At 44.2% G+C, this 70,573-nt stretch overlaps 3 protein-coding genes and 1 long non-coding RNA gene across 8 annotated transcripts; 1 reads left to right on the top strand and 3 right to left on the bottom strand.

Annotated features, from left to right (window-relative positions):
- Positions 1-1,729: 1,729 nt before the first annotated feature.
- On the bottom strand, positions 1,730-13,086 carry LOC308463532 (UPF0488 protein C8orf33 homolog). Of its 3 annotated transcripts, none has more exons than XM_080982014.1 (9): positions 12,588-13,086; positions 11,054-11,114; positions 10,398-10,488; positions 9,592-9,729; positions 8,091-8,609; positions 7,274-7,410; positions 6,152-6,239; positions 4,240-4,386; positions 1,730-3,528 (listed from the first exon to the last, which is right to left on the bottom strand). In XM_080982014.1, exons 2-9 carry the CDS (start codon positions 11,060-11,062, stop codon positions 3,314-3,316), a joined length of 1,344 nt encoding a protein of 447 aa, XP_080838140.1. In that variant the 5' UTR covers positions 11,063-11,114; positions 12,588-13,086; the 3' UTR covers positions 1,730-3,313. The 3 variants fall into 3 exon arrangements, with proteins under 3 accessions (XP_080838140.1, XP_080838138.1, XP_080838139.1); XM_080982012.1 differs by having other exon boundaries at positions 12,622-13,082; XM_080982013.1 differs by having other exon boundaries at positions 12,458-12,595.
- Positions 13,087-15,958: 2,872 nt separating this feature from the next.
- On the bottom strand, positions 15,959-29,018 carry AMDHD2 (amidohydrolase domain containing 2). 3 transcript variants are annotated; one of them, XM_080982021.1, is made up of 12 exons: positions 28,909-29,018; positions 26,839-26,945; positions 26,029-26,165; positions 24,979-25,118; positions 22,962-23,016; positions 22,020-22,232; positions 21,609-21,697; positions 21,067-21,211; positions 20,041-20,148; positions 19,235-19,303; positions 18,351-18,452; positions 15,959-17,347 (listed from the first exon to the last, which is right to left on the bottom strand). In XM_080982021.1, the coding sequence occupies exons 2-12, from the start codon at positions 26,922-26,924 to the stop codon at positions 17,259-17,261; spliced, it is 1,233 nt and encodes a 410-aa protein (XP_080838147.1). In that variant the 5' UTR covers positions 26,925-26,945; positions 28,909-29,018; the 3' UTR covers positions 15,959-17,258. The 3 variants fall into 3 exon arrangements, with proteins under 3 accessions (XP_080838147.1, XP_080838149.1, XP_080838148.1); XM_080982023.1 differs by lacking the exon at positions 28,909-29,018 and adding an exon at positions 28,803-28,892; XM_080982022.1 differs by lacking the exon at positions 28,909-29,018 and adding an exon at positions 28,582-28,733.
- Positions 29,019-29,064: 46 nt separating this feature from the next.
- LOC308463563 lies at positions 29,065-37,428 on the top strand. The gene is made up of 3 exons (XR_013979614.1): positions 29,065-29,200; positions 29,819-29,925; positions 34,951-37,428. It is a non-coding gene; the product is annotated as an uncharacterized lncRNA (long non-coding RNA).
- Positions 37,429-38,463: 1,035 nt separating this feature from the next.
- ATP6V0C (ATPase H+ transporting V0 subunit c) lies at positions 38,464-59,861 on the bottom strand. Its single transcript, XM_080982068.1, has 3 exons — positions 59,436-59,861; positions 42,454-42,637; positions 38,464-39,345 (listed from the first exon to the last, which is right to left on the bottom strand). Exons 1-3 carry the CDS (start codon positions 59,518-59,520, stop codon positions 39,141-39,143), a joined length of 474 nt encoding a protein of 157 aa, XP_080838194.1. The 5' UTR covers positions 59,521-59,861; the 3' UTR covers positions 38,464-39,140.
- Between the last annotated feature and the right edge of the window lie 10,712 nt (positions 59,862-70,573).

Here is a 70,573-nt window from a genome sequence, read left to right on the forward strand (position 1 = left end):
ACTAGTGCTGGGTATGGCAGATGTTTTACGTACTTCAAATGGTACCGTTTTCAGGGTCCAGACAAACCAAAGCACTTATTTCAGCGAGAAGCACTAAAACCCAGCCGGGAAATTAGTATTCTTGAACATTTAATTTAGAACTCTTAAAAAAACATTTCCTTCATGCTAAATGTCATTCAGGAGCAGTTGATAGCAGGAGCAAAGCTATTATTTTGAGCACAGGTGAAATATAACAATTACTTTGTTTCTGAACAGAGGCTTAGTTTCAGAATTAAAGATGCTTCGTATCATAAAACCAGTTTTCTCACAATTCGTTAATTTGCCAAAGTCACTTCTCTATATCTTCTTTCAAAACTCAGTCACTTTTGCTGCAGAAAAACGTTAGTGATTTTGAATACTGTCCTTGAAATTTACTGAACATTTCATTGTCGTTGGGAGTTTTGTAATGCAACAATTTTAAAATGAGCTCATGTTATGTGTTAAGGTTAAAGTAAAAAAATACTTTTCACTCAACTGAGGTTATCTCCTAGTAATTAAAGGATCACATCAAAAATGCCTTTATTCTTTTTGGACTACTTTTAAATCAAGAGACAAAAACCAGCACTCAATGTGCTTACGCCAAAATGTCTTTAAAAAAAAATAAAATCTAAATGTTAAAGTAAGAATTATTTGTAGATTCCCCTTCCCTCAGTTTGTAAATAGCACCGATAGTTACGGAACGTAAAGGGGTGAATTTCTCTCTCTCGAGCAGGCAGTCTGGAAGAATATTTGATGGTCCTGGGAGTTAGGAGCTAGTCGTCTTCCGAAGCTTTGCTCTGCATGGCTACTGAAGACAAGGTTGCCCTTTCTAAACTCTCATTACATCCTTGCCTTCCTTTCAGATCCACCACCTAGCTATCATAGACAAGGGACCAATCAACGCTCACCAGCCCCACCCCAACCTTTAACCAATCCCAGAATAGGGATCGTGAATATAATTCCATTTCCTTACAGGGAAGTTGGGCCAAAGGGCCAATAGTGGAAATGGTGAGCCAAAATGTGAATGGAGAAGCCTTGGCTGATGATCCTGTTTTCTTCATATATCTTCCAGGCAAGGTCTGAGCGAAGCTGGAATTGTGTGGCATCATCCCTGCCAGGAGTTATTTTGTTACAGATGAAAATGCCAATGTTAAGAGGAACGGAAAAATTGGACTACCTAGGCACCTCTTACACCCCTCAGCATTTCAGCATTTTTTAAATGGCTTGTTCTTAAGACAGTGTCTCCTTATGAATGGAGAAGCAAGTGGTGGCCTTGCCTGTCCCGGGTGGTAGTAGTAGACATTGTTGGCAGAAGCAGACATAGCCCATTCGTATCTGAATGTCTCCATCTAAATGGAAATCTCCAGGATTTGATCGTAATACAGATCAAATCTCTCATAACAGTAGAACTCAGGGACGTCAAATGAAGCTGAATGTTGGAAGACTAGGATAGACAAAAGAAATTACTTTTCCTACATAGTGCATAGTTTAAAGTTTAAATTATGGAATCTGCTTCCACAAGATGCTAGTCCTACCCAGTGCAGACCCACGGAAAATAACAGGCATGACTTAGATCTATTAATTTCAATACGCCTACTCTGAGCCTATTAGATACAACCCGTTTTAAATAAATAAAACTTGAATGCCTGAAATGAAAATAAATTTCACAAGAATAATGAAGAAAAAAAGAAAGAGAAAAGAGACGGGCAAGATCTGGAAATCCATTTATTTTGTCTCTGATTTAAGGCATCCATCTGTTCACTAGATCATTTGCTCCTGTTCTTGCCTAGGTGCAAAAGAGATTGGCTTTCTTTCTTTTTTACTTGACATATTCACACAAGTAGGCAATTTGCGTTGCATAGGTGTGAGGAAGCCTCTCATGATATCTCATGTTACGGTCAACAGCTGATGTCACCATGGGAAATGCCTGATCTCCCAACAAGGCAGCCATCTAGGCTTGACTGTACCCACAATGCTTGGCAAATTTCATCAGGCAATTGTTTCGATATCAGCTATTCAGCGCCAAGTGACCGATCTGAGCAGCTGCACAGGTTCAGGGCTTTGCAGATATGCATTTGCGTATGTGTGAGAATTAACAATTGCCAGCAGTGATGCCTTTTCATATCAGATGGATATGCAGAAATCAGCAGGTAATAATGGTAATGCCATGAATATCTACTTTGTTGTGCTGATTTCTCAAGATTCAGCTGCTCTTGAAGCCAAAAGAACAAGGTAGGCTATTGTCTGCGGTCAGCTGGCAATCACATTCACTACAGTAACTAAGGAAACAGATATTAATTTTATAGCAAAATGCTTCTATTTCCCAAATGATCTGCTATAAAAATGAATGTATTGTTAGTCACTGTAAAATATATGAGTTTAGCGATTAACTGCATTGTACCAGGATCCAGTGGAAACTTATCTGTGCTGTACAGAGCTTTGAACAGGGGGGGTCACACCAATAGCATATATTTAAAGCACACAGCTTCCCCCAAAGAATCCTGGTAACTGTAGTTTATGAAGAATGCTGGAAAATGTGGCTTTGTGAGGGGCAAACTACAGTTCCCAAGATTCTTTGGGGGAAGCAATATGCTTTAAATGTGGTTTGAATGAATGGTGTGCATGTGACCTCTCTCACTCACAAACTCTAAATGTAAATAATGGAGGATTCAGTTATTTTATTTCATAAAATTTATATACCCAAAAACCTCAAAGTGGTTTAATTACAAGGTGTAAAGTAATTCTGATGGCATAGATGCACTTGCTGTATTTTTACAGTCCGTCTTTGGCTAGGCATTCTTTTGCTCCCTTGCTGATTACCTCTCTTTCCTGCCACCTCTAAATTATACCTGCTATTTTACTAGATTTCCACCAAGATTTAAAAAGAAAAAGACATCCAATTCTGGCTGCATGCACGCCATACATTTTAAGTAGATAGTAAGCACATGGCTTCCCCCAAAGAATCCTGGGAAATGTAGTTTGTTCAGAATGCTGGGAATTGTACAACTCCCAGAATCCTCGGGGGCAAGCCATGTGCCTGCAATGTTTTATTAAGCTACCACTTATTTCATGGGGGCCTGCACAGATTACACCAGACCCCTATTTCTCCTCCCCCTAAGGCACTTCCATTAGGCTTTTCAGGCTACTCAACAACATACCTGATTCCATTTTTTGCAACCTTTCTGCAAGTAAGTTTTTGGCTTGCTTGTTTCTTTGGTTTTTCAAAATGCAAACTTTGCCCAAGTTTCCAACACCCAGGTGAAAGAAACCTGTTAAAAGTATTCAACAGGCTTCCTTAGAAAAAATTGAAGCAGAATTCCTCTTGGGAAGATGTGAGTGCAAAAGAGCACGTCTCAGCTGCCCCAGTAGAAGCTGTCTGCGTAGAAGACGGAATAAAGGATTCTGCAGGTCTCTGGTCTCTCCTGGCCATGACTGAGGACTTCCTGAAAACCCGGCTGCTCTTCCTGCAAGCATCTTCAGTCACTTCTGCAATACGAGCTGCTTTCGACGCTTGGAGAAAGAAAAAACCACTGTTAAAATCTCTTAATTGCATCACACATCTCAGTGAGTCTGTCTACTTTCTCATCCTGAACATTTTTGCTTGCAAAGGCATCTTTTAAAAGGTGAGACTGAGCTGAAAGTAACTGATTGCATTTGGGGAACCTGCTACCTTTTACATCTGGGACACAGCCCTCCAAATGCTCCTTCTCCCTAGAAAAAGGGAACAGAAATAACTCTGCTTTCGTCTGTTTAAGGCAGACAATTGACCACATTGGCTGTGGCTGGTGGGAGTTGCAGTCCAATAGCACCTGGAGAGCACGACATTGGCTATTTCTGGTGTAGACAATACTGAGAAAGACCAACCAGCTTAAAGCAGCTTCCTATGTTCCCAAGCACCAGCTACAACTTGGTTGCAGCAAGAACAACTGAAACTTAGGCACACAACTCCTTTGGGTGGGACAGAATTTACAGCATCGGCATCTAGGCAAGGGTTCAGCAGTTATCTGCAATCTCTTGTCAATCCTTTACTCACTTACCTGGGCTTAAGCCCTACTGAATTCCAAGCAGACATGCAAAGACTGAAAGCTGGAGACTGCTCTGTGCAGTTGTATTCTGCCTACCGCCCCCAATATTAGCCCCAGTCAGAAAAAGCCCCTAATATGCTATCGCTGTGGCTCAAAACTCTGTCCCCAAATTCTCAGCCATGCTCTGCTTCCTTACCTGCTTGCATGAGCTTCAGCTGCTTCTGTTTTTCCTCTGCAATTTTTTTCCTGTAATCGCCAAATAGGGCGCGCATCAACTGGCGCTTCTTTGCCAGCACTGCCTTCTCGCTGCGCAGAGTCTTGATGGCCCGGAGTGCCTCATCCACTGACCCAAAGAAATTACATTTTTATTACTACTTACTACTTCTCTTACTTTTTGTGGTTTTCATTCTCATCACAAGAAGGGGCCCTGCCACAAAATGTTACAGTGTGGACTGCGGGGGGTGGGAGATAGCACAGTCGGTAGAGCATGAAACCTTTAATCTCAGGTTTATGGGTGAGATTCCTGCAGTGCAGGGAGTTGGACTACATGTTCCTTGTGGTCCCTTCCAGCTCTATGATTCTATGATGATGGACTGTTCTAGCTCAGGGTGCTGGTGAGCCGGCCACACCCTCTTCTAAGCTACAGTGGTACAGTGGTACCTCGGGTTAAGAACTTAATTCGTTCTGGAGGTCCATTCTTAACCTGAAACTGTTCTTAACCTGAGGTACCACTTTAGCTAATGGGGCCTCCCACTGCCGCCACACGGTTTCTGTTCTCATCCTGAAGCAAAGTTCTTAACCTGAGGTACTATTTCTGGGTTAGCGGAGTCTGCAACCTGAAGTGTCACTCTGTAACATGAAGCGTCTGTAACCCAAGGTATCACTGTACCTCGGTTTAAGAACAGCCCTGTTTATGAACTATTTGGTTTACAAACTCCACAAAACCCGAAGTAGTGTCCCTGTTTGCGAACTTTACCTCAGTCTAAGAACGGAAGCCAAATGGTGGAAGGGCACTGGCGGTGGGAGGCCTCATTAGGGAAAGCACACCTCAGTTTAAGAATGGTTTTGGTTTAAGAACGGACTTCCAGAACGGATTAAGTTCATAAACGAAGGTACGACTGTACTCCGTTCCATCTCTCTCTTTCTCTCAATCTCTCTCTCTCTCTCTCTCTCTCTCCCCCCCCCCCCCGGTTTTTCACCTCATCCACCCATCAACCAATTGGTATTCTGAGCATGCTCAGTCTTTGTTGGGCTCTTTTTCTCTGCTAAAGATTTTTTATTTTTCTGTTCCCCCAAGACTGTTGGCACCTCCCTCATGAATCTGGATGACGTCATTTTTTACACATAAGAATCCACACACACACAAGAACATAAAAAGAGCCCTGCAGGATCAGGTCAGTGGCCAATGTAGTCCAGTATCCTCTGCTCACAGTGACCCACCAGATGCCCATGGGAAGCCTCAATCCAGGGCTTCCCATGGGCATACTCAGGCAATTAGTATACAGGATTATGAAATGTGCACAACACTCATCAGCAAAAGCTCTCAGGTAAAGGTAAAGGGACCCCTGACTGTTAGGTCCAGACATGGACGACTCTGGGGTTGCGCGTTCATCTCGCACTATAAGCCGAGGGAGCCGGCATTTGTCCGCAGACAGCTTCCGGGTCATGTGGCCAGCATGACTAAGCCACTTCTGGCGAACTAGAGCAGCGCATGGAAACGCCGTTTTACCTTCCCGCCAGAGCGGTACCTATTTATCTACTTGCACTTGACGTGCTTTTGAACTGCTAGGTGGGCAGGAGTTGGGACCGAACAACGGGAGCTCAGCCCATTGCGGGGATTCGAACTGCCGACCTTCCGATTGGAAAGCCCTAGGCTCTGTGGTTTAGACCACAGCACCACCCGTGTCCCTTTTAAAAGCTCTCAGAGCAGCCAACAAATCATAAAACAGAATTAAAGCATTAAAAACAACAACACACACACACATTTGCAGACCAAAATAAATGAACGTAGCAGAACAATGACTTCCTCCCTGGAGGTGGGGGGTCCACATGGGAGAGAGACTCTATTTAGTCCCCCCAATTCAGTCTTCCCCAGCAAGTGGACTCACCCTGCTTGGGAGTTGATTTCCGAGTCTTCAGGCCAAGCTCCAGCTGCTCAATGCACCAGTCCACCTCCCTCTTCATCTGTTCATCTGACTGTTGCAATAAAATTGGGGGTGGGACATAGGATAAAAGGGAGAATCAATTAAGACTAGCTGGGCAAGTACCTCCCTTGCAACTGGCTTCCCTCTAGGTTTCAATTGGAGAGGCAATGGATTCCTCTTTCAAGGAGTACAAAAAGGGAGGAGCGGAGAGACGTTTGGTTTCCAGGCAGGACATTTTAAAAGGCAACCACAAGATTATTATTTTTAGAAATTAAAATGACCTTAGAGATCATCAGCCCAACCCTTTGCTCAAAGCAGGAACTGCAGTGTGGGATGCAACTACAGCAACTCTGAAAGGTGGCTGCCCAGTCTCTGCTTAAATACACCCAGCTAAGGAGGACCCACCACCTCTCGAGGCAGCCTGCTCCACTCTCAAATGGCTCTTAAGCACAGGATGTTTCTCCCATTTTTTCTCTCAGCAATGGTGGCAACTTGACCCTCTCTTCCCATTCAAACTGGTGTGCTGATAAATATGTTTCTAATGGGGGACTTAACAAAGGCTTACCCTTCTGAGATCTCAATTCTAAACAGGGTGACATTCTGCCCTTAAAATTTTGCTGCCACCAGGATAAAGCATGAAAATTCACCTACACATAAGTGCTCGCTTCCCCCTCTCCCTGAAAGGAAGAACATTTGTAAGAACTTTCTGAGTTTGTGTTTTTCCTCCACCCTCCCTATTCCTTTCCTTTTTGTTTTATGTCTTTCAGATTATACAGCTGAGGACGGGGACTATCTTATTATTGCTATTAAAAGTCACTCTAGGTTTCTTTTTCAGTTGAAGAGTAGAGGAATAATAATAATAATAATAATAATAATAATAATAATAATAATTACTACTATTATTGCTGTTGTTGTTGTTGTTATTATTATTCCCTGCCCATCTGACTGGGTTACCCCTTAAGTAACAATACTTAAATAAAATAAATGACTACCATGCTGTCAACTGGAGCTATGGGTGGCAGAATTTTGGAAATATTTATACAAAGATTTAGCCACATTCCTTCTGACCACAAGGTGTTCACATACCTGACACATGTCAGTTTGGTCAAGTCTACCTTCTCCACAAGGTCTGTGATCTCCATTTACATTGCCACCATGCATTCCTTTTAAAGGTGGTTGTTTCTTTTTCTTTTTCCTATTGGAAGATCCACCCACCTTTGTTCCTAGGGAAAAAATGAATAATTATTATTTGTTCACCTGTCTTTTAAATCAATCAAACCAGTGTAACTGTATAATGGTAAAGGGACCCCTGACCATTAGGTCCAGTTGTGGCCGACTCTGGGGTTGCGACGCTCATCTCGCTTTATTGGCCAAGGGAGCCGGCGTACAGCTTCCGGGTCATGTGGCCAGCATGACTAAGCTGCTTCTGGCGAACCAGAGCAGCGCACGGAAACACCGTTTACCTTCCCGCCAGAGCGGTACCTATTTATCTACTTGCACTCTGACGTGCTTTCAAACTGCTAGGTTGGCAGGAGCAGGGACTGAACAATGGCAGCTCACCCCGTCGCGGGGATTTGACCACCGGCCTTCTGATCGGCAAGTCCTAGGCTCTGTGGTTTAACCCACAGCGCCACCCGCGTCCCTATGTAACTGTATACATAAGTCTTATAGGAAAGGTTCCCACAGGCAGAGAAAAAAGGGCCCTTTACTGCATGAGATTTCTTACTGCAACAATGCAATAAGTTCCATATTACCCTGAGCAATGGAAATAGAAGGTCTTATAAATGTAAGAACATTTGTTAAAAGGAGCATCGCCTGGGACCAATTCTCTACTCACTGTAGGCAAGCAGGCATACATCTATTTCAGAAACCTAATTAAAACTTGCAGTTACAGTCTCCATACCTGCTTGGGCAGCCTCTGATTTAGAAACCTCTTGCACAGTGCCTTCATCTCTTCTCCCTCCACTGCCCTTCGCAGCTGATTTATTGGGTTTTGAAAAAGTCGCACTCTCTGGCATGGTCTCTGTGGCATTTTGGGATGTGGAGTCTACCTCTCTGGCTGCTTCTACCACAGCTTCAGAGTCTGGATCTGCAGCAGCAGATGGAAGAGGGGGAACGTCTGGTATGACAAAGTTGAAAGCAAACTCGGGCTTCCCTGTTCCAATATCCAGTGTCCCAGAGAGACCGCTACCAGTGGACTGCTCTCCAGAGTCATCCACCTCATGTGCTTCTCTTGCAGTTCCACCAATTTCTTCTGAGGTTCCCTTGGAAATAACAAAGTCAAACTGAAAGCTGTTGTCTGACGGTGCAAACCATGATGCTGGTGTTGCAGAAGGGTGGTTAGCTTGCTTCCTGTACGCCACGCTGCTTGAACTGAGAGCATCTCCCGGCTGTATCTGCACAGTGTTCTCGGGCTTCACAGCTAAAGGAGAAGGAACAGAAGGGTTAGTGTTTTCACTATGGCTTTTCTAGGGAATTGGTCATTTGCTTGCACTTCTGGCCACATCTGACGAGAAGATGAGACACAACTAGATGCTGGTCTGTATTTGCTGATGGCAGCAACATGCAGCCTGAGGCTTTTGGCAACAGCAGCAACAAGCAGTTCCAGCCTTACAGGCAAGGGCGTGAGATTAACAATGTCTGAAATCTTGCCACAACTACTCCAGGCCACAGCTCTCATTGGCCTTGCTTCATACCCTCCAGTGTTTTTGCCTGGCTGGGCTGTGTCTTTGAACTTTGATAAGCCTCTTGCTTGCTCGGGCATACAATAGAGAGGGATTTCTGAGTGTGACATTAGTTACTACTTAAAAGTAATTTATATTTGTTGCCCCACCTACTTTTTCTCTGACCCCACCCAGCCAGCACTGGCATGGGCCCCCAAAAGGTTGCCCAGAAGGAATTTCATTTCATTTTTAATTTGTATATCACCTTTCTATATTACTACACACAAGGCAGTTTACAAACTGAAGAACCTTTGGGTATAGGACGATATATAAATTTAATAAATAATAATAATGTAATAATAAAATAAATAAATAAGAAGATCACACACCTTATAACAATATGATCCAATACAAATATAACTTTAAAATAAACAACTTATATAAAATAAAGAAATATTCAATAATCCATTAGAATATAGTACACAATAAAATTTAATATCAGCAAATAATAATTAAACAGACATTCACCCTTAATAATTACAATAAATACTTTCTAAACTGTAATCAATAAAAATAGCAGCAAGTCACAGTGCATAAAGTAACACAATACAAATTGAGAAGCAAAGACACACAATTTATAGTTTTATATTTAAAATTGTGGCCCTTGGACTGATAAAGGTCCTGAACTCGGAGGAAGTAGCATGGCTGAGTGATGCTTGACAGCACAGCTTTCCACCTCACCTGCTTTTGCTGCCCTCTGCCTCTCCTCTGCCATCTTGAGCCGGTAGTCCCCAAAGACATGATGCATCACCTGCCGCTTTTTCCCAAGAGGAGACTTGCTTGAGCGCAGCACCCCAAGGATGCGCCGTGTCTCCTCTACTGCTCACAAGAAGTGGAAGAAAAGACAAACAGCTCACAACGATAACTCTGCTTTTAACTTGATGCTCTTACAAAAGTATCTGATAATCCACAGGTAATCTCAGCACGCAGCCAGGTAACTCTGTAGTACTTCTCCCCTCTCTACACATGCTGTTTAACATGCAATCACTTCATTTTTTAAAAAAGGGAAAGGAAAAGAGAAGAAACATTGCACTACAAAGATGCTGGGTGATTATCAATATATCTTTGAAGTTCAAGTCATGTGTGCTGTTGCCGATGTCATCAAAATGGCACAAGGTGTCTGAAGTCTGAATGGCTCAAGAGGGATGGTATAAGCAGGCTTGAGGAAACCCTAAGATTTTCAGTACAGTACATAAAAACAAAACAAAAAAATACAGAAAAAACCCTAAGGGTAGGGGCAGGGAACAAGCCAATGAGACCTAAGCAAGCTCAGTGGGCATGGAATGGTGGCTGGCAGCGCAATGGAGTGGCTGTTGAGAGACTGTGACATAGTAATTTGATTTAATATTTGTATTCTGTTTTTCCAACATCAAAAGCTGAGCTCAAATGGAGCAGGCTAGCAGCCTAACAGCAGCACTCCATACCACAATGTTTTGTGGCTGATCCTACTGGTTTAGGGTTAAGCCAGTGACCTTGAGACAACACACCTTGCTTTGGAGTTGGGTTGAGATGCAGGAGGCCGGTCTCCAGTTGAGAGATGCACCATTCCAGTTCCTCCTGGTATGTTGGTTTGGGAGCCTGGATCAATGGAAAGATAAAACAGAGATGGCATAAGGACTGCTACTTAAAAGGGAGGGGGGTGTCCCTCCCTCTCTTTCTACATACTGAGAAACCCAGATGTTCCTAATGCTATTCCTCTGTTAGTACCAGAATTGGATGGAACCCAGGCAATTTTTCAGTGGGAAACTCTGTAATATTTGGTGACTGTGCCTCCTCTCTTCCACCACAGTAAAGCACAATTCCAAGGGATTTGGGGGAATGTGGGATTTCTTTCTTAAGCTTACTTATTCATACATACACAACCCGTTTGTTTTAAATTGCAATTTAGTGTGACTTGTGAACCAGATCTCTCTCTAGACATAGACATGTCCAAAGTCCAGAAATGTAAGAAAAAATGTCATCTGAAACTGGAGGGCTGCTCTCTGTATTTTAATTGTTTCGGATGTGAAGATGCAGTTATAAAACACCTTGCAGCACTGTGACATGACTTGCTGTACTTGCTAAAATTCCTCCGTTTGTAGCTTTTATAGGTGTACAGGAACAAAGGACCCAGCAAACAGAAAAAGGCCCACACACTCCTTACCTCTTCCATTAGGATAGTTGGCAATCCAGGCTTGTGTACAAGTCCTTACATCATCATTCACCTAGAAGCACAAAATTACAGATCAACATTCCAGAACATTAGAAATTTACAGTGCAATCCTATACATATTTACTCAAGGGTAAGCCCCATCGAGTTCAAGGGGACTTACTCCTTGAAAAATAAGTATGTATGGTTGCAACCCTAGGCTGGGGAAGGGGCTGCAGCTCAGTGGCAGGGCATCTGCTTTGCATACAGAATGTCCTAGGTTCAATCCCAAGCATCTCCAAGTAGGGCTGAGAAAGACTCTAATCTGAAATCCTGGAGAGCCACTGCCAAGCAGTGCAGGCAATATTGACCTAGATGGAATGATAGTCTGATTCAGTAGAAAGCAGATTCCCATGCTCCTATGACACTGAATACAATGGGACTGACATGTGAGTAAACATGCTTTCCGTGCAGATGACTCCAGGTTCAATCCACAGTATCTCCAGCTGCAAATAAGGAGCTGAGGCTGAGAAAAAGTGGCTTGCCTGAGGCTACCTATAAGGACCCGATAAGTAGCTTCCTATTTGTCCACCTAGGGATGGGGTGGCACTGTGGGTTAAACCACAGAGCCTAGGACTTGCCAATCAGAAGGTAGGCGGTTCGAATCCCCGTGACGGGGTGAGCTCCCGTTGTTCAGTCCCTGCTCCTGCCAACCTAGCAGTTCGAAAGCACGTCAAAGTGCAAGTAGATAAATAGGTACCGCTCCGGCGGGAAGGTAAACGGCATTTCCGTGCGCTGCTCTGGTTCGCCAGAAGCGGCTTAGTCATGCTGGCCACATGACCCGGAAGCTGTACGCCGGCTCCCTCGGCCAATAAAGTGAGATGAGCGCTGCAACCCCAGAGTCGGTCACAACTGGACCTAACGGTCAGGGGTCCCTTTACCTTTTTATTTGTCCACCTAGCCCAGGTAGTAGGCTGTTGGAAAGACCGTCTCTGCTTAGAGACCCTAGAGAGCAGCTATAAGTCAGGGTAGAGACTATGCTGGGCTAATTCACAAACATTCTGACTGGGCCTAAGTGAGAGTCCTTCCTAGGCAGGTGGCCTTAGGCAAGTCCCTATCTCTCAGCCTCAGTCTTCAATCTACAAAATGGGAACCATAAAACCAGTTTCAGGGTTCTTAGTGAAGCACCAAGAACCCTGCATGAATGCTAAATGTTGCTCCTTTGGAGGGGTGTGTGTGCACTGACATGCACTTAGAATAAAGGAAGAAGGTGCCTCTGGGCACATGCTCAGCCTAATAAATTGTTTTCCCCAAAAGCACTGAGCTCACAGCCCTTTCACGCACAAATACACCCTTGTTTTAGTCGTTTCAGCAGCTTAATTAGGACGACACACACACCCCACCGCCAGAAAAACTTACTATTTGTTGTTGCTCTTGTTACATGGTTAGCAAATTCCTGGTCACTCTATGGCAAGGAACCTAGAGTTCTACCAGTAGGTCTCCCATCTATTTTAAGACCCTCTATTTAAAGATCATCTTTCTCGCTCACCAAATGCCCCCCTTCCTGTGCCAGCTTCACAAACCTGAGCAAACTGGATTCTCTTTCAAGTTGTTTTGTGGATATTCCTGCAGCTCTTCACTCCTTAATTGGCTGCTCAAGCTCTGCCATGCAAATAAGCGAGGCGGTCCATGTCCGAGGCCGAACCTCTTCCCCGTCACCTAACATTCTCTGCGTTCAGTTCCGCCGTTAAGTCGTTCCGGCTATGCAACTCGCCTTGAAACTGAAGCAGTAGCTTTCGATTGCTGCAAATCTCTTGCTCAGGAATTGTCCACAAAGTATACCACACTTTAAGGAGGTATTTTTAACCCCCACATTTGGGTTCATTATTCTTTTTTTTAAACTCAGTGCTAAAAGCTTAATCTACTCAATCATTTCTACTCAAGAGTAATTCCGATTGAGTCCAATGGGGATTATTCCCAGGGTTGAAGTGGTATAGGATTGCAATCCTAATCTCGCTTTAAAAAAAAAAATGTTGTGGAAGAGGCGATGATAATAATCTCCACGGGGACATTTATTAACCGCAAGTGCCCTCTGCCGGGAAAAACAGAAAAGCGCAGTCACTGAACGAATTACTGTATTTCGATCATCTTAACGATTGGTATCCTTTTATTCAACGCAGAACTGTTAACTGGTGTTAATAAAAAGGCCTCTCACGTTCTGAAAAGTCGGTTATGGCCATGACTAACAGCTGGACCTTTCTCATTATAATAATTCTTTTGCCCTCTATGCCTTATCTAAAGATGCTTGTTTATGATGCAACATTTTCCTATATTCATTCAATACACTCTTCTGTTTTGTTTTTCTTTTGCAGTTTTGTGTCTTTGACTTCTAATATTGACTTGTAAAATTCCAGGGAGAGAGAGAAAAAATCCACTCATAGCGTTTTTAAAATACAGTACCGAGCAAGGGACTGCATGGTGGTTGCAACATATCCATTAGCATTTCACAGAAAATGAAAACAGGAACACTCTTACACATTTCTAACACTCCTGTTCTCACACCAAGGAGCACAAGCTGAACCTCCCCTCATTACACACACCACTAGAGGCTTTTCTGTTTTTCCTTTTTTTAAAAAAGTACTTTCACACTTTCTGTAATTAAATAACTAAGAATCAGTGCAACCACAGTTGTTAGGGGCAGAAAATTGGCAAGCATTTATTGTTTTGCAGAGAGAGTTATGCAGGGTTTATTTAAAAACTCACACACAAAAAACACCAAACTAGCTCTATCTTGGGACCTGGTAAATTGTGTCAGACTCAAGATGCATCCCCATTAAAATGGGTTTTATTATATTTGGATGTGGCATGTGTGTGTTCTTTTTTTAGAACAAAAGTGGCAGAAGAGAGCAAATGAAAACAAGTGGGATGACATATTGGAAGCAGTGATCCAAAGTGTTAGGGTATTTAGTACCTAAACTGAACTACCAGATGTGAGAGATCAATATACAGGGAAACCACTCTTTAAAAATAAAAGTGAAACATTTTCCTTTGGCAGGTAAAAGTCCAGTTCAGATGATTAGAATGAGTGTGCATGAGTACGCACAGAACCCTTTTGAATTGTAATGATGATTACAGACTTCCTGGTTGAATCACAGCTAATAGATGAGCAAAAGAGCTATGTGCACACTGCACAGGAAGAAAAGGCTTATACATACCACAGCTTAATAAACCAAGGTATAATTGTCCAGATTCACCCAGAGTTCCAGTCTATGAAAGCTGCTACTCATCAGTACAAGTTTAACTTCATTATACTAATGATTTGTGAAGTTGGTGGGTCCACTGGCCCCTTTAATTGCATATGAATGTACATTCTTGAGTATCATCAGCATATTATAATTTGTAACCCCTGTAGAAGCTGGGTTGAAATTATTCTAAGTCTACTGAATAGTTTTACATTGCTCCAGGCTCTTGCACCTTAGTTACTATTTCAGAGTTTAAGTTCTAACTGAATTGCCAAAGACTTAACTTTTTGCATTTCATTGGCATTTAATGTTGACATCTGTATATTTTTCCCTTTACACTTGTGTACGCATATATACCAGAAGTAGCTATCCTGGCATGGTGTGGCCAGTCTCTCAAACACAGTGTTACTGCTGCTTACCAAGATAGCGAGGTTGAGTGTGTGTGTGCAGGCACCCTAGCAGAGCTACCTGCCAACTGAGGATTACCCCATATATCCAACCTACAAAAATGTATGCTATTACAAGTGTGCTATTAAGATCTCACCATTTACTGTTTTTGCTGCCTAAGAAATATTTCATGATTCTTATTTCCTCTATGCCTTCCTTCTTCTTTTTTGTAATACTTAATTTTTAAGTGCTTTTAAAATGCACTCACCCCAGACTATAGAGACTTAGACTGAAATTCTATATGCACCAACCTGGCAGTAAGCCCTGCTGGACACAGGGAGAACTTACTTCTGAGCAGACACACATAGGATTGCACTGTTAACTTCCAGAGACCCCAGGGAGATGGCAAAAACATGGGAAACCCGCATCATCATTTGCGTTTAGAAGTGGGCAACCGTTTGTTTATTTATTTAGAATTTAAAGATTTAGAAAACTATTTAGAAAATATGTATACGCCTGCATAACCCACCGTGGCCATTTCTTCTGTGCTTCGGCTGCTTACAGTGCCAAGTCTCCAGCAGGGGCTAGGACTTTGATTCTTAACACCAACTTCCGACATTTCAAAGACAAGAGGTCAAGCAAACAACAAATCAGCAACATGTAGCTGTGGCACCAGGGCTCTTGTGAATCCATGCATCAGCAACTGAGCAGAACAAATCTGGAATGTGGCACCTAGTTCAGAATTCAGGTTATTGAGAATACAGTGGTACCTTGGGTTAAGTACTTAATTCGTTATGGAGGTCCGTTCTTAACCTGAAACTGTTCTTAACCTGAAGCACCACTTTAGTTAATGGGGCCTCCCGCTGCTGGAGCACGATTTCTATTCTCATCCTGAAGCAAAGTTCTTAACCCGAGGTACTATTTCTGGGTTAGCGGAGTCTGTAACCTGAAGCGTATGTAACCTGAAGCGTATGTAACCCAAGGTACCACTGTATCAGCCTTCTAACCTCTAAAAAAAAATCACACCCCCACACAGACAACCTGGCTTCTAGTCCCTGTCAGACCCCTGCAGGAGATAGCTGGGTACACTTGCCCCAGGCCTTGGAGGGGAGGGCTAAGCCAGCAGGGGGCCCTGCCAGGGACTGGCTGCTTTTTGAGTTTATAACTTTATTCTAACAAGGTCCTGCCCTGGGCCTCAGACAAGCTCTGCACAGGCCTCATCCCTGTGATTTGGACAGGTGTTCAGGAAAGTCTCAGAAGCAGGAGGCAGAATACAAGGCCAAGCACAAAGTTTCCACATAGCTTCCTTTCTTCCCTCATTATTCCAGGAAACAGAATGTATTATGCACAGCAAACTGGTATACATATGTGCAAGATTAAGTCAGGCTTCAGAATTGAGCTGGATGGTTTTTATGCAGAATCTGACTTGCAGGGTTCTTTCCTTATTGGAATATTACAGGTCCATATAAGAGCAGTGCAGAGGCAACTAGAAAGGACAAGGGATGAGGTGGGTTCTTTCGTTAGGATGACTAGATGATGGCTGGGGAGCTAGACACAGTGAGATGGCAAATAACAGCAACCTAAGGAACACCTCAGACATGGGCAAAAGCTCATGGTAGCGTCTCACCCTCCTAGAATTGGAATAACATGCATGAGATGTCTCAGCTGGCTTTAATCTGTGGCAAGGAAGATGACAGTAAAAGAAAAGGCACCATTCCAGCATGACAAGGGGTAGGGGTGGGTTTATGGCTGAAGGCCACAACGGAGGCACTGTGGGAGGAAAATGGCCAGAGCTCCCCTGTGGCACCTAGTGCAGAATTCAGCATTTTTAAAATCTATGGGGCAAGTGTCTAGTTCCTGTTGTTTCAGATGTGCTTGAGAAGTTCTTTAGATAATAACAGCCTCATAAGTTGATTTGCGGGTTCGGTTCAGCCGTGTGCAATACTTTCCTCCAGGCCTTTGCATTCACACACGAGAATGGGAGAAGCAAGCATCTGAAGGCAGCCAGACAAGACAACCACCTCCTGGTTTCTGGGGCCAGGTGAGGAAATAAACAGCTCCATCCACAGCTCCTTGGAGACAAGCAACTTGCCATGCAGGATGCAATTTGTGAACAGTAGAAAGGACTGCCACAGCTGGAACTTGTTTGAATAAGACTTCTTTTTTCCAGAGTCAGAGGAAGCAGAGATGGCTGGTGTTCACTGGGACTGGTGGGATGGTCAGAAGATGGAGTCAGAGCCAGTGATGAGGGGAGCGACAGCCAATGGGAGGTGGAGCCAACTTATTTGATATTTGTCCCCCATCCGCCTGCTGAGTTGCACAAGGGCAAAACTTGAGACCAAAGAGGAAGAAGCTGCGAGCCAGGGCCACGCCTGGGTTGGTTTTAAGTAAGAAGACAGGTAGGTGAGGGCTGGCTGACTGAGGGCCAACTGAGGATGGTGGGCCAGTGCTCCATTTGCCCTAATGGACCAGCCTCCACTGTGCAGGAACAAGAGAGACAGGGGCATTTGGAGAAAAAATGCTCCATTCTGGCTAGAATCCACTCTCTGCCACTGATCTGAAGTGCTGCTGTCATAGTCTCAGCTCTAGATTTAGATGGCAAAGCTGTCCTGCCTCCAGACCTGCTGGCCTGCAATGTAGGTTGCCCGAACATGGAGGTTGTCATCCAGCAACAGGAAATCTGTATGGAATATAAATTTATGTCACTCAACAGAGGAAGTGGGATACAGTGGGTCATTGGCAGCTGGCACCTGCTGGGATTGATGGGGTCGAAGGTGGGGAGCCTGACAGTAGGTGGAACCAGAGCCAACGATAGGCTGAGCCAGAGCCAATGACAGGTGGAGCCAAGTCCCTCTAGTGTTATAACCTTTCCTCCTCCCTGCTGAGTTCTAGAAAGGCAACACTGAGACTAAGGAGGGGGAAACTGACAGGCAGTGCCATCCACCTGGAGTGAATGTAAGTTAGAAGGCAGGCAGTTGTGTGGCAGTCTGAAAGTTAGTGAGGCAGTGCCCCATTTGCTCTAATGGACCAGCCAACCAAGCACTCCCAACAATGCTCAGGGCCATTTCCTTTTTGCATATTTGGCACAATGCCTGTTGAAACAGGTGCATCTGGTCGAGACTGATGTGAGGGCAGGGATGGGGAAACTGTCGCCCTTCCAATGCTGGTGGCCAAAGGTTATGGGAGGTGAGAGTCCAGCAACATCTGAAGGGTCACAGGGTCTCCATCCCTGATCCACGATAATCCCTAAAGGAGTAGAAAACAGGCAAACGTGCCTTATATCAGGCCATACTATTGCCTACTGGCAGTAATTCTCCAGCATTTCAGGGGAATGTCTTCCCCATTACATGTTACCTTCTTTGTCCTCAAACTAGAGATTGCTAGGGAATGAATCTGGGTGCTTCATGAAGAATGGGTTCTATTGCAGAGCTATGCTTCCTCCCCTTCCCAAAGTCATAGCTGCACCAAGCACAGCTTCAGCTGTCCACTAGGATTCCAGTGAAACTGTCCTACTCTCTCCCTCCCTAGAACTTCACACCCTACTCCAGTTGTTGTGCTCTCCCTGATGGGGGGGGGGGGAAGAGACCCTCTCCTCAGTCTGAGGATTTTCCAGCAGAAGACATACACAGGAGGGGCTTAGGGGTGGGAGGTTTGGCACTCGCTCTCCCAATGACGGCCAATACCTGCATCGGTGTCATAATCCAAGGTGCCCTTTCTGTCCTCGATTTTCAAGAGTTGAGCAGGGTGTAGAGAAGCAGCTTCCAGTGCTGTCTCTACAGAGCAACCTGAAAAAGAGAGAAGATCCATCACTACGATTTTATTTATTTGCTTAAGCAATTTACATATTGCTTAACTACAACAGTCTTTAAGTTGGTTTACAAAGACAGAATACAACAACAACAAAATCAATTAAAACGGTGAAATCGGACTTCAATGAAAATACGTGCAGGAATAAAGAAGCCTTCACTAGGTGCTAGAAGCTCGACAGGGAGGGAGCCTGTTTGACCTCCAGTGGGAGTTCCATAAAATTGGGCATGCAATACTAAATGCATGGCTATTGGTGGACACAAGGTGTGCAGCCAAGCCACGAAGGACCACTAGCAGTAACTCCCCTGAAGACCTCAGTGATCTGGTGGGGATGCCTGAGGCATCCTGGAGCCTTGTAAATTATTAACAGGACCCTGAGCCTGACCTGGAGACCTATGGGCAGCCAAGGCAAACATTTTAGCACCAGGGATAGTCTGTCCCCATCAACAATCCAGCTGCAGCGTTTTCCTTCAGCTGGAGACTCCAGACCAAACTGAACGGTAACCCCACATAGAGCGCATTGCAATAATTGAGTCTTGAGGTTACCAATGCATGAATCACTGTGGCCAGAACAAGTTTAAAAGCATAGGCCCCAATCTATGGGGGACTCCACTTTCTCCATTCGAAGAACTGTCCATTCCTTCCTGCTCTTTACTTCCTGCTACTTAATCAATTCCTGATTCACAGGAGGACCATTTCGTCCAAGAACGTATGGACAGCCACAGGTTGCCCCTTCTCATCCCACACAGAATAGCCTTACCAGTGGCATCCTTGAAATGTCGAACACATGTGTCCATGGTTGCAATGCTGCCACTCAGCGTTTTGGTCCCTGTGAAGAGGGCAGGGGTGAGAGAACGAAAGAAAAAAGTTAAATGGAAAGCTGTTCACACAAGCCAATATGCGAGTCCAGTTTCCTGATTCCTGAGTAGACTAGCTGTTAGGATTGAGTCTGCAGCACTTCAACACAACTTCATTCCTTTCTTCTCTGTAAGGTGCATTTTTCTTTTTCCCTTGTTGTCATTAACCTGAGCAACAGCTCTGGAAAATGCTTCAAGTTTAGCCAGTATAATTAAGAATGCACCATCACTAGGTTGTGGGAAAAGACTAAGTGTGCAATGTCTTATCCTGGTATCACACACATATGCTGGGAGATTCACTTTGCACTGGTCCATGGCTTGTGACCATAGCAGTCAGGATAAAGCATGGAGCCCAGTATGGGCTGCACACAATGTAGGAAGACAGGAAGCTGCCTTTATTGTGAACCAGACCATTGGTCCATCTAGCGCAGCTGTTCTTCAGGGTTTTGGACAGAGATCTTTCCCAGCCTGGAGATGCCAGAGATTGAACCTGGAACCTTCTGCATGCAAGGGAGATGCTCTGCCACTGAGCAATGGTTTGCGCAGCCAACATCATGGTGATGCCATGCAGGAAGGAGGTTGTTCCTGGTATCTGCAAGGTTTGGGCCTTCAGGAGCTTAATGGTTCAAAAGTCAGGCCATGCACTCCAACCCTGAATGAGAAAGTTGTCCAGGGTCCCGTCCTCCCTACTGGATTCTGGGGAACTCACCTGCAATGTAGGAGTTCAGCCCATCCATCTCCACTACCTGTTGGCCCAAGGTGTGCCTGCCTGGGGCAAGCCCCATACCTGGGATGGCATCTGTCACCAGGACCAGACCTAAAGGGACATAATTGGCTCACGTTAACTCCAGTCTTGTCATAAAGGTAAGCAAAGAACATAGGAACTGCCAAGCCATTGGTTCTTTTAGCTCAACAATAGGGAATCTCTGGCCCTTCAGATGTTGCTGGACTCCCCACTCTTTCAGGCCCCATCTACATTGTTTAATGTAGCACTTTAAAGCAATCATCTGGGAACTGTAGCTCTGTGAAGAGAATAACTACTCTCTGCACCCTTAACAAACCACTGTTCCCAGGATTATTTGGGGAAACCATGATGGCTTTAAAGTGGCATTTGTTTATTTATTACATTTATATCCCACCTTTCCTTCAAGGACCTTAAGGTAGTGTCTTCCTGTTTTACCCTCACAATAACCCTGTAAGGTAGGTTGTGCTGAGAAACAGTGATTGGTCCCAGGCCACCAAGTGAGCTTCACAGCTGAGTGGGGGATAGAACCCTGGTCTTCCAGGTCTTAGGCCCAACACTCTGGCCACTGTATCACACTGCCTCACTACCATTTTAAATGTATAGTGCAGATGTGGACTCACTCTCACTAATGAACATGTTCCAGCTGATCTCTCTCTACCTCCCCTGGATTATATATCTTTAGGCACCCAGCAAAAATGTTCCTCTTCAGCCAGGCCTTTGGCTAATCAATATTCTACAGCCTTTTATATGTGGTTTTTTTTGGGGGGGGGTCCTATTGTTTTTCTATTTGTGCTTTTCTCTTGTGCTTTTATCTTTTGAACAGCCCTGAGATCTTTTTATGAAGAGTAATATATAAATCTAATAAAATACATACATAAATGAATAAATCACACTGTTTCCTCAGTACCTACAGGCAGCAGCTGGGAACCGATCTAGCAAGACTAACTCCATATTCACTACTCAGGGGATTTCCTGCCCAATGGGACAAACCTTTAGGGTCAGCCCGGTGAGCGATCCTCAGGGCAGCAGGATTCGTGTGGATGCCGTCTGATATCATGCCATAGAACACTTTCTGACCTGGGGGGATCTGGTCGCTTGTGAGGAGTCCCACAATCCCAGGATCTCGATGGTGGAACTGCAGGTAGACAAAACCAGGATGAGCATCAGAATGGTGCCCCATGGAGTGTTGTTTAACTGCTAAAGAAAGGAGATTGGCAGGCAGAGGAAATGGGAATCCTTCATTCAAGGCTCTCCTCCAGGTCCTCCTCCACCCCTGACTCAAGTGCAGGGGTAGGGGTGGACCAGATACAGGGTCTTCTCAGTCATGGCACCAGTTAAAATTTGTTGACCTCCACCCCCACCCCGCATTCAGGAGGCATCATTCCCATATTTTTAGATGTAGCTTCACAAGCAGAAAGGCCAAAAACTTGCTTTCCAGTAAGGTAAAAAATGTGTGGAGATTCTTAAGACACCTTAAGATCAGGGGCTGGATCAAGGGGCCTGATGGGCTGGAAGTAATTGATGATACTCACAGGTAACATGGCATTGAAAAGGTGAGTGATGAAGGTGGCCCCATGTTGAACAGCCTCCTCGGCATGAGACAGGTTAGCCATGGAGTGACCTAGGATCAAGGAGAACCAGGTGTCAAGTGTACTTAGCTAGAGGGACCAACATCTGACTCAACAGAAGGCAACTTCCTACACTCCTAATATTTAGTGGGCATCCTAGCTGTTGGAAATATAATGCATTTCCCCATTTCTAATATATGAAAACTCTGGATCCGCTTCCAGGAACCCCCACACCAAATGCATCCTTCGATCAATAATAGAATGAACAATATTATTTCCGCTGTTCCAAAACATGTGTGGACCTAGGCTTGTTCCCTGCCTGCCAGATCCCAAACCTCAAACTTTAAGGTCTCGTGCAGAGGAGGCAATATTTACCTAGTGACACACAGATGCCGCACTTGGTGAGCTCCTTGATCACTTCACTGCTTCTTTTCATCTCGGGTGCTAGGGTGACAATACGGACACTGTCCAGGCTCCCATAGGTGTCTAGCAATTCCTGGAAGGCTCCTGTCTCGAAGGTGCGAAGGCAGTGCTCTGGGTGTGCCCCTCTTTTTTCTTTGCTGATGAATGGACCCTCCAGATGAACCCCTGTCCCATTGCAGAAGAGATGGGTGAGTTCTAGAGCAGAGTGGGGAACCTGAAGCCCTGGAGATGTTGCTGGGAAACAACTCCCATCTGCTCTGACCATTGGCCAAGTGGGCTGAGGCTGATGGGAGCTGAAGCCCAACATCTAGAGGTCCACAGGCTCCCCATCCCTGTTCTTGGATGAGGACATTGATGCCCTCTTCTGCAAGTCCCAACCTGCAGCAAGGCAGACCTACAGAGCCAATCAACTCTGTGAGTCTTCATCACCTTCCTCCTCATTCCCCTCTCTCGAAGCTCCATCCAGGCAAACAAGAAGCACCAACACAGTTCCAGGACACATTCCATCCAAGAAAAAGCACTGGAGGAGGAGAGGCCAGTGAGGGGTGAGGCCTGGGGGCAGAGGCCGTGGCCTGGGAAGGGTGTCCCAAGGGCCAGATAGAGAGGCGTATAAGTCACATTTGGCTCCTGGGACTGAAATTCCCCACCCCTGGAATGGTGGACTAGGAATGGAGAGACCTGAGTTCAAATCTCTGCTGAGCCATAAATCTCACAGGGTCTCTTTTGGCCACTCACTGTCTTACAGCCAAACATACCTCACAGGTTTGCTGTGAGGGTAAAGTGGCAGGGGAAGGAACCATGTATCCAACCTTGAGCTCCTTGGAAGAAAGGTGAGATATAAAGGTAACGAATATGGTAGATGTTGTCCTGTGGGAGAGTAGGTGTAACACTCACCTAGGACACCAGCTCCATGAAGTCCTCCATTTTTGACGCAGATCTGAGGCAGCACCTGGAGTCGTCAGAAACATCACAGTTAATCACTGCTGTAAATGTATGAACAGAAAGCCTTTGCCTGCTGACTTCACTTTGCATAATTAACTCGTTCAAACCATGCTGCAAGGGCAGCCGGCAAGATTCCCACTTTGCAGATGAGATACAGTCAAGCCATCTCATTGAGTATGTGGCCAAGGTGACATCTGAACTCAGGACTAAAGTCATCTGATGTCACTACATTCAGTGCTGAATTGGCTAAAGTGTGTGGTCCCATAGCTGCAATTGTTCACTTACCCTGAACCCACATGAGTACAAATAATAAAAGAGCATCCCAACTATCTTGCCTTAAGAGTCAACTTTGGCTGTTTGGAGTGGGGGCTCAGACCAGTGATCCTTCCTCAGCGTTGGATCCCAGGAACCTTGGGAATTGTACCTCGTTGAGGGTGATAGCAGCCTCCTAACGACTCAGCACCCTTAACAAACTATACTTCCCATGATTCTTTGGGGGAAGGCATGGCTCTTTAGAGTGGTATCAGAGTACTTTAATTGTATGGTGCGGATGGGGCCCTAGTCAGAGAGGCACTTCAGGACAAACCTTCTTCTGGGCCCAGTTTCCTGGTTGCCTCATGGACCCATGAAACCAACAAGGCCTCAGCCCCACGAGACAGAGAGATATCACAGTCTTAGAAAAATGGGCCTTAGCCCTGTTTCATTACATAAGCTCCTGATCGGGTATCCCTTTATTGACTTGGTTAAGACAATCAAATATGTCTTTCACCCTCCATTGACACATGGAAGCTTGTGGAGAGACACTTCCATTTGACTGCTGTTCTTGCAACGTCTAAAACTACAACCATCACCCTGTTTTTCTTTCTTTTCTCCACAACTATTAAGCTCTGTATTCCCAGTGTGGGTATGCGTTGTTATTTGATAGGAAACATAGATATATATAGGTCCATGAAAACAGCACCTTATCAATAGTCTAAAGTTTGACAACTAGCAATCTCAGTTTAGAGTCCAACCATTTACTTCCTCATTTGGGAAGGCTACAGACAGACAAGGACACATGTGCTGAAGAGGTACTCCACCTTAGATGGGAGGAGCTGTTGCTCAGTGACTGAACAAAAAGACCACATTCACACCGTACATTTAAAGCACTACAATACCACTTTAAACAGTTGCTACGATTTCAGGGGGTGGAACTGTCTGTCTCAGAGGCATGCAGGAGGTCCTAGGTTCTGTCCCCTGCCTCCTCAAGTAGGTCTGGGAATGTCCCCTGCTAAAGCTCTGGAGACTTGCTGCCAGTTAATGTAGACAGCAATGAGCTTGACAAATCAGTGGCATGAGTCAGGAAAAGGCAGCTTCCTCCATGCCTTCTCCTTTCTGTCAGTGTTGTGCTTGTAGAATTCAGTAGGGAAGAGGATGGGGACAAAACTGGAAGAAGTTGGCTCCGCCTGTCATTAGCTCTGGCGCCACTTACTGTTGGGCTCCCTGTCTTCTGCCCTACCAGTTTCATTGAGAACTAGCCACCTCGGGTACCAGGCGACAGGCAAGACTTCTCCCATGATCCCAGAGAATTCTAATGCTACTGGGATTAATTTGACCAACCTGTGCCTGCTTTAAGGAGAAAGAACAGAAATGGACAAGAGTTTGGGGTGTGTGCATCTAGATGGAAATAGGCACAGAAGGCAGCTCAACTATCAGAGGCTCATCCAGGCCTTCACAATTTGTGAAACAACATGAACAACACAGCTTTGTATTGTGGTATGTCAGACTCTTGTGGGCCTCACTCTGCTGCTCTGTTTTTGGAATCCCAGGCAAACAGCAAAGATGGGAGATTTATCACACTTCTGTAGGCTGCCACACATGGTTGGCTGTGTTCGACTCGCAGGTTGTTCAAGGCGTGTAAAAGCTGCTTAAAGCAACATTAGATCTCATGAGTAAGGAAGGGTATTCATAGGGCCCTATTCTTGCTTACCTTGTGATATACAGATGATGGTGAGGACACCAGGGTCGGGCAAAAAGAGGTCACTCCGTGAGACAATATTTTCTGGGCAACCAGTGAGATTCCTGCTCCCACATCATCTGTGGCCAGAGAGAAATCCACTCCAAAGCCTCCTGTGTGAAGGGAAGAACAGATAAGTTGTGACTGGCTATGCTATGAAAACTAGGTTAGCCATCCCTAACCATGTGCCCTCTAGATGGGCAGGGCATGCATAAATAAATAATGTAGTTGATGCAGACTCCCATGTCCCTAACCTAGCTAGTTTGGCCAGTGTTCAGGAAAGATGGGAGTTGTAGCCCTTAACATCTGGAGGGCACCAGGTTGGAGATGGCTGATCCAGGGTGTCTCTGGAAGCAGAAGATGTACAGGAGTAACATATCACTGGCTGAGTGGAGGGATCCTGCTTTCCAGCTCCCTTGAACTGTACAAATGCCTCTTACTTGTCCAGATGGGCAAATATAGGCCTAGAAATCTCTGGCTTTTGTGTGGCTGAACTGCAGCCAACTGTACAAATGTTAAGATTCAGATTTGTTGTCTCACCTACCAATGTCATGTGGATCCTGCCGGCTGAAAACAGCTACCCACTCCTGATCTAAATATAGTCTAAAATTGCTCAGTTGGTAGGGCATGAGACTCTTAATCTCAAGGTCATGGGTTCGAGCCCCACATGAGGCAAAAGATTCCTGCATTGCAGGGGGCTGGACTAGATGACCATAGTGGTCCCTTCCAACTCTACAATTCTTTCATTCTATGATGACTGTGGGCTTCCTAAGGGATACTTGTTGCTCATATATATGTAAAAGCTTAGAACCCACAAAATTATGAAATAATGTTTTCTTCCAACTTGCCTCTCTTATCTAACTCTTCTATGCTTTTTCTACAAGTCACATTTTCACGGCAAAGCTTTTAAAAGATTCAAGCATGGGCTACACAAGCCGAATCTACAAGGCAGCAATTTCTGCACTGCTTAAACCATCCTAATCCTCAGTGTTCTCTTGTACTAGAATTATTCCGATACTTTACCATTGATCTGCACATCAATGAAGCCAGGTGCCAGGATGCTTCCCTTGCAATCCAGCTGGACGTCTGCAGGTTTCTTTTCATCAAAGAACAGCTTCTCTGGGTTTAGGATCTTTCCTTCTCTCACCCACAAGTCCTCTCTGAAAACAGAAGCAACCAGTAACCTAGAACACAGCTAGACCTGGGAGAAAGCCATGCGTCTGCAAGTACATTTAATAAAAAGCAGCAGATTTCACTGGAACTTTGTCTACAAATGCTAGCAAGTTGAAGAAATTAGCATTGTCTTTACAAAGATATTTGATCAGGAGCAAACACTGGTACATGTAAGCATACAAGGCTGGTTCAGATGTAAGTATAAACCATAGTTTAGTGTTACAAAAACAAGCCACAAAGGCTCACATGCACATCCTCCCACTCTGGCATGGCCACAAGGAAGAGTTCAGAAGATTTTGATTCCATTTTTCATTAGCCTCAGTTTGCCATGTCACTGGATCCAGGACATACAGTGGTACCTCAGGTTACATACACTTCAGGTTACAGACTCCACTAACCCAGAAATAGTGCTTCAGGTTAAGAACTTTGATTCAGGATGAGAACAGAAATCGTGCTCTGGTGGCGCGGCAGCAGCGGGAGGCCCCATTAGCTAAAGTGGTGCTTCAGGTTAATAACAGTTTCAGGTTAAGAACGGACCTCCGGAACGAATTAAGTACTTAACCTGAGGTACCACTGTACTATGATTACTCTCAACTATGGCTACACACCTTAAGGCCATCGCAGACAACAAGAAGCAAAGCATCTCCCCCACACGCTCACCTTTGCAGCTCATGATTCTTCAAAATCCAGCAGTTAGTAAACTGGAAGACTGGAGCATCTGAGGTGGCTTTGTCAGGTGGCATCATTCAGGCATTCAGGGAATGCGCCTGGTAATGAGAAAGGAAGCAAAACACAGAGAGAATAGGTGGGGAAATAACAAAACAGTTCTGCAAGGAAGACCACATCAGGCATTGCCGTTGGCTCGCACCTAGAAGCAGCCATTCCATCTGGTTACCTGAATTGTTTCCTTCCCTGCCTGTCACCATAAGAAATGTAACCTTAAAAACCAATGACTGGGTTTGCTTCTCCCCCCTCCTCTCTCCATCTCCTTTTCCCCGTGTTTTGTCATTATCTTTTAGACTGTAAACTTGAGGGCAGGGCCTGTATTGGTTTGGTGGTGGTTGTTGTTCTTATTTTATTGATCTGGAAGTGGGGCCAAAAAAGGGGACTTAATTTTTTTAAAAAAATGTTATTGAAAGTGTAGGTGCAATGCCTGGTAAACTCAGCAATTAGATGGCATACTCCCTTGAACCTCTCTGTGGCATAAACAAAACCATACAAAAGCTCCAACATTTTTATTTATATGTGTTAAGTTGTGCGTGAACATATCAGACGACACAGCGATTCTTCAAATAGCTCTTGTTTATTCATAGGCCAGAACAGAACTGAACTGAAGGGTTCAGCTAGCCTGCTTATATAGAGCTTCACTACAATGCAACTGTAACAACTTTCTGTAACTATCCAATCACTGAACGTCACTTTCAATCCCTTATTTGAATATGTGGACCTGAGTGAAAACTATATACAGTATCCCCCTGCTCGCCCAGGGTGAGAACTTCAGTACGTAACAATAAGATTGACAGAGTTCTGCTTTTCTTGCTGCAACATTTTGCATTCTATTTTTTTAAAAAAGAACAGAACACTTAAGGCACATCACAGAGGTCAGAGGCAGCCCTCTTTAAAAACACATGTGCATGTACAGAGTGCATTTCCTTCATTAATGGGCAACTAGAATCCACCACCATACATTAGGCCTGGCAAGGGTAGCCAATGTGATGCCGAACACCTACATACGTTTGCAAATAAACTGTAATTGTCTTCCCTGCAGTAAAAATAATAGGGTAAGAACCACCCTCACTGCTGCCTCTGCTCATAAGAGGAGTCCTGCTGAATCAGGCCAGTGGCCCATTTTGTCCGGCATCCTGTTCTCACAGTAGCCAACCAGATGCCCATAAGAAGCTCTCAAACAGGACCTGAGCACAACAGAAATCTCTCCTCCTGCATTTTCCAGCAACTGGTGCTAAAAATATTTTAATCACCAAGATGTACAGCATCTGCCAGTCTGTTTCTAGGTGCAATTCAAAGTGACAGTTTAAATCTCTGGTTGCACCAAATTTTATTTTAAAAAGCTAACTAAAAAAGGAAAGGAAAAAGTAGTAAACAAATTAGTTCAGTTTCACTGTTTTATATTAGTTCTTAAAATCTCAAGCCTCTTAATAAGTTTGTAAAAACACAAGGTATATAGGAATATGTGATATAATTATATTACAATAATGTAAATAAATTATATAGATGTATATTCTCCTGAAAGTTATTGTTCTAAAACATATAAAAATTAACAAGTCTAGTTGTGCTCCATTTATTGCACTGTGGACTTTATACTGCCTTGCGGAATATTCTAACGTTTAAAGGAGGGTTGTAAATCATATCTAAATCACTACAACGCAGGGCAATGAAATCTACCGTGTCAGCCTCCTCCGCCTTCGCTTCTATTTTCAAGACTGGTAGCAAATCGGCCCCCATCATGTCAATGGAGGGGCGATGGAGAGGCTCAGCCCAGCGTATCAGTTCGGAAACTGAGGAGCGTGATGTCATCTGTCACTCAATGCGGGGGGGGGCAAGTTGCCCAAAAAAGAGAGTCCCGCCTACATTTGCATAAATTAGCATGTGCTTTACACAAGCACCTTCTCATTGGCTAGCATTTCTGCTCCAGGGAAAGAAGAGGTGTTCCGAGTAGCTGCTGAACCCCCGTAGTTTCCCTCGGAAAGAAGCGCAGAGCATTGGCCTTACCGGCTCCCAACACATAAGCAGTCTCTCGGGTCGCCCAACTTCTGCCTTAACGCTCTTCTCCAGCAGCGGATCTCGCTCACGTGACAAGTCTTTCCTCGTCAGCTGATAGGAAAGACTGGGGGGGGGAATGGGCTCCCTACGGGCACGTGAGCGGCATAGACGAGCCGCCATGACGGGAAGGGAAAGGAAAGGAACAGTGCCGGCAGCAACCCTTACCTCCATCTTGAGATGGTCAGAGTAACAGCTGACTAGGAATGGCTGAGCATACAATTCTATGGAGACGGGGAATTAGGTGGTAGATATACATATGTATTTATTTATTTATTTATTTATTTGTTTGTTTGTTTGTTTGTTTGTTTGTTTACTTGATTTAGATGTTTTATTTAAGCAATTTATTGTTTTATTTACTTTTATTTATTTAAACATTTTATCTTACTTTTATTTATTTGAACAATTTGTTGTTGTTGTTGTTTCTGTATTTGTTTTCACTCATTCTGTACGGCTTAACTACAATCTACTCCAAGTGGTGTACAAGAAATACATTAAATACATATATATGTAAAAATCGGTTAAACTATAAAATCTGACTGCAGTTAAGATGCCTGCTGGGCAGTGCCCCATTTGCCCTAATGTGCCAGCCTCCAGGACCTTTGTACATTTGCTGTAACTGTTTGTTTTGCTTTCTAGCCACCTATTCTTTCTTGTTCTGGGAACCCTGAGACAGCAAGAACATGCCAAAGGGCAGCTAAGAAATGGGTATGACAGACAATATTTGCATACTGCAGGCAGTTTCCTTTTTTTCCGGAAGAGTGACAATGGTGCTGAGGTAAAGCGCAACTGGAAACCAGGATACAGCCACATGTCTGCTTGCTTATTGGACAAGAACGACTGGGGGGGAGGGAAACACCAGTTCTTCTCTGCCCTGCCCCCTCACCATCATTGCTCTTGTAGAAATACTGCATGTTAGTACACAAGATCTATGAATATGTGTGTGTGAGATATGGAAATGAGGCAGAGGTAAGGTAATAATAATGAAGCAGCATTTATCTTTCAAGTGCTCAAAGTACTTCACATATATTATTATTATTATTATTATTATTATTATACCACAACTTTTAGGATATGGGTAAAGCTATACCACCAGTCGGTAGAGCATGAGACACTTAATTTCAGGCTTGTGGGCTCGAGCCCCATGTTGGGTGAAAGATGGACTAGATGATCCTTGTGGTCCTTTCCGATGATGCTACAATTCTCTGATTCCTCAGTCACACACCCCTCTCACCAGGTCAATACCCCATCCCCCAGCCTTGCTTTGATGTAGCTGGAATTCTGTTAATGCCTCTTGATTGCTTGGAAGGAGGCGAGAGAGGATGTGGGGGTGCATAAATTAACATTTGTTGCTCCACCTACTTTTGCTCATGATCCCACCCACTGCTGGGTATGTGGTCCTCAGGAGGTTGCCCAGAAAGGAATGTGGCCTTCAAGCTGAAGAAGATTATTGAAGCCTGCAATACTAATAATTAATTCAGTGGCACAAAAATCGGGAGTTAAATGTGGATTTTGGAGGGGATGCCAGCATGCACAGAATACATAACTTTAGTAACACCTTGCTCAAATCTTCAGGACCATGTGCCTATTTCAGTGTCAAGGATCTTCTGGCTGATACCATCAAATCCATTGCTCATCTGTTGCAGATTTCAGGGCATTGTGTGTGCGTGGGGGATATATATATATTCAACACGAATGTAGGATATAATGATGCATGCAGAAAGACATAGTTGCAGAACTGTATCAATGTGATGGAAATCTGAGGTGGCTGTGAAAACCAGTCATTCGTCTGTGTTGTTGGTCGCTGAGAGGTGTTTCTTATTCCCTGCTGAAAGGTTTCCTGACAACAGGTCTGGCATATTAATAAAGGCTTCTGACATCTTAGTGGCAAGGCAGGGAGGACATGAGCTAAGGGCTGAGTCACTCATGCTGGAAGGCACCGCAAAATAAGTAGACTCTTCCTCCTTGCCACCCCTCTTCCTGCTAAGATGCAGACGCTGAATAATGATTACGCACCTAAAGGCTCTTCAGCCAGATTTTGCTTTATAACCCAGTGCCTGGTTTTGCTTCACAGACCTGTAGAGTTGGGAGGGACCCCCAAAGGTCATGTAGCCCAACCCCTGCAACGCAAAGACTTGGTAGAATAGAGCTTGTTCATATTTGCACAAAGTGCTCTTGAAATCTACTTTAACACTTCTCTTTTCACTTTATAAAGAATCCTGGGAACTGTAGTTCCTTAAGGGTGCTGTTAAGGCCAGAGATGGACGTGGGGAGGGCCACCCTTGACGCCCTCTCTTTGCCACCTCCTTTTAGTTCTCTTTCTGAAAGCCCATCTCCCCTTCTTGCCAACAGAATAAAAATGAGGCTGAGGGGCCCCTTCAAGCGGACGTCTGAGTTCTACCATGATGTGTCACATCCACACCATACATTTAAAGCCTTTCCCCAAAGAATCCTGGGAACTGTAGTTTGCTAAGGGTGCTGGGAATCACAGCTTTGTTGTGGGTAAACTACAGTTCCCAGGATTCCTTGGAGTGGGGTGCTTGAATGTGCTTTAAATATATGGTGTGTACACAGCTATGATACCAGGTAATGATAGTGAGACGCCACCTTTACTGCTGATGCAGACTCTCCCCCTGTAAATCAGTGAGACGGTGCTCCATTGGTAGTACAGTGGTACCTCAGGTTAAGTACTTAATTCGTTCCGGAGGTCCGTTCTTAACCTGAAACTGTTCTTAACCTGAAGCACTAGTTTAGCTAATGGGGGCTCCTGCTGCCGCCACGCCGCCGGAGCACAATTTCTGTTCTCATCCTGAAGCAAAGTTCTTAACCCGAGGTACTCTTTCTGGGTTAGCGGAGTCTGTAACCTGAAGCGTATGTAACCTGAAGCGTATGTAACCCGAGGTACCTCTGTACTGTACCGAGGCATGACTGTAGGGCACCTCCACACAAGGAGGGGTATTGGTTCAATCTTCACAAGGTAGTGTTGTCCATGCATAAAACACCTTCCGACTGGGTTCAGTCTAATGGATCAACGCTTGACCCATATTTGGTTGGAACGCACGCTCCATGTGCACTGGGGATGAACGAGTCAATAGTCATTGTAGTTAAAATGAAACTGCCATGGACAGCATCAGTTTACCTCTGAATGCTAGGTACCAGGGTGAAGCAATTGGGGATAACCATCACCTGTATGGCTTGCTTGTGAGGTAGAAAGCTAGATTAGGTGGACCAGGGGGCAGTCCAAGGGCTGCTTTCCCTTCTGGTCAACCTTCTGAGGGCCACATGATAGTGGTGGGTGGGGCCAAATGCAAAAGGGAGCAGAGCAAAGATGCAGATTTCCTCTTTGTACAGTAGGTTGAACGCTTGCAAACCCTTCTCCATTCAGACAAGCAGGAGATATTATCAGCGCCCAAGGACACATTCCAGCCAGGCAAAAACACTCAAGGTGCAAAGCAAAGTCAATGAGAGGTGTGGTGTGGGAGGAATGATTGTTGCCAGAGGAGAGTTCCAAGGGCCAGATACAGAGGCCCCGAGGGCCACATTTGACACCCCAAAGTTTGGGTTTCCCCACCCATGAGATAAGACTTTGATCTGATCTACCACGGCAATCCGCTCTTATGCCTGCCTTCCTCGGTCCTGGCCCAGCTAGGAGAGCAGAGGGCAAAGGGCTGACCAGGAGGCCATGTAAAACAATCCCTTGAGCTGAATTCAAGCTGCGAAGCACCAGTTGTATCACTTGGCAACAGGCACATGATCTAGATGTAGGGTTTAGTTGGTGTGCGTTTTGCACCTCTGTCCTTTTCTCAGGCCTCTCTGTAGATTAGATTGCTCTTGGAGCATCAGCTTCCAGGGGGAAAATTTAGGAGCCTGAGTTAGCTACTCTTTTGATCCACAGGAAAGCAGATCAGATGCAGAAAACAAAACACAGGATAGGAGAGCAGAAGAAAGAGACTGTGTGCGGTGTCTGTTCAGAACATGGATGGATTTTGCTAGTGCTTGGTTTGGTAGCATTGCGGTGGAGTGGTTAGAGTGTTGGACTAGGTCCTGGAAGAGCTAATCTTCACTTGGCCATGAAGCTCACCGGGTGACCTTAGGCCAGTTGCTGCCTCTCAGCATAATCTACCTTGCAGGATTGTTGCAGGGCTTAAATGAGGAGAGGGAGGGCCACATAAGCCACCTTGAGTTCACCTTTAGTAAGGTCTAAATGCAATAAATAAAATAGAAATAAACAATAATGTTTCTTGGGCAAGGGTTCCCAAACTGTGACTTGAATTTCATTCAGGTGATCCGTGGCATGTCATCATTAAGTTTTTAGTTGTGATTTTAGTGTTTATTTTATTCCCTATTTTGTATTTCATTGAGTTCCATGGAATGAAAATTGTAATACAATAAAAGAGAATGTAAGAAATAAAAGAAGCAATAAAAATACAATTAAAAACCACACAGCATCTAACACAGCACACTGCAATTGCTACAAAAGACAGAAAAAGGAGTTTGCCAGTAACTTTCAAATGATCCACAAGGAAAAAAGTTTGGTAACCATTGATCAGGAGGTTCAAAGGAATTAAGAGTACTGAATTTGAGTGATTTTTTACACAAGGTCTCAAAAAACCCAGCAACTAAAAAAAGTTTACGCTGTAGACAGCGCAGTAAAAAATCACAGGTCTGGAGCTTGTCATCCACACAAAAACCTTGATCCAAGCCATGGATCCTCATGGTTTTTACATAACAACAAGACCAGCAACAAATCATGGATCCCATTTGTGGACACAGCCAGGTGCTGGTGGTTTTGATGCTAAGATTATGAGGATCCAGAAGGATCTGTTTCTCCAGAAACAGATGGGGTGGGGAGTGTGACCTGGAGGATCGGAGAGAGAAGGGAACAGTGTCAATGTTCCAAAAGCTTGGTGATCCCTTGTCTACACTGATGGGCAGCTGCTCCACAGGGGCTCAGATTGAGGTCTCTCCCACTACCTGAAGACATCAAGAAACTGAATCTAGGATCATCTACATGCAGAGAGCAATGCACTTTACTGCCATGTGTTACTACTCTCTCCCTCTCCTCAATAAATCCAACCTTTCTTTGAAAAGGAATCCAGTTTTTTCCGAAGATTTTTTTTGGCAGGCTCAATAAATAAAGCTTACAACCAGGTTGCTACACATGTAGGTCACAACAGCTACAGCCATTCCACAGAAAATACACTTTAGTGTTCCATTCAGAGAGAGTTGTTTGGGGAACCGCAGGCTCTCAAGATGTTACTGTACTATGACTTCCAAGATCTCTATAATTGGCACGCCATACATTTAAAGCACTATCATACCGTGTTAAACAGTCATGGCTTCACCCCAAAGAATCCTGGGAGCTGTAGTTTGCTAAGGGTGCAGAGAGTTGTTAGGAGACCCCTGTTCCACTCGCAGAGATACAATTGCCAGAGTTCCTTCCGAAGTGGGATTGTTAAACCACACTGGGAACTGTAGTTCTGAGGAGGGAATAGGCAGCTTGGCATCTTTAAGTTCCTTTAAATTCTTACTGCTCATGGATCTTTTTGTGGGAAACCATGGCGATAGTGCTTTAAATTTATGGTGTGAACATGACCATGGAGAATGCTGGCCGGGATTGATGAGCACTGGGAGTCCAGCAACATCTTAAGCCCCCCTCCCCAGCTATCTGTACTATGTGATCCTTCTTTCAGAAAAAGGAATTGACAGGACCTGTAATTATCTACACTTCTAATTAAATCTTCGCTAGGAACCTATGTCAGTACAGTCTTGCTTTTTCCTCCCCAGGACTTTTTTTTTGGGGGGGGGGGGAAGAGAGCTAAAAGATGAAGCACAGTCAACGGAAAGAGAATTTACCTACGCAATCAGCATTTGACTTAAGGCCTCTTCCAGGGACCGAGGTGGCCTATTAATGGATATTATCCATCACTACTGATGCTGCTTCTCCCTCTCCCTTTTGTCAGCTTCTCCCTCCCCCTCTCTGTTCCTCTGCAGGGCTGACTCACTCTGCAGCGCAGAGCTTCAATGCAAAATCAGAACAAGGCGATCCGTTCCATTTCACAAGAGCTTATCTGCAGACCCAAACCATTTTCCCCTTAATTAGATGCTGCAAACGCTGGCATTTCACGTCCCCCGACACCCACCACCACTGCAAGGAGACCCATACAAGTATTGCCTTGGCAAGGTGGGGAGCGATGCTCCCCAATCCAATCTGTGAAGCTCGTAAAGGGTCTGCGGAGGGCTGAATGAGTCACGAAGAAGTTCTCAATGGCCTGAATCACTAGAGACTGTCTGCTGATGTAATTGCAGGGATGCCTCAACCTACTTCATCCTTACTAGGATGCACCAACACGGCTCTCAGGGAAAAAAAATCCAGGCTTATTCTGGGCTCCTGTGTTTCACTACTCTGTATTTCTGCACATGGTCCCTTATGTGGTTTTGCCTCCTCTGCACTCAAATAATACACCAGAATCTCAAAACATTTAGACTTGGGTAATGGTGCACAGGTGGATCATTCACTACTTTTTCTTTAAAAAATACACAGGACCCCCCACCCCGCCAGTTGCCATGCACATATTTGTGAGAAAAGGGTGCGTGCTTTGTACATTTCTTTGCAGGCTGTCTTTTTAAATTATGCTGCTTATTTAAAGACAGTAGTAAAGGACTATGCACATCATGCTCCCGTCACTTTGGTATCTCCAGCCACCTACAACTTAGGCCCCAAATATCTGAAATGTCTGCTTCCCTATAGACCTTCCTGAGTGTTAAGATCAGTAGAGCAGACCCTCTTTGTAGTTCCACACCACACTCAGAAGTTTGGGTGGTGGCGGCCCAGGAGAGAGAATTCTCTGGGGCAGCCCCTAAATGGTGGAATTCCTACCCATAGAGGTGTGCCTGCTTTTTCACTATACAGCTTTTGGGGAATGCTGGAGATGCACCTTTTTACTCTCACCTTTGACATCCAAGATGTATGTTTTTCAGAGCCCACCTGTTTTCAGTTCTGAATTTTAAATTGTTGTAAAGCACCTTGGGGCCTGCTGGTGAATGGATGCTCAACAGCAACAACGGTCACATTTGGGAAGGAAAAGCTGCCACATGTTTACTCTGAAGCATTCAATTCAGCTAAGCCAGCTCCTAAATTTGCATGCACAGGATTGCAATCTCTTGTCTCTTGAAGTTATCTGCTTTGACAGTCAACAAGATATGGTAGATATGGTATATAGCAGTCTAGAGCAGAGGTTCTCAATTGGTCCTATGTAACCCACCCAGGGGGTCTGTGGCACCATTCACATAACAAACACACACACCCAGATATCTTTTTTTTTCAAAGGGGGGGGGGAACGGGGTCCATGGCTTTGCTTTTTAAAAACTGGTTCCTCAGTACTTTGCCAATTAGAGACCACTGGTCTAAACTATCAGTGTAGGCACAAGGAGACCCATGTTCAAATCTTCACTCAGCCATGCCACTCACTGGGTGACCTTAGGTTATATCTCTATTTTTACCCTGCCAGTCCTCCAAGGAACTCAAGGTGATGTGCATGGCTCTCTGCCTCTCCATACTATCATCACCACAACCCTGTGATGTAGTTTAGGCAGAGAGATATTTTAAGAAGCAATTGAGTAGCTACTTACTTTGAAAGCCAGCCCTGGACATCTTTCTAAGCAACGGGCTGCCATTAAGTCTTCATTTCCAAAATATATATATATATATATAGTCAGTCTTTGAATCTACTTCAAACAAGAAAACTAGATTGTTGGCTACCATACTTCTTTCGTAATAATTATGGTGATGTAATCTTCCATGTACAGGTTACATTGTTACATTCAATGAAATATGGGCAGTATGAACCTGTCTTCAGACTATGCAAATATCTGGAGGAAACTTTTTCCCTTCATAAATGCCCATACATGAAAGAGCTGTTACTGCACAACTGTAGCTCATATTCCCAGAGCTAGACAATCCAGCTCTGGGGAAATTATGAAGTATAGACTTTCATTAGCTATTGGTTGAAGTTATAATAGGCCCAAATCAAGAGTCCTGATAATCATGGCTCTGGTTTTTAGAACATTTGCACCATGAGTAAAGGGTGGAAGTTGGAAAGATGAAGCATGGCAGGGCTGAGGAACTGCCTGTTTGATTTCAGCTACATATCAGCCACAGCCAGCCTAGCCAATGGAGAGATTATAATAAAAGCTGTAGCCTTCTAGCTACTGTTAGAGCTGCGGTTTCCACATCCCTGCAGTCTACAGATCCTTGGTGAAAGTTCATATCTAGTGATCTGCATCTACTCCCTTAAATGTAAATAAAAGCCAAGTTCTCACATTTTTATACCCAATTTTCTACTGCGGTATCCGTAAGATGCTTTCTTCAAATGCACAAGAAAACCTGGAGGTGTGCACGTGGTGTACATTAGCTGTAAAGAGAACTGTGGTGCTGCAACTCCTATCATGCCTGACTACTGGCTGTGCTTGCTGAGGGGGGGGGGGGGAACAGGCTCCCCAAAGCTGATGTATGCCATGAGAAGGATCCCATGCATCTGAAACCACACTGGCTTCAGTACTAGGTTTTCTTGAAAAACAGTACATTCTCTCTCCCCTCCCCCCACTTTAAACAAAACAGCTTTTTTTCAGAACTAAATGCAAAGCCATTTGCGATGGTATTTCCGTTGGCTCCTTAAGGAACAAAAGCACATCTCACTGCGTTAACCAAAGTGTCTTGGAGCTTTACTGCTGTTTGGATCCAAGCACTGTTAGAAAGTCAGAGATAAAAGCTAGGTGCCAAATGGCACCTTAAAACTTATTCTGTTGTGGCAACCGAAACCTGTCTATTTGCCAGGGGGTTGGACTAGATGATCCTCAGGGTCCCTTTCCAATGCTAGAATCTGAACTACATTGCTTGACTGTAATCGCTCTTACAACACACACAGGGGAAATGGAAAGAACTATGGATTAAGGCAGAGGTTTTTAAACTGTGGTTGCCAACCTGGTGCCCAGAAATCCCCATGTGGTTGCAACTAGATGCACACCAGTAGTAAAATGTGCATGGCGCCTGGGAATTTTCAACCACTGGACCCAAGTCCAAAGTTTTTTGATATTTTGTAGTCAAGACAGTCCTGAAACTCATATGACAGTGAGGAATAGAGGGCAGGGCTTCATCTGATCAGGAAGCCTGTTTTTCCACAGTCCAATTGGGTGGAGTCCTGCTTATGCATGCCACAGACATGCCTTTGAACAAGCTGCTGCCCATGTGCCAACTGCTGTGCAGAGAAGAGACCCATAGTACAAAGTGGATTATGCCTAGCACCAAAAAAGCAAACAGGAACAAGTACAGCCATACTCCCCCAAAATATGCACAAGGAACTAGGGTGCCAATGGGAAATCAAGACTAGTTTATTGACCTCCAGGCAGTTTTTAAGGTGTCCTTGCATTTACACACAGAGGGTTAGTTAGGTGGAGCCAGTGTTTCAAAAGCCTGCATTTCAGACAAACCACACAAAGACACACCTCTTTACAATGATGTAGTGGAGGAAATTTTATTATCTGGAAACGTATAACTGCGAAACCCAACACTGGGTGCACAACTTTGATGCCGGAGCATACAGATTTTTTATTTTTATTTTTACTACTGGGAACACAGGAGTGTCTGACATTTTGCTGTTATTTGTATAAACACAAACAGTCTCACACTCCAATACCAGGACACGACAGCAATCTTTTGAGATTCAAATTACATCCAAGGATTTCTCTGCACTTACAATTAACCCCACAGTGTATTAATCTACCTATATATGAGATTAATATATATAAGCATGGGAAATTGAAAACTCTTGCTCCATATGTATGAACATGTCAAGTCTTATAAATAAAACATCCAGTGAAGAGAAAAAAGTTACCATTTCTAGTTCATATTTATACATAAAATACTCTAATGGCAGAATGGATGGAAAATTGCACATGAGCTTCCCCAAGCCTTGCCTAGAGGGCTTGAGGCAGCTCATTCTGTTTAATATTGAAGTACACACAAGACAGACGAGTCACTAACATACATTGCGCATTTACAAGAGATCAACTACCAAACTGATGACAACTGTACACATTGTGGAGAGACCATTTTCATTCTGGAGATTAGTTTTGTTTGTTTTTTCAACTTTTTTTTAAACACATCATACTCTGATTTTTTAATTTTACTTTGTGGAAAGGATAAGGGCAACAATGAGGCCATAGAGACCCAAGACTTCAGCAAAGATCAAGATCAGGATCATGCCCACAAATAACCTAGGCTGTTGTGCCGTTCCCCGTACGCCTGCGTCACCCACAATGCCGATGGCGAAGCCGGCAGCCAGCCCGCTGAGGCCTACGCTCAGACCAGCACCCAGCTGAAGGAAGCTCCTGCAGGTGAAGGACAAGGGGGACAAAAGTTTAGCAGCAAAAAAACAAACAAACCTCCAATCACATTGAGACAGCTTAGTACTGTTCTTCTAGGAATGGCAAGTCAAACCCATTCAGAAATTTCCTGGAAAGCCTTTTCGGCCAAATCAGCATTCCTAGACTATGCAAGCATTCTGCGTTAATAAGATTCTGCCCATGTTATGGCTGCTGTGCAGTGATAAGCAGTTTTTCCTCCTAAATCAGCTCAGTTAAGAGCTTTGTTAAGAAGTCAGCTAAACAGTTTCAAGTAACCATGTCTAACAGGACTGCAAAGACCACCTTCATGCTAATTATTAGTTAACTATTAAACTGTGGGGATATGAGATTTTAAATGGTTTTAAATGGCACCCTGTCCTATCAAACTAATTTCCGCTCAGAGTAAACCTAACGAAAATGGGCATGATTAAATTAGGCCCATTAATTCCACTGCAACTACTCTTGAGTCGAACTTAGCTGGACACAACCCTTTGTTTTTTAATTGCATTGTTTCGCTGCTCTGTTGTTTGTTGTCCTGGATTCCTTTGGGAGGAACGGCAGGATATAAATTTAATAAATATAAAAGGGGGATTTTGAGCAATTCACAGTTGTTGCCAAGCGGACCAATTTTAGTTGCAGGAAGTTTTGATTTCCTGCCCCTTTGAAAAGCAAAGGACAAGGTAGCCCACAATTAGCTTATACAGTGGTACCTCGGTTTAAGAACAGTCCTGTTTACGAACGATGCGGTTTACGAACTCCACAAAACCGGAAATAGTGTCCCGGCTTGCGAACTTTACCTCGGTCTAAGAACAGAATCTGAACGGTAGAAGGGCACCGGCGGTGGGAGGCCTCATCAGGGAAAGCGCGCCTCGGTTTAAGAACGGACTTCTGGAACGGATTAAGTTCGTAAACCAAGGTACCACTGTATAGACTCTGGAGACTGCTCTGTGGCTACTTTTTCACTACTTTCAGGAGTTCCTAACAAAAGCAATCTTGTTGCCACAAGCTTTGCTTTGAAGTCTGGATCTTATGCTAGAGAAACAAGTCCCTTGGAATAGCCTGCATCTGAGTCTGCAGATCTTCAACAGTGACAGCCCAAAGACCAAGAGGGAAAACCCTGAAGGAAAAGTAAACAGTCCAAAATGGATGGCTACGGCATAAGTAACAAAATTAGTGCAAATAGTTTTGTTTGTTTCATTCATACAACTCTGCTTTATTAGCAATAAAGTTCTCCATTCATAACTGTTATTGGCAAGTTATTAATAATAACTTTCTTAGGATGGATTATTAACTAGACATCCAGATAGCCATCAGCTACTACATGCAGGTTCTTACATGATCTCAACAGTTCCTATTAATCTTAGTTCTATTGTTCTAGTAATGAGGCACAGTTAAAACAAACTATAGCAGCCAATGCACTCATGGCTGATTATTTCCTTACAGGGCAGATATGCCCGGTAGGAGTCACAGGCTTGCTACAACTTCTCATGAAAGTTTAACAAAGATTGGGTTTCAGCTTATTCTAGGTACATAATGCAAGGATCCATGCCTGTTTAAGTCTAGCGTAGCAGCAAGAGATTGGTTTACAGACATGCTTCAAATTAAGCATCACTGAATAATTCAGTGCTTCACTACTGCACCACATGTCAGAGTTATTACATATTAAAGTATTTTGCCTTATCTGGTTTGAAGACTTAGCGGGGGGGGGGGGCGGCAAGGTCGTTAGAAAAGCCCCTCAAGCTTTCAAAACCCACTACAGCCCAGTTGGCTCAAATGAGCAATCAGTTCTGCAGATCAAGAGAGGGGGCCTCGTACTATTGTTTCAACAATAGCCTTAACATTCTGTATGAAAAGCTAAAATTGAAAGAGTTTGCAGTATTATTATAGGAGGGCTTGATGTTCAGAAAAAATCCCCCGCCCCACCCCAGCATGCTGGAAATAATACCTTTTATCCCAGTTATTACCAGAAGGCATTTGAGAGTTGAATCCAGCTGGCTGAACACCTTTCTATCACAATGCTAGAGCTTAAGTCTCAAAGCAGAGGGACTCTATATTAAGTAATGATAGACCATTTTAAGCCCATAAAGCCCAGTGTTTCCTTGAGCTTGCAATTTTGACTGTACTTATACAAAGTTGATCCAGACTCAGTCTGAACAAGATGGGTTGATTCTGAAGCTATGCTTCTGTGTGTTGAGTATACCCTACAACATGCATGTCCAAAGTCCGTTTCGGGGGCCTAATCCGGCCCGCCGGTCGGTTTAATCCGGCCCCTGTGGCAGTTAATTTCCTGGGGTAAAATCCTAAAAAACCCTCAACAACTTTAACCCTTAAAAAACTCAACAACTTCAATCCTAAAAAAAAACACCTAGGCTGTTGTGCTGTCCCCCATTTGGACACCACTGCCCTACAAGAACATACCTGGAAATAGCTGGGGCCTTTAGCAAATGGGATCCCACAGGTTTTGAACAGCTATGAGTAGCACATATTAATGCAAGTGCTGCCAAACACTACATGGCAACCGTTTTTGAAATGGCGCTATCATTAGCCAAGCATGGTAACATAACCAATAAGGTTATCATTTGCATATAGAACAGTCTTGCTTTTTTGCACCTTAAAGGAATTGAGAAGAGGATTCTATTACAGATGTACTCCCACATACTACACTGCAGAGGTTGGCAACCTAAGTTCCGGGGGCCAGATACGGCCCACGGGGGCAGTTTAACCGGCCCCCGCACTGGCCCTGAACCCTGCCGCCCACTTGGCAAGTCCCTGCACGCTGCACTAAACCGGCACAGCGCGGCACAGGGACTCACTTCTGCGGTGCTGGCGGGGCTTCCTATCGGCTGCAGGAAGCTCCTGAAATAGCGTTTGCACATGTGCACGCACATGTAGACGCCTCCTCTGCGCACACACGCGATGCGGCCCGCAGAGAGATCTCCAGGGGAGTGAAGCGGCCCAGGCTGCTTGAGCCTTGCCGACCCCTGTACTACAGAGCCACTGAAAAACCTGCAGCTGACATGTCAACTGGCCATTTCAGTGTTTCTTTTAAATTTCAGCACAGCTCGCAATGCAGAGGACTCAAAGAAAACTTACTTGTACAGTGTAATTCCAACTGTGATGGAATTGGCAATAAGGACTGCCACTACCAAGCCGTAGATTGCTATAATACCCGCCATGACAACAGGAATGATTGACTTCATGATCAGCTCTGGCCGCATAACAGACATGGCTGCAATGCCTGTGCCGCTCTTTGCTGTGCCATAGGCAGCTCCCAATGCTGGAAGGAAGAAGAGAAAAACCAGAGGTGAGTCTTGCCATGCTTACTGTACCCTTTTAATACAAAAGAACGAAGGAAAATATTGGCACAGAAATCAGCACTGTGTAAAATTATCTTGGACTTTGGTTAACATGTAAAAATATAATTTGAATAAAATACAAAATCACACTGTGGGTATGAATGTCATACAATACAATTTTAAAACTGATTTCTAATTTCAAGTAACAAAGCATACCCATGCAAGCAATACATCTAACTGTTTTACAACATGGCCTCAGCTTCCGTATCCCCCACCAACTTAGATCAATGCAGCCTGTTATTTTCAGGTGAACGTCTGAAGCCACTTGACACCCCCTTCCCCAGAAAAGACAAAGCCCCCCGCATTCAGCCCTAAGCCCCTACTATTTTAAGGTAGAAAGTTAAACAGTATCCTCCTAGATAAAAGGATGACAAGTTTCACTTGAGACACATGCTGGTGCCAATGCATAAAATGGCTTCAGGACTTTTTAGATAGATTGTCACTTTACAGTAGTGTTTTGCCCCTCTTCCTGAGCCCATGGATCCAGGATGCTGCAATTACATTAAAGGTAAAGGTAAAGGACCCCTGACAGTTAAGTCCAGTCGCAAATGGGTTGTGGCGCTCATCTTGCTTTACTGGCAGAGGGAGCCGACGTTTGTCCGCAGACAGTTCATGTGGGTCATGTGGCCAGCATGACTAAGCTGCTTCTGGCGAACCAGAGCAGCGCATGGAAATGCCATTTACCTTCCCGCCGGAGCAGTACCTATTTATCTACCTGAACACTTGCACTGTGTGCTTTCGAACTGCTAGGTTGGCAGGAGCTGGGACGGAACAACGGGAGCATACCCCGTCGCAAGGATATGAACCGTCAACCTTCTGATCGGCAAGCCCTAGGTTGAGTGGTTTAGCCCACAGCACCACCTGCGTCCCACCTACATTACTCTGTGCCAAAATGGCTTCATCACTAGAGCTGGCTGATTTAATCCTGCATCACCAATGGAGCCTCTGAGACATGTATCACAAATGCACTAGTAAATCTATTACAACACCTTAAGCTGATCTAATGTAGCTCATCTGTGCTTTTGATGTACAGAAACTATCTACTTCAAAGAAAAATCAGAAAGGAGGAACTAAAATAAAGACAGTAACAGGTTATGACAGTTGTAGTTTTTGCACTGCCAGATTGCAGTAAGGCTATTCTTCCCGAGTCTCATCCCAGGAATGCAGAAATTTTTAAGTTCCATCTTAATTGCATTAAGTAGTTTTCACCTGCGTAAATAACCATATAATGGAGCAAAGTTCTCAAACCTGTAGTAAGGTTGCTAGGTATCAGCTTGTTTATTGGCTGTAAGTTAAGCCTGAATTAAGCCATCGGCATGTTTACATGACACTTTCCTGGGGTAGTGCAGCACTTGGCTCTTCCCTACCATAAAACTCTCCTTTGGAAAGGTGGTGTTGGCAACAGTTAAGTGTCAGCGGTGTTTGTGGCAGCCTTATGTTAGGGAAAGTCTGTTCAGACACTTTCACAAGCATAGAAAATCAGCTAGGGAATGTTTCAGTTCTCTTTTTACTCACTAAAAAAAAGGCATGGTGGCACCAAGCTCGCAGAAAACTCATGCCACATGACTACATCCCTGTTCTGCTGCTTGGCACTCAGCTTTCTGAATGGCAAGGCTAGCTAGCATACCTTGCCTGCTTGTGTAGCCAAGAGAAATGGACAATCACCACTGGACAACCTCCTCCTTCTAAGTCACATTCATGAGCCAATACCACAGGCATCTATTCAAGCCTTGTCCACTGGACTTATTACAACTGGCCAGAAACAAGGCTGAGAGGTTGGCTGTTGTCTTCGCCACCACCAACCTCCCTGAGTATTATCCCATGGCAGTGTGGATAGGCTATGGCAAGGAAAAGCAGCAAGCTGGATATTTTTTTAAAAAAATGGAAGCAAATTGATTTCTTTTAAAATATAATTTAAACACCAAGTTGCAGAACCAGGTTTGTAATAGATATAAGCAAAAGCATGTTGGCCCCATAACTAAATCTCTCAAAACCTAGTCAAGTATCTACTAGATACATTTGCAATGCTATATGTAAAACAACCAATTTGATGGTTGTTGTTGTTTAGTCGTTTCCGACTCTTTGTGACCCCATGGACCAGAGCACGCCAGGCACTCCTGTCTTCCACTGCCTCCACCAGTTTGGTCAAACTCATGTTAGCTTGGAGAACACTGTCCAACCATCTAGTCCTCTGTCGTCCCCTTCTCCTTGTGCCCTCAATCTTTCCCAACATCAGGGTCTTTTCCAGGGAGTCTTCTCTTCTCATGAGGTGGCTGAAGTATTGGAGCCTCAGCTTCACGATCTGTCCTTTCAGTGAGCAGGCTGATTTCCTTCAGAATGGATGCGTTTGATCTTCTTGCAGTCCATGGGACTCTCAAGAGTCTCCTCCAGCACCATAATTTAAAAGTATCAATTCTTCAGCGATCAGCCTTTTTCATGGTCCAGCTCTCACTTCCATACATCACTACTGGGAAAACCATAGCTTTAACTATACAGACCTTTGTTGGCAAGGTGATGTCTCTGCTTTTTAAGATGCTGTCTAGATTTGTCATTGCTTTCCTTCCAAGAAATAGGCGTATTTTAATTTTGTTACTGCTGTCACCATCTGCAGTGATCATGGAACCCAAGAAAGTAAAATCTCTCACTGCCTCCATTTCTTCCCCTTCTATTTGCCATGAGGTGATGGGGCCAGTGGCCATGATCTTCGTTTTTTTGATATTGAGCTTCAGACCATATTTTGCGCTCTCCTCTTTCACCCTCATCAAAAGGTTCTTTAATTCCTCCTCACTTTCTGCCGTCAAGGTTGTATCATCTGCATATCTGAGGTTGTTGATATTTCTTTTGGCAATCTTAATTCCGGCTTGGGATTCATCCAGTCCAGCCTTTCGCATGATGAATTCTGCATATAAGTTAAATAAGCAGGGAGACAATATACAGCCTTGCCGTACTCCTTTCCCAATTTTGAACCAATCACTTGTTCCATATCGTTCTAACTGTAGCTTCTTGTCCCACATAGAGATTTCTCAGGAGACAAATGAGGTCGATCAAGCACTCCCATTTCTTTAAGAACTTGCCATAGTTTGCTGTGGTCAACACAGTCAAATGCTTTTGTGTAGTCAATGAAGCAGAAGTAAATGTTTTTCTGAAACTCTCTAGCTTTCTCCATAATCCAGCGCATGTTTGCAATTTGGTCTCTGATTCCTCTGCCCCTTTGAAATCCAGGTTGCACTTCTGGGAGTTCTCGGTCCACATACTGCTTAAGCCTGCCTTGTAGAATTTTAAGCATAACCTTGCTAGCGTGTGAAATGAGTGCAATACTGCGGTAGTTGGAGCATTCTTTGGGATTGGGTTGTAGACTGATCTTCTCCAATCCTCTGGCTGCAGTTGAGTTTTCCAAACTTGCTGGCATATTGAGTGTAGCACTTTAACAGCATCATCTTTTAAAATTTTAAATAGTTCAGCTGGAATATCATCACTTCCACTGGCCTTGTTATTAGCAGTGCTTTCTAAGGTCCATTTGACTTCACTCGCCAGGATGTCTGGCTCAAGGTCAGCAACCACACTACCTGGGGTGTACGAGTCATCCATATCTTTCTGGTATAATTCTTCTGTGTATTCTTGCCACCTCTTCTTGATGTCTTCTGCTTCCGTTAGGTCCTTACCACTTTTGTCCTTTATTATGGTAATCTTTGTACGGAATTTTCCTTTCATATCTGCAATTTTCTTGAACAGATCTCTGGTTTTTCCCATTCAATTGTTTCCCTCTAATTCTTTGCATTGCTCATTTAAGAAGGCCCTCTTGTCTCTCCTTGCTATTTTTTTGGGGGAAAAATATTTATTCTGAAAAATACAAGGGCTATAGTTAAGTAGGAAAATTTGAAGTGCTGGGGCTCAACCTGTCAGTGTTCAGTTAGCATTTTAAACAGGAGTCTTGGCACAAACAGAAAACTTATTATCTGTCTTTTATTGGTGTTTGATGACTAAGACCTGCAACTAAATACTCAGGTTTACAATGAATTCGAATTTTAAGAGAACATACATTAATGCAAAAATCCACATTTCCAGGTTAACTTAATGTATGCCCCTTGTACACATGACCATCTGAACACAACTGCTTTTATAGGGTTTCTCCAGGGTCCATTTTTACCACTTAATAGGTGGCCTAAATCCAAAATCATGTACTATTATGGGCTTGATACAGAAGCTTAGGAATCTACAATTTATTATTAGGATTCAGGTGGTAGCTTTGGCAGAAGTCTAAACCCACTGGATGATTTCAAATTTTATCCAAGTGTCAGCTAACCACCACCTTTGTTCACTTCTCAAATTGTGAATATTGTGACCACCTAATCACTAGGAACACTTCCCATCTCACTGGACAAACTTGTTTCTGGACATTAAATTAGAACAGCTAATTGAAGTACCAGATGGTTGGTGGGTAAATACGTTATGTGTAATTGAGCATCAATAGAAGTGAAATGACATGAAGATCTTTACTGGTGCAATGAAGCAATTCCCCTCCCCACAACAGGTGTGTTTTTGCACACATACTGCTTGAAAAAAATGCAGGTTTCCAGTTACATAAGCAATACATCGTGCATCTTTCAAAATAGTAATATTGTTTTAAATTTTTAACAAATTTTTGCAAGGATCCAGGGGCCTACTTTAGGCACTTACGTATTAATACGAATATTGATAATATTCCCCCCACCCACCCACCCTTTGAACAGAATACTCTTTTTCCATTATCAAACTGACTTTTCAAACCTCTGTTTTACAAGCAGTTGGTACTGGAGATTGCTGCTTGGGAAATAAATCCCTTAATAGTGATAGCTATTTGCATCCTGGTATGCAAACAAACATTTAAACAGGTAGCATTAACCCTCAATACAAGGTGTTGGGGACACACAACAGGGGAGTGTTGGTTCTGTGATCTGCTTATTTCCCAGAGGTATTTGATTAGCTACTGTCAGAGAGATGCTAGGCTACACAAACCCTTGATTTGATCTAGCAGGCTCATTTGACAGGAATAAAAAAATACTGAAACCATCCTTACCAGTGTCAGCAAGCAATCAGTGTGCATTCTTTTAATTTGAAGCTTGCTTTGAGTTGATCTACCCTATGATAATGAGCTACAGCAACAGCATGTTAGATTAGAATGACTCTCTTGCATTCATTGCTATGTAAGCATTTGACATACTTGATTTTGACTGATTTGATTAATTATATTTCTATGCCACTTTTCATTCAAATGAATTCCATGGTAGCTTGCAAATAACATGATAGAACACAAAAGAACATCAGAAATACAGCATAAATCATGTGGAATAATTAACAAATCATCAGTGAAACGACTACAAACTATAACAGTTAACAAAGCAACAACAAGAAAAGATTGTCACAATTAAAGCAAAGGTCCTATTCTATGATTAACAAATCAATACAGCATTTATAATCTATAAAACAATATTAACATCAACAAATAGCAGCCAAAAAATAAACTAAGCACTGCAAGGTTCACATACACACTTCCCACACCCCCATGACTCAAACTTTCACTCTATTCTGCTCATTAAAATATGTATACATATAATGCCCATGACAGCAACTCCTTTCTGAAGGTTCTTCGGGCTGGAGGTGTAGCAGCACAGGTGAACCCAACCACCCCGATGGCAAAAAGTTCCCCTCTCTCCTCCCTCTGGATACAGCTCTTATTAAGACTCTCTTAGGGCTGGAGGGTAGGGCAAAGCAGGTGGAAAAAACCATTACCTGCTGGCCAACGCAGTCTCTCTCCTCTCACTGCTGACATAGTTAGGACCATACTATTACAATCACATTAGGCTACAAATAACATCAGGTTCAGAAGATATTAAAAAAACCCTATGGTGCATGTTGTTCAAAAGTTCTGCTATGGTCCTCCCTACTTCTGTTGTATGGTGGATGAAGCAAGTCAGCCTTCTTGTTTCATCTGAACACAAGCTTGTGGTTTCCCCCCTCAATTGCCCCAACCCATCATTTATTGTGATGTTAACTGGGCTACAGTGTCCCAATCAAAAGTACAGAAAGGCTGCCCACAGCATGCACCAAATTAGCCATTACTCTAATAAATCCAGATTCTGCAGCTCATAGTAGCAATGGAAGCAGTGTTTGAGGTGCTTGCAAATGGAGATATGCGCCTGGCGCCCTGCTAATTTTGAACCCTGAATGGAAGTACTTAATCCTCCATACGTCCAGGTAAATGTCAGCCAAGAGTTTTGCAAAAAATATATGACTAGTCTTATTGACTTGTTACCATCTTCTAAATCTATACTTGCTGAACAGTTGTGCTGGAGAAGGTAGAAGTCTTGATTAACAGCTCTATGGACCCAAGTTTATTAGTTTTTGATGGTGAGAAGGCGACACCATACAGACTGTTCAGCAGGCAAATACATAGTAACACAGATATGTTGTGAACTGAGGCTGCAGGTCACTGTAGGTTATAACTTGCTTGGATTAGGGATTCTTATTCAAGGTATTCTGCTAAGGTCTATGTACCTTAACAATGCTGTATTAAAAACACTGGCTTGGATATGAACCTTCCTTCTATGAATGGAATAGGGTTTGTGTTCACAAAAAAGCATTTCCCTTTCCCCCTTTGCCTTTATATCACCCCAAGACTCTGCTCCCAGGGAATGGTTTGAATATTTTTTGGGGGGCCGGGGGAGGGCTGCAGTTTAGGTTGGGAAAAATTGCTCCACCCCTTACACAGAGGAGCCATTTAGGATCCAAGTTAACTTGTAGAGGAAAGGAACCTTGAAAAGGGTGGCTAAGGCCAAGCAACTTCCACTTTTCAGACATCGGATAATCCTGTTGGAAGATGCACTGCTATAAAAATTGGCTGTAGAAATTTTATTACTAAGCACACAAATGATGATAGTCACAAGAGAAGTGCAACTGGCAGAATTTAGCTAGGCACAGTAGCAGCTGAACAACTCTGTCCTAAATAACTCTTTGCTTATCTGAAACTGGAAAAAAATTGTGCAAGTAGACACAGTGATTTTTACACAGGTTGTAGAATCCACCTTTTCCTGTCAGAGGCTTGCATTTTAATTATACAGTGCATACCATGACCATGAGAATAGTTTTGAATGCTTGCCCAGTCTTTGCTGCACAGAGTTGCTAAAGCTTTGTTGATGAAATATGTGAAATTGTGGTTTTATAATGGAGGCTTCCAAACAACTGCTTAATTTAGTTATTCTAGTAGCCACTGCTCTGATAATATATTTAATGGCACATGGTGTAAAGCCATGTACAGCTTTCATGCTGGAATATTGATTTTGGTGGAATATTGCATGAATGTCAGGAAGTTTGTGATCTATAGAAGGATTAAAGAATTAAGACACAGCCTCGTTAGTCTAGTCACAAAACCAGCTGCTACTTTCAGAACCTCTAACTTGCTTGAGAAGGAAGACACTTTAGTTCAGTGTTTTCAGTGGCAGTCTCAAGTTAGAGGTTCTGAAAGTAGCAACTGGTTTTGTGACGTACCGTATTTTTCGCTCTATAACACGCACCCGACCATAACACGCACATAGTTTCTAGAGGAGGAAAACAAGAAAAAATATATTCTAAACGAAACAGTGGATGTATGATTTTTGTGGTTCATGCTGTGGCCACAGACATGTGATCTGACAGTGAGTTTGGAGTAGCCCAATGCAAAAATCGTGTGGATCCATGCTTTGTAACCACATTTTTGCACCACTGCGGCCCCAGGCAACAGTGGGTGCGTGATTTTTTTGGTGCAAGATGTAGCCATGGACATGTTATGTGATCTGATGGTGAATTTGGAGTGACCCAGTGCAGAAATCCTGAGGATCCATGTGGATCTGTGCTTTGTAACCATGTTTTAAGTGGGGAGGGAAGGAAAAGCACTCAAGGGACAAGGAGCACGCGTGGGGTGGGTGGAGAAGGATGCTGCTAATAATGCAGGAGAGGGGTTTAAGGGGAGAAGGAGCATGCGTGGGGTGTGTGGAGAAGGATGCTGCTAATAATGAAGAAGAGGGGTATAGGGGGAGAAGGCTCCTCTCCTCTCCCGCTTTGTTCCTTTAAAGCAAGCAGGCTCTGCTTTTCTCCCTCCTCCCCGCTCAGCGAGCTGAAAAACTTTGCTGCTATCTAGCGAGCTGAGTGGGGAGGAGAGAGGGACAGAGAGCCTGCTTGCTTTAAAGGAACCAACCGGACAGGAGCCGCTTACACTCGTGTAAGTGGCTCCTCTCCTCTCCCGCTTTGCTCCTTTAAAGAAGCAGGCTCTCTGTCCCTCTCTCCTCCCCACTCAGCGGCTCTTCTCCCGCTTTGCTGTTTCAAAGCGAGCCACGGAGGAGGGAAGGAAGGGGAACCATGGATCCTCTGCTCATGACTGCAGCCTATCCCCCCGCCATCCGTAGGCATTCCCTCCATAACACGCACAGACATTTCCCCTTACTTTCTAGGAGGAAAAAAGTGAGTGTTATGGTGCAAAAAATACGGAAAAATACGGTAATTCTTTAAAAGTCAAAGTCCCACTGCAACAGAATCTTCATTTTAATCAAGAATTATTAGCATAATCTAGAAAGTGCTGACAAGATAAAGGCAAATGATCTAGTCACTTCATTCTCCTTGATTCGACAGTAAGCCAGCCTTTGGTCAAGAGTCCATATGACAACAGATTTAGGAGATAGTCTTCTTCATGTTCAAGCAGAGCATATCCTTGTCACAATAGTTAGGAGGACTACACTAATACAAATCTGAATGAGGGAAAACCTTCTTGCATCAAGAGTTAACAGGGAGGTCACCTTAGATTGAAAAACTGTCAGAAATCTTGCAGAGCTCTAAGATGAGGAACTGGACAGAAATGGCTTTAACTGGGACGTATGGACAAGCCATGTGAAAATATTTAAGTGGCCTGCTCAGGTCTAAGGAAGGTTGGTAGCATACAAATACAAGTCTTCCTTAATTTTTATTGGAGTACATAATCCAGTTACATTTTATCAGTTCAGCCCTAGTACAGGTTTCTAAATTAGAAGCCAAGCCTCTTGCTATTTGGAAATGGATTTACAATATAGCAGCTTTCTAGCAAACCTATTTTTTTTTCATTGCTCTAGTCTAGTTAGAAAAAAGCTTGTAATTACAGGAAGAAACCCTGCTTTCTAGCATGAATTCTACATGCTGGGAAATCCATCAAGGTAGCAAGCAAGTCTAGATTCATTTCTGCAAATTAAAGAGAACACTTCCATACAAATGAAGACATAGCAACACAAAAAGGATGTAGGCATATCATACACTTCATAACATATATGCTCATCCATCAACTTAAAAGCTTCTGTTGTGGGTTTTGCAGCTGGCATTTCCTAGCATTATAAAGTTGAAGTTTTATTTGCCTGCTATGTACACTTAATTGCTGTTGGAAAAACCTGAGCAGGATTTTGTAGCATAAAGATGTGCTAACATAGCAGTCAACCTCCTTCCCCCTCCCACTTGCCCCACCATAGTCAACTGCTATTCTACCTATGGGACTGAGAACCTGTTTCTAGAGACTTGACTTAGTAAGATGTGTCCTCATGGCCACAAATTTACTTACTTACAGATTTAAGGTAATTTTTTCTTAATTCTGCCAGAATGTGGAGTACTAGCACACCATGACTTGTGCCCCACCCAACATGTAAAGCACTCTGCAACTTCCTCTTGCCATTTGAAGGAGTGCAGGATCAACTCTCCGGGGAGATCCTGAACTTTGTGAGGCATAAAGAGGTCACGCTAGGGCTCTGCGAACCTCGAAACCCGAGGAGGTAAATCCTCGGGACAGGGGGATCTGGCTGCGTTCAGGGTGACACTCTCGTGTGTGTGCCAAACCCATTGGGGTTTGGTAAGGAGGCAGGATTGAAGACGCAAACACTAGGATGCATTGTAGACCCGCAAAGCGATGCCACAGGCTCCAAGGAGAAGTGGTAAAGCATTCCGAGAAATAAGGTTTAATTCCGGCCTTTGACTTCTCAGTGGTTACGTACAGCAACTTGCCATTCACAAACATTCAAAGAATGAGTTTGCCCATCTTGGGACTCTTCCTTTTTTCTCTCCCTGCCTCCAACCCCCAGCTGTTCATTTCTTGCACATGGGAATTCAGATAAAAGCTTAAAAAGATCTTGGCTCTATCAGTTCTTATTTAGGCAAACCTTTTATTTTACTCAAAGGTTTATTTTACTCAAACCTTCATTCAAATTGTGAGCAACAGTAAAAATTAGCCGCTTAAAGTACTGTGAATGATGGACCTATGCCTGAAATAGAGCATATGGTGTTCTTTTTGGAGAGTGGGGGAGAGGGATTCAAGAATGTGCAGTGCTTTAAAGCTAGAAGCTGAAATATCACAGGTACTTAACCGGCTGGCTTTCTGTGGTTGCAGATCTGCTGTCAACAACAGTCAATACACCTCTAGCTTCTCTTAACACTCACTTCAAGTGGTGGTAACAGACAGTTCCTTGTCTGTGGATCATGAAGATCCAAGTTAGTATTGGCAGATGTTTGCAAAGTTTGGGAGAAGAATGCACTGTGTTTCAAAAAGATTCTCCACCATCTTAACTCTGGCACAAAGACCCCCAATGGGAGGCAGGGAAGGCTATCACTTCCAACCTTATCCAAGCTTGACATTTAATGTCAAGATCAGAAAAGCAAATGTGTTTTGGACTGGTTCGGCACACCTTACTTGGTATTCACACCAACAAACCCTCATTGATTTTTTTAAAAATAAAACCTTCTGAGTAGGCCTCTTAGTTGCACGGAAGGCTAGAGAAAGCTAAGACCAGCATTCTGTAGGGCTTCCAGAGGCCAAAGGCAGACATTCATTTGCCTTCACACCTTCCACCCATATTACAAGTTACAATCAGGATCTGCAAATATTCTAGTTTACAGTACTTAGAATTTTGGGGATCACAAGACCACCACCTCATCATCAATAGGAACTAGCTATTATGCAACTATGTCAGCCAGGGCTGAAAACAAAGCTTTTATTCATTTCTGTGGAAAGGAGACTTGTAGACCAAATAATATTGGATGGTGGTTTAATTGAAGAACTGCAGAATGAAACACTTGACAAAGTGACAGTCACATTAGGACAATGATCACAGCAATCCATGTTCATTTGTCTGTCTCAGCTTTGGAAAAAATGCAACTACATTTTACTGACATGCTCATCTACTGCAGAACTCTAGAAGTTTCTTAAAGTGCAGCTTGACATGGCCAGATTATAACATATGGCGTTAATGGTTGCTTATATGAAGTTCCTAGCGGATCCCTCCTATGTCATCTTCAACCAGGCCTTTGGCTGCATGGTTTTTTGGGGGGGGGGTGTTATTTTGTTGTTCGTTTTAACTATTTGTGTTTTTACCTTGTATGTTTACTCTGTGAACTGCCCTGAGATCCTGTGATGAAGGGCAGTATATAAATCTAATAAGTAATAATAAAATAATTTAGATGTGGCGTGCAATCTCATGTGTTTGTTTCTGGTGTACTAGAATACTGTATGAGATGTTAACAGTCTATGGCCAATCCGAACATCTGGCAATACCCAACTTTAGTAAGCTAGTCCATGCTAACTGTAATGCTATTTTTAAGCTTTATAACAATCCGCTTTTGGTAACAGCACTCTGTGAAGTTTAGTCAAACAATTTGTTGGTCAGGAAATTACAAGAGAAGAAGCCATTTTAACAGCTTCTGCCTCTTTAAAGCAGTCCAGAAAGCTCTTGTAATACATTAAGTTTTGCTTTCATTATCCTTCTCCACGATCCACCCAGCTAAAGAGCAATTTAGAGATATTTTTTTTTAAAAGCTGTGTAGCTAGCCATATTGGGAGCAGAAATGTGCTCCCCAGCCAGGCAATTCCAGGTTTCACATTTCTAAAGATAGATGCACATTACAAGGAAGATTATATCAAGTAGGAAGTTAACATGGATCAGTATATAGTACTTGTAACCACTGGAAATTATTGTCACCCATTTCCTTCTGCCATAGAGTCTAACTATGTTACATGGAAATATTAGATAATCACATCACTCAGAAGCATCTGATAATCCAATGAAGCAGGGAAAACCCACAAGCCTTGTGATTAGAGATCAGTCACCAAATAAGTATCACAAAATATGGTTGTATGCTTGAAGGTCATGATGGCACTTGCAGCAGAAAGGGAGCACCATCACAAGGTTAGCCAGCAATGACCAGAATGAGTTTTATAAGCTGTTTACTATCATCAGAAATTAGTGTGTACAGGACCAAGATATGGGTGTTTATACAACATGGTTTCTGTCTCAAGCTGGCTAGCACAAAACAAGGCCTGAACTTAGTAGTACTAGACTGGTCTTGCACAGCTCATGAGGAACTAAAAAATAGTGTCTTATTTAAGGTGTGCCAGGGCAGTGTTCAATGACAAACCAACAGGTACTAAGTCATTCATCTTAAGACACTGCATAATCAAGTCTCTGGAATGGAAGCCTTTGACAAGTTAGCTTCTTGCTTCTCTGAAGATTAACATTCAGTGCCATTTGCAGTTCACTAATAGACTGCTAGTTAAGGTGTCTGGGTATTTAACAGAACATCCACCAAGAACTATGTATGGTTGTCCAACACAGTTTTAATCATGAATACCTTTCCACAAATTGATTCAATCTGCAAGTTCTATCAAACCACTTTTCAACATATGAACACACCCATCTATCTGGCAGAGGCTTTCTCAACAGTGCTTTTCACAGCAGGACAGAAACGTCCAGGTGTTTAGCTGACGACCAGATCTGATCTACAACAAGTCTGTCAAAGCAACTGTTCACACCTTATTGCTACTTTGTTGAGAGGTCTAGTCCAATGCAGGGAACAATACTCAATAGCCAACTCAACTTGGGGTGCTACTGACAATATGAGCTTGCAATGCAAGTTTTCCATTTGCTGCTTTAAGAGACTACAGTTGGGACACTTTTTTGAAATAGCACGCATTCAGACTACTAGATTAGCCATCTGCGAACCCCCTTCCCTATATAAATGCTTCTTACATTTAGTTATCAATAGGAACATCTGCAAGTCAGATGAGGAATCTACCTCAAAGGATTCTGGGGCAGCTTGGTCTGTTGGGCCCATTCGGAAGACAGCTTTATACAGGAACAGCACACTGCTGAGAGGAAAATGGTATACAAGCCATCTTCCCAAGACAACTTCGGTTGTTACTGGCCTTCTCAGAGTCACTGATCCTGGCAACACAATTTGGAAACCCCACCACAACCAGTTTCCACTGGAACAGAACCCATCCAGTTCCCCACGCTCTGCCAGAATAGATAAGAGGCAGTTGTATGTAGCTATTCTGCAGGGAAATGTTGCTTGGCTAGAATGTGTCCTTGAACTGGATGTCTGGATAAATGACAGGGAGAAGCAGAGGAGCCAATTCCTAGGGGCCAAGATCCCTCACCATAAAATATTTGAGGAAGCCCCCCCCCCCACCCCCAGTTGATGGACACTGCCACTGTGATAGATTATGAGGGGCTGGGCTTCCCTCCCCTCCCCAATATTTTATTCAAGTTGGCACCCTGGGGGGGGGGGGAGTGTGTAGAAATTAGCCTATTGCACAAAGTTGCTAAGGAAGCCATATTAAGTTCAGCAATCCTCGTGTACAGTGGGAATTTATTAACTGCTAAGTTTGCTTTTGCCCATATGCTAATTTCATTTGATTTCAGAAAAATAATTCCTGAAGACAATATCAGTGGCTAAACTTGGTCAGAAAGTACTGGTGTGCTAGGTAAGGCAATTGTCTTAATGAGAGCCAGAATACTGTAGTGGTTAGAATGACTAACTAGTACTGGGGAGATTCTGGTTCAAGTCTCCACTCAACCATAAAGCTTCAACCTTGGGCTAGTCACTATGTCAGTGTAACCTACTTCTCTGGGTTGTTAAAATGGGAGAGAATAAAGAACAGCCTAGAGTTCCTTTGAGGAAGAGCTATGCATTTTTATTTTTTTTAAATAGTAATAATGCAGTGGGTACTCTAGAACAGGCTTCCTCAACCTCGGCCCTTCAGATGTTTTTGGCCTACAACTCCCATGATCCCTAGCTAGCAGGACCAGTGGTCAGGGATGATGGGAATTGTAGTCTCAAAACAGCTGGAGGGCAGAGTTTGAGGAAGCCTGCTCTAGAACTATTCAGGTGTGCAATAGCTCAGGGGAGCTTTATATGGAAGGAGATTCACTTATATGGATGATTATTTTCAAGTTATGCTCAACTCTAATGGAACTTACTTCCAATTGCTACAGCACAAGGAATTTTATAGTTGGCTAGTTAGAGTCATGCTGGTAGTTTGAGGCAATGTGTACATGGGCGTCAAGACCCCCTCCCCATTAAGTTTAAAAGCAGCAGCAATAGTTTAGCGAGAAGCATATTTTACATGGCTACAGATAACAGCAGCAGTGCTTGCTAGATTATCCGTACACATTTAAGGAAAGCAGTAAAGTTTAGTGTGTCTGCATTTTTCAATTAGTAACAATACTTTGAAATTCCTCTTCCAAAAACATTTACATTACATTTGTAGGTGCTTTATAAAGTGGAATTAAAGGCAATCTGACATAGCTCGTTTTGTTTAGTGGTCAATCAAGCAATTAAAGACTTCTGGACAAGTGCTATGGACAAGTTTTGAGAGAAAGAAGTGAAAGGGAAGGAGCTGCAACTGAGAGACTAGAACAGTTTTGTCATCACAGCTGGCTAGCACTCTTATTCATCAAGAGCTATTTATTCAGGACTCTGATTATTTAACCACCACTTCCCATCCCATACAGAATCTTTCAGTATGACCATGCTCAAAATTTTGGTAGCCCTTGCAGAGTGTTATTTGCATTTCACAAGTCCTCTCCGCTTAAACAGAATGGTGTGTCAGTTTAATATGCTGCCATTCAGTTGATAAGCCAACATACAGATTCAAAAATGACACCTCCAGGAAAGTCTTGTGTAGAGATAGCTTCACCCAGGTCTTTTTCTAACGCAACAATTCAGTTCCAGAGCAACCCCAATAGGACTTTGGAGGGCAAGCTGCATACTACATCTCAGCAAGGATAAGCCAGATTTTGCAACCGGCAGACAGCAAGTTAATCCAAGCACTGCACATCCATCTGACTGCCTTGTGGGAGTGCTTGCTTGGTACAAGATGGAAGATGTTCCAGCCTCACTGGCCTGGATGAACTGACCGCATGGAATCACCTAGGTTTAGGTTAATTTAGCACTCCGGATGGCATGTAGTGAAGAAGCAGAGGCTGCAACCCCCTCCCTCCCTGCAGTCACATGGCTAGCCAGGGGCTCCTCTAGCAGCTGACACTCTTCCCCTATGACGTCACCCTCATTGCCCCTTTGCATCTCTGCTTTCCGAAACAGCAGTAGTCTCCTTTTTCTCTTTCTCTTTGCCTCTGCTCCCCCCTCTTGCCAATACCCCGGATGAGCCAGCTGGTAGGAGTAGGGCGACAGAAGGCAGAGCTGAAACCCTTCAAAAAGGGAGAGAATTAAGAAGAAAAAGGTAGACACTGAAGCAACGGAAGTGACAGGCAGAGCACGTCCAGCTGGGCTGGGATTTCGCCCCCGCATTGCCCTCTCTCCCCTATCACTTGGGCAGGGACATTCCTGCGGCCACAGAATGGCAAGACAAGGAGAGGCAGGCCGCTTAAGCCAAGCCCTGGAACTGGGGCAGGCTGGAGCAAGGAAGGACACCTGCCGTCTCTTGCATTGAAGACCAGGATACAATATAGAGCTGGCAGATTAAATATCTAAACTAAATACATGTTGCCCCTCCCAGGTTGTAAGCAAAGGGAACCCCAGTTAATTTTAAACGAAAGCTTTTTAAAAAAGAAAGAAAAATCCAATAATCAGCAGCATGCCTGCACGCACTCTCCATACCCAAGCAGAGAAAGGAGTCAAGGAACCACATCCCTCATTGCCCCTCCCAATAATTCCTTCCTTTCCCCAACCACCCCACAAGCTTTCTGCAGGGGGGGTGCCAACCTTGGAAAGCAGGGGGAGGGGAGACGCTAGATCATTCCCTCTCCAAGTAGGGCAGGGAAGAGGGGAAACACCTTGGCAGAAGGAAAGAGGTAACGCCAGACTTGCCGCCTCCCCGTGCCCACGCCTTTCTTGCCTCTCCCAAGTCCAAAGGCAGGACAAGGAAGACGGTTTCGTGGAGAATTGCACAAGAGGAGCAGGAAGGTGCTGGGAGAAATGGGATGGAAGCCCCCATTCCCCCTAAGGCATAGGAGGGGGATGGGGAAGAAATGAGACACAGACACACACACACACACACACACACACACACACACATATATATATATATATAAAACAGGCAGCCAGGAGATGTCCTCATGGAGACACGAAAAAGCCTCAGGGTTTGGCCAAGGCAAAGCTAACCCCCCCCCCCAATACTGTATAACGATCCCACTTGTCCCCCTCCCCGCTTGCGGCAGGATCTCCTCCCAGGATGTGCAAAAGAGGCGAGTGGGTGGGTTGGAACCAAGTCACCCAACTGCTGCAGAGCCACCCTGGCTGAGCCGAGCGCCTTCCCCCCCGCCGCGATCAGGATGACACCCAGCCCAGTTACGCAAGGCCATACAACAGCAGCAGCAGCCTCCTCACATGACGTCCTTCCTCAACCAAACCCCCACCGCCAAGCCCCACCCGTGTGTCCTCGTCGGAAATACCCCACAGCCTCACCGCTGAAGATCATGGCAGCCGAGGCACCCATGACGGCGAAGAAGCAGGAATATTCGGGAGGAGCGGTGGTGGCTGCGGACGACATGGCTGCTGAGATGCACCGAGCCGGCGGGGGGAGGGAGAGTTTTAAAAAATAAGAATAAGCAGCGAAAGGGGGGTGGAGGAGGACGGCTACGTCGGCGCCAAGCTGAGCCGGGCGAAGGGCTGGCGGCTGTGAGCTGCAAGAGGCGGCGGCGGGTGACGGGGCTCCTTAAGTCCTCTAGCGCCGCTGCTTAGTCCTCTACCGCCAAGCGGTATTCAAACGTCCTGACAGGCGGCGGAGGCTGCTGCAAAGACGGCGGGCCTCGTTGGTTAGCGTTGGCAGCGGCGCTCTCCGGCTCCGTCGCTCCTCCTCGTCCTGCAGCTGCTGCTCCGCCACTGCGCTCGCGGTTCGCTCTAAATACCCAGCCACCGCAGGACAAAATGGCGGCTGCCCGGGGGTCACGTGGGCCCGAGACGGGCACCTCCTCCTCCTCCTCCTCCCTTCTCTTGGAATGTGCCAAGGGAGAGAGGGAGGGGAAAAAAAGGGAGGGCTCTTAATAGGGAACCACCTCCTGCTCCTCCTCCGCGGTCATTTCGCTGATCTGTGATCATGAGGACGGTTTTCATTTTGCTTTTTAGGGTTCGTGAAAGAGGAATGTCAGACAGGGTCTTGGGGTGTCTCTTTCCGCCGACCCCCCCCCGTCGAAGCAAATGGCTCGGGTGGTTCAGCCCCCTCAGGATTTCTCGGCTCTCTCTGTCCGTGGAGGGGCGGGGTTTATTTGTTCCCCCTCCCGTCAGGTGAGCGTGATTCAGCGCTGATTAACATAAAGGGCGGGGGCAGCGCGACAAGCCCAGCCCCCTTTTCTCGCCAGGCTGTTGATGGGCCTACCTGCCTGATAGAGGTAGCGTCCTTGATCCTCAAATAATAATAACCTGGTTGTGGGTTTTCCTCACCAGAAATGAAACCACCGTCTTACAATGGGTGCAGATTTTGCCTTTTTGCAGAACTTTCTGCACCTCTCTGTCCTCGGGATGCATAAGAATTCAAGGACTCATTCCAGCCAGGCAAAACCCATTCAATGTATAAATCAAGGCTGGTGAGGGGGGTGGCCTGGGGAGAGTTCAGGGGGCCAGAGAGGGAAGACTTAAGGGCCACATTTGGCCCCTGGGCCTGAGATGATAGGGCCTTAGCTGACTTGTTCCAATCAGGCTATTGGTCCATGTATCTCTGTATTCACTGCCAACAGCTCTCCAGGGTTTCAGACAGAGCAGAGGGGTTTGCCCATTTTATATGGAATATTCTGGTTTTTAACCTGGGATCTTCTGCAGGCAAAGCAAATGCTGTACCACTAAGCTACAGCCTTTCCATCTGCTTCATCAGATACATAAAATGAACAGAGAAGCTCTTCAAAATAAGCAATAATTTCAAATAAAATATTGTGGTATAAGACACTGCAAACATTCCCCCCCCCCATCCTCCGCTCTTCCAATACTCTGCAAGTATTACTCTGTAAAGAATATGTTCTGTAATGCTGCAATTCTTTATGGAGGAGAAAGTCCTCATAAAATCAGTGGGACTTACCTTTGAATAGACATGCATTGGATTGCACTTAAGGTATCTGTGTCTTGCTTTACAGAGGACAATCCTCTATTTAGAGGGCTGTCCGGTCCATGTCTGGTATAAAGATAAAATGGCCATAGGAAGGGAGAGAGGGAGCCTTAAAGTTGTCCTTCAGCTGTGAGTATCTGGGTGGGTGGCAGACACTGCGGGCACACAGATCACTTAGTCACTGTCTTCTTCAGAATGGTTAGTGAGAAGTATACCTATTTAAGTTGCAGTGATTTCAAAATCTGCTTCTGTACATATAAATTATAATATGCAAATGTTAAGCAAATGTGCCCCTTTTTTTGGTGCTGCATTGTCTTTTTTGGTGATGAGTTGGAAACCCTAATGGACCACTTTACGCTGCAGTCATAAACATGCTTACTAGGGAACTGGATTCATCAAACTTAGTGACACTGGAAAAGGTGGTGGCATCTCAACTCCAGACAGTCATGGATGATACTTCTTTACTTGGTTCCATTTCTGTTCAGTTTCTGACCTGGTTATGAGGCTGAAACTGCCTTGGTCATCCTGCGAATGACCTGTGCAGAGACAGAGCCTTTTCAGTGGTGGCTCTTCCAGGGCTTTTTTTCAGCTGGAACTCAGTGGAACTGAGTTCCAGCACCTCTTTGTAGCATAACAGCAGCTCAACAACTTAGGGTTGTCTGTAAAAAAGGGGGGGAGTTCCTGCACCTCTTTTTCTAGAAAACAAGCACTGGATTCTTCACCTATGATCATCCTCACTGGAGATATTTGTCAAGTTCCATCTGTGGATGCTTTTTGACATGATCTAAGGTTCTGCCTCTTCTGCTTAGCCTTTCTTGGTGGTGGTTATTGTTGTTGTTGTTGTTGTTGTTGTTAAAGTTTTGGCCTCTCTAGATTTTTTAAAAAATATTTAAGCCTCCCTGGTTTGATCTCTCATGCTGTTCTGGTGTTAAGTTTTAATTTGTATATTCTGTTTTGATAGTCTTTTCTTCTGTTGCCGGAATCCATTTTCTGAGGACGTGGTTCTGAAAGGTGGAAAATAAATGTTTAATATAAATAATAACACTGAGCGAAACTCAGGAATGATTTACAAAGGGTTTGCGTGTTAAGTTCTTGTGACATGCTTGACTTCTGTGTAGGACACCTTATAATGTGTGAAGTCCATAATGCACAGCCGTGTCCGCATAACCTCTAACAGTACTTATTTATATGTGCGTTCTAGTTTCACCTTGTTGATATCTGCAGCAGGTGAGCCTCTTTCGTGTCCCAGCTGTACCTGGTTAAATAGTGCTGCACCTTTCCCCTTACAATGTGTACCTGTTGCTAGTGTAGACTGAAGTACCTCATATGCTTTATGTACTGTTTTTCTAGGGAGCTGCAGGATGTCATTATTCTGAAAGTGCACGCTAAATTACTCCTTCAAGTATGAGTCCCATATAGATTGCAATAGTTATTGACCATGTTATATTATCTAAAAACTTGCTCTAAGCCCACAGGATAGAAGGGTGTTTTTTTTTTAATTCAATCAGTACAAAAGCATCCATATTTTCAGAGCTGAGATTAATGAATCAGTCTGTCTGCATCAAGGGTGGAGATTTTGTGGCCCTCCAGATCTTGCTGGACTACAACTCCCAACATCCCTGACTATTGGCCATTTTTCTCAGCGGCTGATGGGACCTGGAATTCAACAGCATCTGGATGGTCACAGGTTCCTCATCCCTGTTCTAGATACATCAGTCACTCTAGGAACTGAAAACAGGTTTTTGGAGTGAATGTTGTGTGACAAGAAAACACACACATGTATTTGTGTGTGTGTATTTGTATTTCCTATATATTAATAGCAAACTTCTAGCAGAAGCCCCACTACACTGGCAGAGGGTCAGTTATGCTCCCTCCTTGGCAAGATACAAGCAGGCAGAGAGCACAATAAGCCTAAACAAGATTCTAGTTCTCACTAAGGTGCTAAACCTGTGGCTGGGCTGTACCGCTTCATATTGCTTAGGCACTTCAATGTATTTATAAACAGGGTTTTGCTTTTTAAAGCAAAAAGCCCAACATCCCTCCTCTGGAGTGTTCTTTCCTTACAAGGAAAGCCCCTCCTGGCACTTTCTATCAGTTGCAGAAGTGGGGAGTGCAAAAACAGCATGGTTGCAAAGTGAATGCTAATGGACATTGTTGCTAAATATCTTTCGCAATGACCCCCAGTTCATGCTGCGACTTCTGTTTGCTCACATGGGGAGGCCTTGTACCCTGGTGCACAGAGTCCTTCTGGCTGCAAGATGGAAGCAGCCTGCAAACTGGGGGCTGTGGTACTTTATTATTATCGTATTGCTTGATCGTATGCTGGCATTGAGCCATTTTGCAGAGGCAGGACAATCCTGCCAATAGAGCCAGGGATCGTCCTTTGCACTGGAGCAGAATATTTCAGTCCACAGCTGGCACCGGAGGCCAGCCTCCTCGGACAGCTGCTGAAGTTCCAGCATTCCAGGCTAGCCTCCTCTGCTATGCTACTCCTTCCCTCAAAGAATTCTAGGAGCTGCATTTTATTAAGGGCGCTGAGAGTTATTTAGAGACCCCTGTTACTCTCACAGAACCACAAATTTCAGAGTTCTCTTTGAAGAAGGATTGGTTGTTAAAAGACACTGAGGATTATAGCTTTGTGAGGGGAGTAGGAATCGCCTAACAATTCTCAGCACTCTTAACAAACTATGGTTCCCAAGATTCTTTGCAGGAAACCATGACTTTTAAAGCAGTATCAATGTTTCTTAAATGCACAGTATAGATGTGGCCTTAGCTGGCCAGTTCCAGTGGGAACTAGCCACTGTTGGGGGTCAGGCACTGAAAAATAGAGCTCTTTGTGGCCTGCTCCGTGTCCCCTCAGCAAGCTTCCTGTCCCTTTGCCAGTGCTCAAATAAGTTTCAACTGCCAATCCCAATGGCTTCTATATGTGGCGTGGAGAGGTGGACACCATCTTGGCTTTTTGCCTCAGGCAGCAAAATATCTTGATCTGGCTCTTAAGGGGGTCATGTGAGATGTAACTATAATTTAGTTAAGAATTTTTGCATACTGCCCTTCTTTTTTTAAAATACCAAGTAAGTAAATAAATCGTGAGGAACACTTAACATTACAATTTAAAACCAAAATATAACAATATACTGTAAAACTCAAAGTCAATAAAACAGTCGAGCAAAGTGGAAATTCCTCCCAACAAATAGTTTTATTAAGTTTCCATTTACATTTGTTCAACTGTTCACTCTTTATGCGATCCAAGTACTTAAAATGCTTCTACACAAAAGTGGAAAAATTCTATCAATACAAATTGTTCTAAAATAGGAAACCATTCCCAGGTGATCATTCTGAAAAAAAGCTAGACATTAGTTCACTATAAGAACTTCGTTTAGCTGCTGTTCTTCCAGACCAGTCCTAGCTGCAAGAGCAGACTTTGGTCTTTCAGTTTTCAGTAGCTCCCTGCGCGAGGCCAAAATTCAATGCCTCCCCCCCACCTCTTGCCTTTGGTTCTGCTCAATTTACTATGTCATAGTTACAACGTCCTGCAGAACCCCCTAAACTCAGCGCCCAGTGCGGTGGAAATGGTAGCACTACCCTAAATGCCTTTGCTAGCTGTGCTTCACCTCTCACAGAACAGCAATTCCCAGCACCCTCAATAAGCTACAGTTCCTAGGATTCTTGGCAGGGAAGGAGTGTGGTATGGTTTATTTATATACTGCTTTTTAGCTTAAGGCTCCCAAAGCTGTGAACAACAATATATATTAATGCAAATAAAATATATAATACAATATATCAGTAAATCAAAACAAAATAAAATAGCATCAGAACTCAGCCACAACTACAGCTCCTGTAAATAGGATTTGAGTATCACCAGGCTCAGTGCACTGGAGATGGCAGAATTCTTCCGTTCTACTTTGGTTCTTTGTGGGAGTGAAGAAGTAATCAGAACCAGCATGTTGGAGTTTATTCTTACACACTGTGTTAGTCAAAACAGCACATTCCTAGGCATGTTTACTCCAGAGTATCACACTGTATTGCACAGGGTTCACTCCCAATAAGAGCACATTGTACTGTAATCCTAATGTTGCAGTTTTACATGCATTTACCTGGGAATAAATCCCATTGAATTCAACTGGATTTCCTTCTGAGTAGACATGCTAATCCTTTATATATACCCCCAACCCTTTGATGTATTTATGTATTAGGGAAAGCTGGTTGATCCAGCATAGTATTGTCTACGTTGATTGGCAGTGGCTCTCCAGAATTTCAGACGAGAGTCTCCTCCACCCCATTCTGGATATGCCAGGGATTTTCTGTATGCAAAACTATAGCCCTTCCTCCCCCACATGCATTATAGTTTGCATGTTGTTTAACAGTGCCTTGCTTTGGATTTATAATCTTACACTGTAAATTATTTTTTTTAACCTGACACCCCCACCATTGTGCATCTCTCAAGCGCCCATCTGAATGATCCTCAGCTTACAGTATCTTAATAGCTCTCAATAAATGTTGAAAGCTGTCTGCTGCTCGTGGTGGTGAAGGATTAATAGCGGTTTGAATCTACGTAGCTGCAGCTCAGGCCAGCGAGTGGATATCTGTGTCCTCTGCCAGGTGCAAAACAGGAAGGGAATGGCAATGAGCAGGGATGGGGACATGAAGGCAGAGGGAGCTACTTGCAGTTCTGGATTTTGTGAACTGTGAGGTCAGTCCGCAGAATTTGCCCCCATTTAGGGATTGGTTGCCAAGAGCACCATTAGAAAAGCAGCTGGACTGTGTAGTGCAGATTATTGCATTGGTTCCGAGTTAAATGACAGCTGCTGACACAGGCCTGTAATACAAAAAAAGAAAAGAAAGAAAAATCTTAACATCCCTCTTACAGCCCAGTTGACTACAGCTTGCGGATTTATTGAGGAGAAACCAGCATTCTGCCTGCGCGAAGATCTTGAGAGCGTTTGTATGTGATTTCTGCCTCTAGCCGGGCTGCTTTTGTAGCAGAAAGCTATCAGAGGGCATTTAAAGGTTATCAATTGCTATCCGACAGCAGGAGACGCAAGCAGTTCGGCAGAAAGAGAGGATTTACTGCAAACACATGAGATTTCAGAACACCCCCTGCTACTTTTCAGCAGGGATGTTGATTTTTTTTTTTTTAAATCGCAATCCAGGCCTGTAGGTACCAATGAAATTGACACAGTCCTCTTAATGAAGAGGAGGTAAGCCCAGTTTATGGGAGTACAGGATAAATTTGATTCTGGACAACATTCTGAGCAAAAGTGGATCGAGCAATGAATGCAAAATTTAACTTTGTATACTAGACTAGTTTCTACTATGCGCAGCCACATACAGTGGTACCTCAGGTTAAGAACTTAATTCGTTCCGGAGGTCCGTTCTTAACCTGAAACTGTTCTTAACCTGAAGCACCACTTTAGCTAAAAGGGCTTCCTCCTGCTGCTGCGCCGTCGCTGCACGATTTCTGTTCTCATCCTGAAGCAAAGTTCTTAACCCGAGGTACTATTTCTGGGTTAGCAGAGTCTGTAACCTGAAGCATATGTAACCCGAGGTACCACTGTACACCCCTCTATCCTTCATCCAGACAAGCAAGAGACATTAGCAGAGTTCAATGGCATATTTTAGCTAGGCAAAAGCATGGGGTGTGTAGTAGGACCAATGAGGGGGAGTGAGTTTGAGGGCTGCAAGAGAGGGCCGCATTTTGGGCCCAAGCCTGAGGTCCCCCACCTCTGATGTAGGGTTTGGAATCAGATATATTAAGCAAGAAAGTGACAAAGCCAGTCCAGAATTCAGAGGAAGTGGGTTGTTGTGGACAGCTGCCAGTCTGGCTCAGCTCTAGCATAACACGGTATTCTTCCTGCAGGTTCCCTTTGATGTACTTTCCCCCCCAGTTTGAAATCACAGCCATAATGAACCTTGCCAACAGGAATCATAATGACATTTCCTTGGAATTCTTTCCTGTGTGGAATTTCAGTGCCAGAATATGACTTTAAGAAATGAAGTCAGTCCTCCAAGCAACTGAGGTTGGGTTTACAGAGTGGCTTTAAGGAACTCCTGTACTGTTGATATGGAGACGCCTCTCTGCTCCACATTCCTCAAAATGCCCAAGTGGTGTATATCCTACTAGTTAGTATATAAACATGCGTAGGCCTCATTTACTCACTCCCTGATGTGGTTATCAAAATGGTTAAGACTGTGACTGCACACTTTAGTGAGTTAGTGGTGGGGAACCTTTGGCCCTCCAGATGTAGGTGAACTACAACTCCCATAATCCCTGGCCATACTTGCTGGGGCTGATGGGAGTTGGAGTTCAGCAACATCTGGAGGGGCAAAGGTTCCCCACACATGTGGTAGTTAATGACCTTGAACAGGAGTCGCAAATGGTTTTCAGCCCAAGGACCATGTAGACCCATGGCCAAAGTGAGTGCGGGGGGACTTTAAAACTGGTCGTGACCTCATTGTGGCATGGCTCAGTGGTATAGCATGAGTCTTGCATGCAGATGGTCCCAGGTTCAGTTCTCAGCATCCCCAGGTATGAGCTCTGGGGAGCCTCTGGCAGTCAGTGTAGACAATACTGAGCTTGATAAACCAATGGTCTGACTCAAAATAAGACAGGCTCCTTTTCCTAATTGCAAGCTCCTAATACTGTCTTTCCACTTTTCTACAGTGTTTTTATGCTGCCTTTTTATTTTTTATCCATTTTTATTTTTAAATTAAGCAGTTACCGTATTTTTCGCTCTATAAGACGCACCAGACCACAAGACTGGTTTTTGGAGGAGGAAAACAAGAAAAAAAATATTCTGAATCTCAGAAGCCAGAACAGCAAGAGGGATCGCTGTGCTGAGAAAGCAGCGATCCCTTGCTCTTCTGGCTTCTGGGATAGCTGTGCAGCCTGCATTCGCTCCATAAGACGCACACACGTTTCCCCTTACTTTTTAGGAGGGAAAAAGTGAGTCTTATAGAGCAAAAAATACGGTATGCTTAGAAACTTGAAGTAATTTTAATCTGCTTTAGTATTTTAACTTTTGTATGTTATAAAGTAGAGTTGCAGTTTCCCCCCTTGATTTTACTGTTTTGCCTTTTGTAAACTATCACGGTCCCCATCAGCAAGCATAGAAGGTAAGTTTAGAGTTGGGGAGTCTAAAAGTTTGAAAAACACTAAAGAGATTCCTCCCCCCCCCCTTTCAGCTTTAAGACACAGGTTTCTTGTTAATCAAAACTTGGAGACATCAGAAAAGAATGACAAGCTTGTCTCTATAGGCAGTCAAGAGAAGGGGGGGGGAGGTGTGGAAACTTCCCAGCCTATCTGCAGCTTGTGAGGCTGTATCATATGATTCAAGAAAGACCAGATCCTTGCAGCCAAGAATGAGGAAGTAGCTGAGCAGATAAACTCTCTTCCTTTTGTCCCTTTTGCCTTGAGGGTTGGGAAATCAGAAGTCACAGGCAGTGACTTCAAGAATGGATAACTGCAAAGCACTGTATCTGGAGCTTCCCTTGGGCCTGATCTGAAAAACAAAACAAAACGGTAGCTCAGGGGTCGACAAACTAAGAGCTGCGGTCTGGATCAGGCCCAATTGCCTTCAGGATCCGGCTCACGGACTGTCTGTGGATCAGCGTGGGGATTCTTCTAGTTTGGGCTGCACCATTTTTTCCCCTTCCTGCGCCATTCCATTCCCCCCCCCTCCACACACCGCCGTGGCGGTGCCTCTTCTCTCCTTCCTCCTGGCTTCTCCCCGCGGCTTCTCCCTGCCCTGCCTAGAGGAGGAAGGGAGCTGGCTGAGCGCCATTTTAAGCAGCCCCTCTCCGGAGCCAGCCCTTTTGCTCTGCTCATCTTCCCTCCGCCATCACCACTGCTGCCCTGGTGCTCCTGTGGGCCGAGCTCTCTCTGCCTACCCACGAGAAGCGGCGGGGGCGGCAGCCCCAGGGAGGGTAAACGCAGGGGTTGGGGCTGGATCTGGGGGGTGGGGAGGAGGACTACTTGCCCCTCTCGCCTTTTCTTCCAGCTCCCCGCCCCCCGGTGCCACTTCTCCAGCCTGCCACAAGGTCTGAGGGACAGTGGGCCGGCCTGCGATTAAAATTTTTTGCCAAGCCCTGCAGTAGCTAGTGCCGAATACCGCAGCACAGTTGCTGACAGCAGTGATGACACCTCTGTTCGGAGACCTGCAGTGCTTGCAATTTGGTTACCTGGCCAAGTGCAAAGTGTTACTATTAGTATATCAAGCCCTTAACGGATTGGGATCAGTTTACTTGTGGGATTTCCCTGTATGTACCCACTTGACTGCTTCAGTCTGCAGAACCGGTGCTGTTAACAGGTGTCGCACATTATTCATTCCACACTTGACAGATATTCTTTTTGTGTGTCAGCACCTACACTTTGGAACTCCCTGTCTATTGATGTCACAAAGTCACCTTCACTCTATTATTTTCAGCATCTGCTTAAAACATTTTTGTATACGCAAGGCTATCCAAATAGGTAGAAGTTACATGTGAGTTACATGTCACTTTTTATTAGCTACTGTTAATTTTAAGCAGCCTTTGAATGCTTTTAAATACCCATTTTAAACTTTTTTATTGATTATTTTAGTATTTTGTGAACACTGCTTAAAGGTTTTGTGACAATCAAGCTGTATATTACTTTTGTTAATTAATTAATGAACATTAGGGCCCTCAAATACAACTGCCTTAACAGTTTCTGAAGTAAGTGAAATAATACCCACGACTATTGCAAGTGGTTAATTATAAGTCACTTTGCTAGCAAGCACAGAATATAAAGAAAATAAGTACACCATAGATAGATAGATAGATAGCAACTGGGTTTCTAAGATGCATATTTGAGTGAGACCCAGAGGCTACTCCTTTGACCTGGCTTGAGCTGCTGTTTGCTTTCTTTTCAAGAACCGTTTTAACATTAGCTTCTTCAGAGGGAGAAAATAGAGAGCAACACCCAATTGATTTGGCCAGCTGGGTCAAATTTTGGTTCCTCCTCTCCCAGAACTGCCTGCTCATTCATCACTGCTCTCATTATAGGAACAAAGATATAACTTTAAGAATTGGTAGCTAAATGTACTTGCTTTCCTCCTCCCTCCTTATTCTCTTTTCCTTTTGTGTCATGTCGACCTTTGGGCAGGGATTGTCCTGTTCTGCTTTTATTGGTTTAGTTAAAGTTAGAGGGAGTCAACCATTGCAGGTCAAGAACTACTAGCGTTCCACCCAAACAATTTGAGGTATATACAGCAGTTACTAGCCACCAACCATCAAAAGCCACTGAGGCTCATTTAAACAACCATCTTACTAGAAGGACCATAGCTCAGTGGCAGAGTATCTGCTTGTATGCAGAAGGTCCCAGGTTCAATTTGTGGCATCTCCAGGTATAGCTGGGATAAAATCCTGTCTGAAACCTTGGAGAGCTGCTGCCAGTCAGTGTAGACAGTACAGTGGTACCTTGGGTTAAGTACTTACCGTATTTTTTGCTCTATATGACTCACTTTTTCCCTCCTAAAAAGTAAGGGGAAAT

Source organism: Podarcis pityusensis, assembly GCF_964106645.2.
Source record: "Podarcis pityusensis genome assembly, chromosome: 14".
Classification (NCBI taxonomy): Eukaryota; Metazoa; Chordata; class Lepidosauria; order Squamata; family Lacertidae; genus Podarcis; species Podarcis pityusensis.

Coding starts and splice junctions, on each gene's coding strand:
- ATP6V0C (XM_080982068.1), bottom strand. CDS start 59,520: ATGTCGTCCGCAGCCACCACCGCTCCTCCCGAATATTCCTGCTTCTTC. Junction 42,638..59,435: donor GGCTGCCATGATCTTCAGCG/GTGAGGCTGTGG, acceptor TCTTCCTTCCAG/CATTGGGAGCTGCCTATGGC. Junction 39,346..42,453: donor GTTGGAATTACACTGTACAA/GTAAGTTTTCTT, acceptor CTTCACCTGCAG/GAGCTTCCTTCAGCTGGGTG.
- LOC308463532 (XM_080982014.1), bottom strand. Junction 8,610..9,591: donor GCAGAGGGCAGCAAAAGCAG/GTGAGGTGGAAA, acceptor CTTCTCCTTTAG/CTGTGAAGCCCGAGAACACT. Junction 6,240..7,273: donor ACCAAACTGACATGTGTCAG/GTATGTGAACAC, acceptor TTATTGCAACAG/TCAGATGAACAGATGAAGAG.
- AMDHD2 (XM_080982021.1), bottom strand. CDS start 26,924: ATGATGCCACCTGACAAAGCCACCTCAGATGCTCCAGTCTTCCAGTTT. Junction 23,017..24,978: donor CATCATCTGTATATCACAAG/GTAAGCAAGAAT, acceptor TGACGACTCCAG/GTGCTGCCTCAGATCTGCGT. Junction 20,149..21,066: donor TCACCGGGCTGACCCTAAAG/GTTTGTCCCATT, acceptor ATGTCCCTTTAG/GTCTGGTCCTGGTGACAGAT.